The following is a 71741-nucleotide window of genomic DNA, read 5'->3' as shown; positions in this document are numbered from 1 at the left end:
TCAGTAGGACACCATAAGAAATAAATTATTAATTGGAGAGCTTCCAAAGATGGGAAATTATTGACCCAGAAACCCTGCTTCTTTCAAAGAGCAATGAAATTAGAGAAATTCATAAATACACCTAGGAATAGCAAAAGGAAATTCTACCAGCAGTGAACCTGATCATGAGTCCTAAACAATGAAATTGAATATTATAGCAATGTATAATGAGGCAAAACAATGATCTGAGTTGTTCATGTAAGAGTGTCTGGTGATTTTTTTCATTGATGAAAAAAATTTCTCAAAAGATTTCTCAAAGAGAGAAAGTAGCTCAACATACAGGAGGAGTGAAACCTTCCTGAGGGGAAAAATAAGGGCAGAAAGTTTGATGTGTACAAAGGAAATAAGATGCCTCCTAACATTAAGGAAAAAATTAGTGGTTGATGAGAGGAATGAGGCACTGGACTCAAGCCTTCACAGAAAAATATATGCCAATTTTTTGACTTGGGAATGCAGACATTGCATGTGGTGGATAGCAGCATCTGCTGGGATGTGACAGTGTAATGCTGTTACCAAATGTACTTATTTAACTGGGTATTTTTCCCAGGATCCAGATTTGTTAAATGTCTGTAACGCCTATATTTTTATGAGATGTACTATACTCTGCCTTTTCTAGAAGATATTTATTAGACAGAGACTGTCAGTGGTCAGAACAAATGTTTCCTTGAAGATGAATTTATGATATTTTGGATGTAGTCAGATGATAACTTTAGCTAAGCTGAACAGGACGCAGGAGTCACTCCAGGCAGATGTCACTGAAAGAAGCCCTCAGTATTCAGTGATGCAGCTCCACACAGATCTGACTTCCAGAAAAATGCCATCTCCCTTGCCTGAGAAACTGAAATACTTAAAACAGACAGTGACTTTGGAACTGCATAGGACCAAAAGTAGTTTTACTGTCACTACCAGACCCAGTGCGTGATCCTACTGTGTCTCAAGGCCTGGCAGGGGTTAGAACTTGACATGCACAGTCTGGTTTTTCATGTCAAGAAAACTTGGATGCATTGTCCTGGAGGAAGCCATGGTATTACCAGTAAAGTAAAATGGACCTGGTCCAGTAGATCAGGAAGTGCTTGGTCCTGCAATGTCTGGTGCTGAAACCATTCCAGGTAAAATGACAGACTCTGCTTAGGAGTCATCTCTGAAAAGTCAAGTATCTTGTCTAAGCTAGTGGTTTCATATCCCACTACAGACAGCATGCATGGAGTATCTAGTCCAGCCTGCTCCAGGTCTCCACACACATTTGGGGTGGATCCTGTTCAAATGCAGAGGGAACCTGTGTGACCAGCATACACTGGTGATGAGCTTGTAAATGCTGGAGGTTGAATTAATTGTGCCCAGTCCTCCTTAAGTGTATCCCTCTCTTTTCTGGAAATGAGGAATTGCCCTCAATCTTCTCTGAGTGTCTTCCTGTGCAAAGCTGCAGTTTTTTATGATTGGGTGGGTCAGTGTGGTGCTCTTGAAGTGGGAGCATTCCTGCAGCCTCATTTCAGGCAGGCTTCTTGTTAAGTCTTATATTACCTGTTTCTTATTACCTGTTTACAAATCTTGACTTCCTTTGGTCCTGGATTCTGCTGTTCCAGGCATTTTTATTTTCAGCTGTTTCACAAAATGTCTGCAGATTTTATGGAACTGAGATGTACCTTTGAAGGGCTAAATATGCATCATCAAAATCCTTCTAGGAATTATTTCATTATTTTAGAAATGTTTTAAAGTGGCTTGTTGGGTTGCTAGCAATGAGGCCTAAACTGTTTATTTGCCTAAACAACACCTCAAGGTCTTCAAAACCCAACAGAGCTGTAACCTATGTGACTGCTGCCCCCATGTCAGGTGAACTTTGTCCAGCAAAAAATACACCTGGTACAAAATCATTGCTTGGGCTGTGCTACCTCCAGTTTAAGGAAATGAAAAGAAAAATGCAGATAAATTTCTCACTCAGTTCAGTGAACTGCACATGCACTGAGCTAGGAAGGACACATTCTCTTATTCCATCAGCATGAGGTCTTTGCCTGTCCTGCCAGCTTGACTGATGTTGCCCATTGGTCTGAATGGCCCAGTGGGTCCCTAATTTCTAACTTTAGCTAATGATGTTCTTTAAACATGCTCACAGATACGATTCTCCCTTGGAAAATGTCCTGGTATCAGGACTTCTGCCAGGCTTTGGACTTGTCTGTGGAGATTCAAGTTTGCTGGAAATGTCTGGCATGACATTTCAGTTGAGTCACTACCCCTGGAGGTATTTAAAAGCTGTGTAGATGTGGTGATTAGGGACATGGTTCAATTGTGGACTTGGCAGTGCTGGGTTAATGGTTGGACTTGGTGATCTTAGAGGTATTTTCCAACCTAAATGGCTGTTTCTGTGATTCAGCTTGTCACTGCAGCCTGCTGTACTCCCTGCCTGCTGCATGGTGCAGCCATGCTCGCTGGGTGGCTACGAGAGGGCACTCCTGTGACCACCTAAACCAGCCTGGTGGCACTCCTTTGTCTTCCCCAGTGTGAGGGAACTGTCTAGAGTGACAAGTGACTGAGGATTTTGTGTGCCCAGCTAGAGACATGTCATCAGACCCTCTCATTTTTATCTTATGGGTATTTTAAAGTAACAACATACAAAACCATGTGTCCCCTGTAGGAAAGTCTCTGTGATTTAGCAGTAGGGCAGACCACAGACATGTTAAGTGCATCATGAGGGAAAGCTGCATCACCATGATGCCTGAACCCCTTGACTGGCACCTGCTTCTGCCTCCAGCTTTGTGGGAGGTGGTTAATGCTGAGGTGAACTCAGGACATATTTACAACTCATAATCTTATATACGGGTTATCTGAGATGCAGTTATATGTGTGAAAGTATAGTAACCCCAGACTGATGGCAATCAGTATTATTGGCAAATAGTATCTGCTTATTGTCACTGTTGGGAATAGTGTACAATTAGAAGGATTTTCATAGCTACCCAGAGCAGTGTGTCAAGGATCATTTCCCCTTGGCTTTCCTTGCAAGAGACTGATTGCTGATAGAAAGGACATAAATTTCAACCTGTTTGAGCTGGCTGTAGCCAGCTTTCCATAAACACATTACAGTTTAAAGCCAAGGAATGCTCTTTAGAACAGATGGTGAGAAGGAATGGCATCCATTCAAACCAACATGGCTGAAGAAATTTTGGGTATGTTTCTGCATAATGAACATAATGTATGCATATGTGTGTGTGCCTACATATAGGTAGTACTTTCATTTACACAATTCTCAGTAGATAATCTTGACTCATTTTTCAGCTGTCAAATACCTATAGAAATATCAACCATGTTTTACTGTTGTCTTGGTCATTTGCTCAGTATTTCTATACACTTTTGTTCTTCTAGTGATAAGATGGAAATTATTCACATAGATATGGTAACTGGAAGTTTATTACTATAAATCTTCTCTTTCACTTTTTAGAGATAGGACATACATGATGCTGACACTGTCTGGAAAATGTTGTCTTCTTTCCCTCATCACAGTGCTTGTTTTATATTGGGCTGCCAATAAGTTTTTAAAAAGTTCTGAGCATCTATATTTGAAAATCAATATATTCAACAATATATAATCCCTATCAGAGCATTGACTTCCTCTATGAAACACATATTTCCTCTGTCCTAGTTTTAAGTCTTTAAACACCTGTGAATAGAATATCATATTCTATTGAAGAGACTTTGAATTGATTCTGAGTCAACATGAATAATAATTGACTACAGAGCTGGCCAGATGTGTTTTCAGACATGATTTGCACACACGTGCTCACACTCCTACAGGGCTCCTCCTCACACAGGCTGTATAAGACATCAATTTCTGCATCAAAGGTGGTCTGTGGTTCGAGTTCTCAACTTTGCCCCACCAGTTACACTTGCTGACAGCAGTTTTCACCCTGAGGGGCAATTGCAAACCTAGCTGAAGCTTGGTGGTTCTGCAGTGTCTGGAGTAGCAATGAACACTCTTGTTCTTGCAGGAGCTTCCAGAAAAACCTTCACTGTAATAAGATCAGATCATCTTGTTCGGATTAGCAAGTTGTCAGTCTGGTTGTTGCTCCTGTTCGTCTTTAATTTCTAATCTAGTGACAAGCTGTGAGTTATTTGATTTGATTCTTATGATGGATCCAGGATAAAAACACGATGCCTTGAGGATCACTGTGTAGCTGAGAGTGAAAAAGCATGTCCAGTCTAGAAGTCTGCTTTTTATGAACTCCTCAGTGATGATATGAAGTGCAAACTTGAAATCCCTGCCAGGGCAGTCTGAGAAATACAGATTTTATGAGATACTTAAGGAATTTGCAAACATTTTTGAGGGGAGAACCAACAGTTGTTTCAAATATATTTATCTGTGACCTAGAAAAATTGTTCTTGTGGTTTTGTGATCTAATGTGGCTTGTGCTATAGACGTCCACAATGATTTTTAATAACCAATTCATTACCAGTAGTCCAAACCTACTGACTGAAGACATCTTTAACAGGCATAGGAGCTTTGAGTGCACTTCAATAACATTACACAAACAAGACACTACCTTGTATGGAAGAGCTGTATGACTTTTTTTTTGCTTCAGTTAAAATATAACCAAAACATAATCTTTTGTACATGGCCTTATGAAAGACTGAATCACGTGCAGCAGCACAGACATAGCAGCACTACCATAAAATAAAGTGGTTGTTAAAGGATTCAAGATATGGTCCTTAAAGTTTGAAAAAGGCACTTCTAAATGGCGGGATATTAATCTCCACAGCTCTAGTAATTACATTTTATTATATTGTGTCATATTTTATTTTAATTTTTTTATTGTGCTTTTTGTCACAGCCGAAACAACAGGTGTGTATTTGAAGTGTAGTTTGAGAGCATCAACAATGCTTTTGGAAGTTGGCTGCATTTCAGTGGTGGGGAAGTGTCAAATATGTGACTAAAATTTCAGTAGATTTGTAGCTTCTAATTCTATCATTCATTTGCCTGTTCAGCTGGGTTATGCTGCTTTTATCAGGTGTAGATGAGATTGACACTGGCAAAGAGCCTTCAACTCCAGAGCTTTTAAAACAAATTTTAAAAAATGAGTGGGGCACAGAAAAGGGCATTGGGAGAAGCCTCTTTTTTGACACTAAGAGATGTAAGAAACTCTCCCTGCCTTTAGCTCATGCTAGGGCAGGCTCACTTTATCACCCTGAGTAGCAGCAACAGCAAAAGCAGCATGCCATTTCTTCTGGGAAAAGCAGCAAGATGAAGGGTTTGCAGCTGAAGAGAGATGCTGGAACTTAAAAAGAAAGCACAACTTTTCATGGGAGAGTGATTAACCAAACTACAATGGGATGGCATTGATTATCTGCCTCTTGGTAACTACTGAAGGAGGTCCTTGCTGAAAGGTATGTTTTAGTCATACCAAGGTATTATTTTAAGCAGAAGAAGCCATTTCAGTAAACAGAAAGAGAACTGACAAGAATTTTGGTTCCTTCTGGCTTTAAGTTCTCTGAATTATCAAGGTGTTGCTGGTTTTTGCAGTCATGCCATTTATGAAGTTCAATCTACCTTTCTCCTGTGTGCAGTGCTGGGAAAACTTCCAGCTAGTCCTAGGCTAAATGCTCAAAGATTGATTGATGTTTATTCCTTTCTGCTACATTTAGCAGGTTTTATGCCATTATATACTTCATGATACAGCCATTCATGATCCTTTCTGGGAAGGTAGGTGCATATGTGTGTTTTGTGTTGTTTTCCCCTCTTTTGGAGAGGGATGTGGCTTGCAGTGAGGATGGGGACACATGACAGAGACCCACGCTGAGCTTTCTATGAGACATCAGCCCTGTGCAAATGTTGGGCTGAATATTTGTCTAAATCTGAGTCTTTGGATAATAGTGTTACAAATGCACAATATTTTGTACTCCACCTCTTGGCAAATACACTCATTAATTGTCCATTTGGTGAAAAATCCTCATATGCTGGTAGGAAAAAATTAGATGGGAAAACCTTTTGCTCAATTCTCAGAACACAGGAAAGAAACAAGAACATTTGAAAAGTATTTAGGAAGCACTTGGATGAGTGGTGTATGAGTGTACATTAATTCATTATAGAGAAAATTGCATCAGCTTTCTTTCTGGAATTTTGGGGTTTATGTATGATGCCCCCATGGCTACAAGGATCATGTTTACTCCTCAGCTGACTGTAGACAAGTTGGTGAGGAGCACTAATGTCAGCAGAATGTAGCAATGTTCCCCAGCGTGTGCTTCCCTCCGCTCCGTGTCTGGCCGCCCATCTTGGTGCTCTGCTCTCCGTGCCTGTGCTCTCACGACCGTCTCTGGTTCCTATCATGGGGCAGAAAACCTTCCCATGGCAAAAAGGTCCTCCCTTGACCATCTTCCTTCATCTCAGTTGTTTGTTCCCAGATGAATTATTGATCTGGTGCTGGTAGCCCTGGGCATTGTTTCCAAACAGCGGAGACAGAAGCTGCTTGGAAAAGCAGTGATGAAACCAGAATGATAATTGCTGTTAGTTATGAAGCATTTCTGCAGTCTCAACCAGGCAGGGACCAGTGGGTGGCCAAGGCATGGCTGAGGGACAGAACTGGTCTCAGGACTGAGAAGTTTGCTCATTTAAAGGTGAGTCAGGCATCTGTGCAGTGCAGATGGATTACTGGCAGCAGATGTCCTTCAATAGACCTTTGTTTTCTTCAGCATGAGAGGTATGGGGTGGTTTCTGAGCTTGTAAGTTGGAGTCTGCCTGAAAATGGTCTTTCTTGACCATTGCCAGTGGGATCACCTCCCTCCCTCTGCCTTGGTTCTCTGTGAGCCAGCTTTTCAACAACCTCTACAGCAATCCCCCTTCTGAAATTTATTAGAGTAAAAAATAGCTAATACTGGAAATGACCCGTTCACCTCCAGATGGCTTCATGCAGGCAGTGTCAGGGAATTTCATGTGTTCTTTTTCAGTAATGAAGTAAGCTGGCAATGGAGGGTTTTCTTTGCAGGACATCATTAAATAGTCCACGTGCTGTGCTGGCCGTTACACGTGTGCCCTTTTGCCCTCCGCCGGAACCAGCAAACCGTGTGTCAGAAGGACATTATTCTTACAGATGAATCAACCCACTAACCCATTTTCTAGCAGCAGCATCAGTTTTCTCTGTTCCTTGTCACCCTGAAGCGCTGGGTGGATGCTGTCTGTGGCTGGGTGATGTCTCTGAAGTTGAAATGACCCAATGACCAGCCAAGACTTTTGTCTCCAACAAATGTGTGCAAGAAACTGCTTTGCCAGCACGCTCATGGACTGTTTGGAAGGTGTTGCATTAGAGCCTCTTCCTAATGAGCTGTGGGATCTGGGAGTTGTGCATCAGGCTGATCTTTCCAGGAATTTGACTTGAAAGCCTACCACATTTCCAAGTACAGGACATTCCTGTACAAACGAAGAGTTTGGTGTCTGACCTCCTATTTGATTGTATTTATTCTAGATATTTATTGGCTCCTGTTCTTGCAGGACTGTTCAAGTCCAGTATAATGTCAGATGTGCTGAATGCTGTAAAAAACCCTTGACTCATCAATCTTGATGGATTTTTGTTTGGCACTTATAGGTTGGGCCTGGAGACACAGCTCTTTTATAAGTGTGCTGTGTGCTTTTAAATTCATATATAAGGACATCGAGGCATGAGGTTTGCATTTGCTTTGCACTGACCCATGCCTGCAAATGAAGCAGCCATATAAAATACACAGCAGTGCTGCATTTTCCTGCTCTCTGTGATGGTAGGACTCCCACAGCCTGCTGAGGCTGGTCACCACCAGCCCTGTGCCCCAAATCCCTGGAGTTTGGGGCTGACACGTTAACAGGGGGAGCAGCCTCCTGCTGCAGAAGGACAGCCCCATCTCCTGCCGACTGCTGCTGTGGCAGCTGCATCACCTGGACCCCATCCTGTCCTCACTGTCAGACTGTTTTTGCCATTCCAGCCCATCAGTGTACCACAGCCATCAACACAGACATTCCAGGGGAAGTTGTGCAACTGTCCCTGCTTAATCATTAACTGGGACATTCTAGCTGTTAAATTTTTTTATTTATGTCTAGATTTTTGTGAGGGGAGACACTTGTTGGCCAGGGCAGGCTGAAATGCACACAGAGCTCTGGCACTCAGATGCTCTGTGCACATGAAGCTGAGCAGTGCAAGGCTGGCCAGAATTGGAAGCAGGGCTTGCAGTGATGAAGTGAAGCAAAACTGGCTGCAGCTCCTGGAGCACTGGCTTTGCTGAAGGGTCTGGCTGGGAGCTGCTCCGTGCTGGGTGTTGCAAGTGTCAGCACGAGGAGCTGCCCCTCTGCAAGGGGCAAAGCCAAGGCACAAGGGGTGACCCATGGGCAGGACTTGGGCACCTGTGTGTGGAGAGTGGGGTTGTCACAGCAAGAGCCAAAGCCCCATCACAGTGGGAGGATCCCTGGAGGCTCACAGGGGCTGGGGTGTATGGGGAGGGCTGGAGGGAGGTGCAGATGGGGTTTTCTTTCCCCAACATGTGGGGTTTGTGGCTCTTGCACTCGGGCTCAGAGCTTTCTTTTAGGCAATGCTGAGCCAGTTCTAGGTCACTCCTGGCTAGAGGTGTTTGGTGGGGAGATGATCCCTTCTTCTGCCTTCATCTCCCACCTGATGCTGCATTTTACTGTTCAGCTGAGGCATATCTTGGTTTGAGTCAGTGTTTTGGCCATGCTGATTGATTTCAGAAATTTGTGTATTTGAAGCACTGAAACAGCAGGACTTGATCAGTGGAGAAGCAGTCTGAATCCCCACTCATTTTTCATGGGGTGTCCCATGTCCACCCTAAGCACCCCTCTGGTTCACTATCACAGTGGCTATTTTGGGAGGTGTGAGGGATAGTAACTGCAGCAGACAGCTCTTCAGACTGTTCTTTCATCTCTAGCTCGCAAGGTCCTGCTAAAGCCACAAGAATGGAGGATCAGAGGTGAGAGCTGTCCCTGGGGCAGATCCAGGAAAAGGGAATCTGTGTTTCCATCTCATCTTCCCTGCACCATTACCCCTGGCACCAGGAGCAGTGCAGCAAGGTTAAGGCAACATATTTTGCACCCAAAATACACTGAGCAAGGAATCAGTCTAGCGAACAATCTCATGCTCCACAGAGAAACACTTGAGCTGTGTTTGTTGTTTGCAGCCCTGCTGCACCATGGCTTCCCAGTGAAGTCACTGAGCCCAGCTGGGTGTAACTAAGGGTGGTGCTCACATTGTCTGGGCTAAATATCAGCAAGGAGCAGCAACAATTGAGCAAGATGGATTTCCAAGCATTTCCCTTCTTCTGGTCGCACAGAGCCCTCATTCTTGGACGGCTGAGGCAGAAAGACAAGAGCAAAGTTATTTTAGATGGAAAAGTACCTAAATGTTTTGTTCTTTGTGCATAGAAATAAACAGAAATGAGCTCTGGGTCTTGTAAACATCAACACCCAGTTTTGTGTACATAGCCCTGCCTGGAAAGCTTGATGTGTTCTATCTCCCCTTTGAGTTTAAGGAATAAACAGGATCCACTGCTCAGCTCGTAGAGTTCCTGACCATGCTTCTGAGGATGCCCAGTCAAGACTTGAGTGTTACCTCTACTGATTCTGCCTTCCTTCACAATGGGCAAAATCAGCTGGGCTAGCTCAGAGCTGCCCTGAGACTGATCCAGGTGAATGGTCACAGTGCTCTCTGGCAGATGGACCATGACACACTCCTGGACGCTTGTGTTGGGTGTCTGAGGTTTCTCGGCTACTCCATCCACTAGTGTGACTAACACAGGTGACAAGAGAATGTTGAGAAAAGCCCATGGTTCTAAGCATTCCCAAAGAATGTGACCCTGGATTTGGACCAGATGTGAAATACAAGACCTTCCTTTACCCTGATACAAGTCTGGAAATGTCCCAGGTAAGGCACTGACTCTTCAGTGATGGTGTAGAGGGGCCTGGGCTGTGCCCCAAGGGGGGCTGCTGTCAGATGAAAGTCTGCTGTAAGGTCTCTAAGTATTTAAAGACTGGCATATTTACATTGAATGTTTTGCTAATGTTGATCTTCCAAGAAACCAGTTGTAAAACTTGCTGCAGAACTGCTTCTGCAATTGTGTGCCAGACAACTGGAGCCTTGTGTCCAGGACAGAGCCTCATGAACTGCTGTCTAGGAAACTCTTCTGCACAAGGCAAAACCTGGTTTTTCTGTGTTTACTGTTCTGTCTTATTGTGAAACCTGTTCTGAAATGTTGTTCCTAACTGATGAGAAATCATTTGAAACAGATTCCTTCTTGCCATCCTTTTTGTGGTTCTCATTTAAGACTTGCTTTTTCAATTCTTGACTGAAATTTTATTACAGAAACCAGGATATCCAAGTCAGTAGGGGAGATTTGCTCTTAACCTGACCTTCCAATAAGCATAGATACAGTTCCACTTTTCTAAAAGTATGTGAAACTGGACTTGGTTTGTGTTCTTTTTATATAAGGTTTAACTCTTCTAGTGTACATGCATTTATATATTGAAAGTATATCAGCACTGGGAAAGGGAATGGACAACTTTGTGTGTTCATGGACTGGTGTGACTACAGGCATACAACTTGCATGTGTAGAACTGCAAAGCTATGATTTCCTAGGCTGAGGTGATGTTGGTGAGTTTGCTTAATCTTGCAGTTGTCATGTCTGTTGGGAGCCTGGCTGCCCCACGCTGCCAGCAAAGCCGGGCTCTGTGCAGGACAGCACTGTGCCCAGAGCATTCTGCAGGACTCTTCTGCAGGACTCTTCTGCTCCCTTCTGGCCAACTCTTGAAATCCAAACCAGAGAAGATTTTCTCCAAATCTTGGCTGGGTATCAGGACTGATTTTAGAAGTTCTGTGGTCAACACAGTCCTTGATGCTGGCTGTACAGGAAATGAAGGATGGGGATGAGTATGTTCCATCATCAAAGGAGTGGAACCATTTATGGGTTCCATTTATCTTTCTTTTTCACCCACAAAACTTCATGGTAACCAGTTTCTTCTAGAGACTTTTGAAATCCTCAAAGGATGTGTGCTCAAGAGTCAAAGTGACTGCAGTGCTGCAGAAAGTTAGTGATTTCTATTCTCCTACTTGGGGCTTGCTTTTCATGCTGATTTCTTTTCCTGGTTGCTGTATTCCTAATGTTTAGACCTGGGGGCTTCCTCACCAACCTACAGCCCAGACCCTGCAGTAATGGCACAGAACTGTCCTTTTTTTCTTCAGGTTAGCTGATTTTGATGTGGAGACTACTTCTGTCTCACAAGGGTTGAGAACTTTGGAAGTGGCAAAGTACTGCCCATCACACCTCAGTGCCTCTGTGCTTGTCTGCAAGTCAGTGTGCTTATTCCAGACCAGAATTAAGTATGCTGTTGAATTAAATGAAATAGAATTAATAACTATGACTGAATTGTGTTTGCAGGTGAAGCTCTCACCTCTTTTGCATCTTATTGAGCTGCTCTGAATAGCTGAGACAAGTGGGGTTGCATGTGGGATTAGTGTCCCCTTTGTGGGACAGGAAACTTGGACACAAAGATACATGATTAAGTTGATATAGGGACCTAAAAGGAACCAAGGCCACATAAGGAGCTCAGTATCCTCACTGAAGTCATTGAGCCAGGCACAGGAGTCCTCTAATGGATTGGAAAAGAGGACTGTACCACATTCAGACTCAGAGTCACTACCTTGTGTGGCCCATGCCACTGTCCCCACCAGGGTGGGATCTGGAGGAATGGGTTGTTGAGCTGACTGTGGGTGTTGCCATGGGCTCACACTGCAATGCTGCTCTGCTCTGGGGACTCTGGGGATACAATGAGGTATTCCTACACACCTGGTGCTGGCTACAGTTCTCAGGATGAAAAAAAATCAGCTTTATCTGTAATCAAAGTTCTAACCTGCACATCTGACAACCCTAAACAAAAGGCAGTTAAAAAAGAAGCCCAATGTTTATTACCTGATATATTTTCAAAACCCCATCATGTTTAACCTAAACATACTGCTCTTAGGGGGTGTGAGTCATTAATCACTAAGATTTGTCAATAGCAGGTAAATCAGCAGGTTGCAATACAGGAAAGCTTTCTTAGAATGTCACATTGCCAATTGTGCTGCAGGGTTGGGACCTCAGGTGTATTTTCCAAGAACCTACCTAGGCTGTGGACCAGAAGTAGTTAGATATACATGAATCCAGTGCAGCTGTGCTGGTAGAAGTTCCTGTGTCAAAATCAAGATGGTAAAAAAGCCCTCTGTTTGGATGAGTTGTATCACTCAGGCTAACCTGCCCCAGCATGAGGGCTTTTGTAAGCTGTCTGCATGTGTGTCTTCATGCTAGTGGAGATACACAGGACAAGTTTTTAGAATAGACTTGTCTTCTCTTCCTACAGACACTCGTGTCTCCAGGTGTACATGGCATGGAATATAAATGGGTTCATCATGGACAAGCTACTGTTAAACTTTCCTGAGATTTAAAATACCATCCAGCTGGTTTCCTACCATCTTCCTGGCTATTGAATGACTAGTTTTGTTTATATGACTCCTTCCTGCTACACACATATAACCTATGTCAATATTTTTGCTATTTTAATTATGTTGGAAGTGCTTTCCCATCTTTTTCTCATTTTTCTCTTCCTTCTCAGCCTTCTTCAAGCTTTCAATTTTTCATCTAACCTCCCACAGACTACTGCTGCTAAAGGTATGGACACTGTCTCACCACTAAGAAAATCTGCTGATTGATGATGTTGTAGATATCTGCACTTCTTTTTCATGATTGTTTCTCTCTGTCTATCTGTACCAAGTGGGAGAGTCTTGCCTTTGAGACCTTGTTTGCTCTTTTCCCCTTCATTACCTGCCTTGTGCCCCCGACTCACCTGTGCCCTATCAAATGCTTATGAGCATCCTCAGTGTCCTCCAAGTCTTCTCATGCACTTGCAAGGAGCCTGTGTCCAGCAGGGCTTCAAAGGAGACTGTAAGAAACAGAGAACAAAGACAGGTATTTTTTCCTCCAAGGTCTATAATACTATTTAAATATAGTATAACATGTAGTATAATAATAATATATAGTATAGTATATAATATAATAAATACTATTACAGACCTCCTGTCTGTAATAAATATGAACATAAAGAACCCATAGACTAGCAGCAGCTAAGGGTGCAGCACAGATGGAGTTGTTGCACAGGTGCTAGTTAGCACCACTACAGATTTGCACACTGATTCAAACTGATGTTGAATTATATATATTTCTGTTTATATCCTCACCTAGTTCCTCCTGTATTTCCTGCTCCCCTTTATAAATTATAAAATCTTTAAGGTAGAGGTATTCACATAACACCTGGCAATCTTGATCAGAGTCTTGATGAAGTACTGAGGACACAGCTTCTTAATAGTGATGTTATTATTAAATAAAAATGAGTGCGCTGCACATGACTCCAGGTTCTCATTTATCCACAACTTCATGATGATTTCTAGATGAGAGTCTCCTTGGAAGCTGAGGAAACTGGAATGTCTTGGGCTTGGCATATGACACCAAAAATCTGCAAACTTTAAAGGCTCTACTGAGAGTAAGTTAAGAGATGAACCATGTTTTTGAATTTCTAGGCTGTGCAGCTGGGTTCTTGTGAGAACCTGGCAGCCTTATTAACAGAACATGCCTCAAACCTTATGACTTCTGCCTAAGGTAGCACCACAGCATGGGCTGTGTTTTAGTATAGATCCATGGGCTTCCATGGTCAGGACAAGAAGTTGATGGTTCTAAGGTTTGTCTTTCCCTCATACTGGAGCTAAGATTGGGGCAATTCTAATTTTGAGTTCTATTCACCACTGACTTTTAAAATTTTCTTCCTGGGCTTCATATTGCCCCACTTTAGCCAAGAGGCAACAGGTGAGATTCGGAAGGTTTGGTCTGACCCAGAGAGGTTCAGCAGGGGGTTCTGCCAGGGCTGTCAATGAGCCCTTGGGATTCATGAGCACAGATCCCTGGAGGTCCTGACTCTTGCTGAAGTTCTGAGCAGAGATGTCTTACTGCACAACTCATTATGTCCAGGCAAGGCTTGCAGCAGATTGTCTTCTCCATGCACTGGAATACACTGTCTTTTGGTCTTGAGAAATAACAGGAAGGGAGTTTTACATGGGAGGTTTTTGCCATGTTGTTTAGATTCTGTTGTATCCTTCCAAGATTTTAATGGAAAGCTTTCTTCTCCATTCCTATGGGCCAGATACTCAGCTGGTGTAAACACAAATGCCATCGCTGCTGTGTTCTTTGACGCAAGGTTAGGGCTGAGCTCATGGTGGTGTTGTGTCTGGGAATATTTTTATCCTTTAGAGATATTTTCCCCCTCTCCGCCTCTGTCTCCTCAAGGATTCTTTCTTCTCAGCAAATGTGCTCTTCTGTCTGGAACACATGGGACAAGTATTTTCTTCCATTCCTTCACTACTCAAAACCAGTCAAATCAATTTGGCTAAAATTAAAACCTTTTGGGTTGAATCTTAGCCTAGAAAACCTCATCTCCCAACGGAATCCTTGAAGAAAGTTGTGAGCAATTTCCAAAAAGGATGGAGCTGTCTTGTAAAAAAAAAAAAGCTGGGGCAGAAACCAATTGGAAAAGCCCTTTGGTAGTAGTTACACCAAAGTACAAATCTTCAAGTGTACAAATCTCACTTTGGCTGTCACATCAGAAGGAATTGTGGCTGTTGACTTCTGCAGCTCTATACAAAATGCAGGGTAATCCATTCTAGTGACCGAGGCATGCCCTTCCCCACCTTTGTTTTTCATCTGTGTGAGTCTTTACACTTCTCCTTTTGGCTGAAAATGTAAATGACTAAGTATTTGGTACCAGACCTTGCAGACTTCAGAAGGTCAAATAGCTTGGAAAAGCTTTTTACGTTTTGGATTGTTTAACCCAATCCTTTGAGATTCACCAAAAATTATATTAAAAAATGTCATTTTTGTGGAGGAAGGGTACACTGGTGAGGCAACAAAAAGACTAAAAGTAAAACTTAGTTAGTTTTGTTCTAATTAAGTGAATATTGTCCTGATAACTGTCCTTCCAATCTGGGATTTTCTTCCTTGATTTTCTTGGGCATTGAATTGAGTTAGAGTAAGCTCTACCCTTGATTTGTTCCAGTTACACTACTGGGTGAATCACGAACAGTTTGATGAATTCAGCTTGGGAAAGTGCTAGCATGTGATTGTAGCCAGGTGAAGAGCATTATCTGATTTGGGGTGGGTGATTAGGACTTCTTGTTTAGGGTGATTCATCCAAGGAGAGGACCTATACAAGGAATAAAAGGTGTTCACACTAAATGAACTTTCAAGTCCTTACCATATCTGACATTAATGTTATTACAGTCATATTTATAGCACCTTATATCTAGAAAACAGGACTGCAACTTGTGTGAAATATCTGCTTTGCCATAGCATTAGTTTCTTAGTAGCACTGGTGCCTTTGTTCTATGCAGTAGCACAGGTGGGACTGACATCTGGTTAAATCTGACTTTTTATATGCCTTCAAAGTCTTCACAGAAAATCCACAGTCATTATGATTAGAGCAATTCTTTGTAGCATATCCAGCAGACCCTTATCTAAAGAACATTGCTTGAAGCTGAAACAAGTACTCTGACTGTCTCTGTCCTGGCAGAATTCCTATCAGAACACCTTCTGGTGATTAAACATCAGACTTTACTTTTTGCAGATGTCCTTGCCCTTTTTAGCACTTGGTTTGTGTTATACTGTGGCCCAGTTTTTTGTCATCATGTACTGTAGCACATGCAACAGTGTTAGGCATGATATCTTTACAAAAGAAGGAAATGAAAAAGCTCTTCGGTAAACCCTAGTTGTTCCTCTAAATCCCATTGTTCCAGAGAACACTTCTTGAGGGTTAGCTTTACAGAGAACTAGAGGCCTTCTGCAAGTTATCCTTGCCCTCTTAGCACCCATCCCCTGTTTTGCACTCAGTATGTCACTCAGGGTATTGATGAAAATGTCACTGTCACACATGCTGGATGCTCTGACACATCTCTTTGCTGCTAAAGAACCATTATCCTCAGGCTGGATATCAGTACCTTGAGAAGAAAACTGCTCTAAATCAGCTGGCATTTTAAATGTCTATGGACTGGAAAAGTGAAGGATATGGAGAGAACAGGACCTGGAAGTCCCTCTCCCAGCTCTGACAAGTGGTCTGTGAGATGGCTGAGCTCCCTGCTTGGCAATGTGTGCCTCTAGGCCATCCTTATTTGCTGTACAAGCAGCCAGTGACCCCTGCCTGAGGCATCATCCAGGCGTGACCTCACCCACCCAGGCACACAGAGCAGCTTATGTGCCCCCAGGCAAAGCCAGCTGGCTTTTCTAGCACAGGAGAGCAGAGCCTGCACTGCTCAAACCTGCTCTTTCAAACAGGATAGGCATGACCTCTCCTTCCCAGCTTTCCCCCTCTCTCAACCAGGAACTGTGATACTGACTTCTTTATTAGACACTTTGACATACACTGAAGGGCTTTTTCCTTCTGTCAGGATTCCTAACCATGCAGAAAGATCTGCTGGGCTGACAGCAGAGAAAATGCTGTGTCAGAACAAAAGGTTGATCTCTGTCTATCCAAAAGCTTGCAAACTTAGTAGAAAGTAGGCATTATTGACAGGTAAATATTTTGGGGTGAATATGAGATAGGTGTTGTAGATTAGGGAATGCACCTCTGGAGTGTATGGCCATATTCTTCCTGCCCTAGTTTCACCCAAAAATGTTGCTGAGTGCAGTATATGAAGACTTATCTATTCATGCAAATTTAAATATTTACACTAAAATTGAAAGAGATTCTTCAGATCATTGCTTCCTTATAGCAGCTTGTGGTTTTAGTGCTCCTTGGATCATTGTTTTCACTCACACTTGTTTTCATAATGCCTGTGAATATTGAATTTCTGTTACAGATATTGCAAAAAAGCAATGTTACAAGAAGATTATTTAGCACAGCACACTGATAAAGACAAAAGCTCCTAACTTCAGTATAAACACACTACAGAGCAAGATAAAAATGTGTCTGGGGACACAGACCTGAACAGAAGTTGGACATCCAAAAGATTAGTGAAGGTGTGGTGTTTGTTGTAGGTGTCTTATGTCCATGCTGGTGTTAACTAATCCTTGGTTGTGTTTGTTGATATAAAGTTCAAGTACTTGTCTTGCATTTTAGCAATTCCCAAAATTCTGTCAAAATATGATGGAGAAGGGAGCAGACTGTGTGCTCATGGCATTCATGGAGTTTGCTGTGTGTGTGCAGAGGTGGGGTAAGAGCAGAATTCTGCTGCTGTCCTCACCTTTGCTTGTTGCAAAATACCAGGAGCAAGAGACAGATCTGTTGTATGCTTATTAAGTGCAAATTAAGATGGCAGATGGGCATGGGAGGTGCAGCAGCCTGTTCTTCAGCTCAGTTTGCATGGCACTTGGCTGGGAACATACCTCCAGGAAAAAACAAATTAAGTTTTCTGCAGATGAGGAGTTTTCTTTGTGCAGGAATCCAGATGTAGGAACATGAGATTTTCTGCCTGGGTTTTGCCCTGCATGACCCACTGAAGCTAGATGGTCCACCACAATTGAGGGATATTTAGTTCCATGTTTGACTCAGCAGGTCTGAAAATAAGTAAGCAATTTGGATTAAATCTCACAATGATATTTAGGTTCCTAAATAGAAAATTGGGTGCACTGATAAAAATTAGGATGTTGAATGCTTTCAAGATGACATTGTGAATCTGTGATACAACTGTGTCATAAAAATAAGAGGTTTCTTTACCCCATTAATCAGTTTGATCAACTGATTAATGATTATGGATCAACCATATTAAGAATTTAGATGTGTTGAGGGAAGGAGGTAACAAGTGGAAGATTCCTCATGGCTCAACCAAAAGCACTTAAGAAGTTTCTCTCTCTCACTCTCTCTTTACTTGATGCACCCAGATGGACACATAGTAAGTGCACTGAAAGGCTGAGCCACAGCCTCCCTTTGCTGATCTCAGCAAGGTCTGGCTTGTTTGCTGTTTGTTCTGGATTTCCTCAGGCACAGCCAGTGTTCACAGCTCTGCTTTTGACCACTGCTGTGAACTGAAGTCTTGTGGGATGTTTCACTTGCTGAGCCACCTCCAAATCCCAAACTCCTAACAATGCTCTGGCTGGAAATCTCCTCCATCCAGCATGAGTTGTGCTGGTTGAGAGCCCATATAGAAGAGGGAGGATATTGCCAAGCATGATGCAGTCCCAGGGAATATACTGAACTTGCTCAGATGAATGGATGATATTACTGGATCTCACCAGTCAATACCCATTACTGGGAACACCGTTAATATGAGACAATACCAGCTGAGGATTTGGCCTCTTGTGCCTCAAGGAAATAATTTATAGTGCATGTGGTTGGTTGGGTCAAAAGATGTCTCTCCTCTTTGAAGGTGTGTGGGAATGAGATCAGTCTGTGCCAAGCAGGGTTTTTGGAGGTACCCACATCCATGTCTCTTAGAACATCATCTTGCAGAGATGTCGCTCAGGTGCTTGGAGTGCCAGGAGAAGCACAGTTAATTATATGGGCTTTAATTAAGGATGTCCTTAATTGGTGTGATGTGCCAATTAGGGATGTATGGTACTCCCAGACTGGGAAAGGCTTACTGCTCTAATGACAACAATTCTTGCATGAAAATATGTTTGGCTTATACTGGGAGCTACATACATGTGCCTGTGACTGCTGAGAGAGATCTCCTGAGGATTTAAGCTGCAGAACTGGAATTTGCTCAGGTCTGGAGTTGTTTAGCTGAAATTAAGGACATTAAGGGAAATCTGCACCTTTTGTCCCTAATTATTGCAACATTCCTTGCAAACTTTGTAGTGAATTTCAGTGAAAAGTCTAGTACTTATTATGAGAAGATAATCTAAACGAAGATGACATATGGCTTCCCTGAGCTTTGGGACCAGGCATTTGAGTCAAGGAAGGGTCCTGGCTCCTGCTGCCTTTATGGGATTTGTTTAAAGCTCAGAACTTCTGAAAGCAGCAAGCTTACATTGAACCTTTTACTGCTGAACATGGTATTTATATCTGCTCACATCCACAGAAAGCTGCACATGCCTGCACTTACTCAGCCAGAGAAAGACCTGAAAATCCCCATTCCATTCAAAGGACAGAGATTTGCCTTCCATTCCTCTGACAGAAATTCTTAGTCAAATCCTATGGAAAATAGTCCTATCTGAGTAGTAAATCTCAGATGCTTCTGCATGTTTATTCTCTATTTCCATCTCATTGGCCCGAGTTCATTTTTAACCTTTGATTAGGGCAGCTATGTAGTGGAGGCAGGCTGGGTGGGGTATGTATTTTTTTTTTCTTTCTAGATATGCTTTTGAAACAAAAAAAGTCACCTAGCAAAAGAGCAGGGCAGATGGTGATAGAAAGATTGGCTTTGCTTAGCAGTGCAAATAAGTGGTCCCTCCTTCTTCCTCTCCCTGTGATAGGTTAGACTGGAACCAACTGACCTGGTTCTGCCCCAGCCAGCTCCAGAGGGTTGATAACAGCCAAGGGTAAAAGCAAATTAAATACCTGCATGGGGTTTCCATGTTGCAAACTACAGAGTTTGCAGCAAAGCTCTGCAACATTTTGGGTCAAATCAAGACCAGTCTGTTTCCCATCTGACCAAAAGAATTTATTGTATTTTATACAGTACTTGCTCTTATATTTTTTTTAGTGTATAGGCTGAGTTTCTCACACTCATTAACTTCAGGTGGGCTCCTGAAATGCAACCTAAATTCAGTTCAGTGCAATAGCTAGACATGGGTAACTGTCACAGAGGGATGCCTTTAAATTTTCTACAGTTTGCAATTTGGGCCATATGCTGGGGGCCCAGATCTGCCTTTACAACAGCTCCTTGCTTCCTCTGGGTATGAAAAATTAAAATTATTCCCTACTAGAACATAGTGGTCTTGGCAAAATAAAGGATCAGCAGACATACAGATGGACAGTGGCACTTGTCTGCACTGCAGACAGGATGCCTGTCCAGCTTTTGGGAACTGATATGGATTCTTCATAAACAATAACAACCTTTCTGTAAGACCTATACAAACGAGGTACTTTGCTTTTCTGTGACCACAGCTGTATGGAGAAATAACTTTGCTCTGTAAATCAATCACTTTAACGTGCATTTTCCAAAGAAATTCTGCACAGGGGATGGTTGTTTCCCCATCTAAATGCTGCTTTCCAGTCTAACTCAGAGACAGCTTTTCAGGGGCAGGATCTAGTCCTTAATCCCAAATTTTCATGTCCTCACTTTAGTCAAATTTTGTCTCCAGTACCCTAAAAGTTGTTGATAAGTAACTTGAATGCCACAACACATTTAGCCGGAAGATAAATGCCCTAAAATCAATATAGTGCCTCACTCTAGTGACTTAAGGTGAAAAAGTCCCTGGTTAGATTAGACCTGATTAGACACATCTGCATATTAGGGAATTTGTGGATGGAGTGGCTAAGTCACTGTCCATCTTATTTGAGATGTTGCGGCTGTTTGGTGAAGTTCCCACTGACTGGAAAAGGGGAAATATAACCCCCATTTTTTAAAAATGAAAAAAGGAAGACCCAAGGAGCTACAGGACAGTGAGCTTCAACTCTGATCATGGACCAGATCCACCAGGAAGCTAAGCTAAGGCATGTGGAAACTAAGGAGGTGATTAGTGGTTTCATTAAGGACAAATCAGCCCTGACAAATGCAGTATCCCCCTACAACAGGGTTATAATGTTGATGGGTAAGGGAAGAGCAAAAAGATTACTTAAAAGATAAAATCAAGTGAGAACCACAGTTCATGCTGGTGCTGTGATACATCATGATGATGCTTAAGTTGGAGCATCTCATATGATGTGATGCTGAGCTGGGAAAAGAAGCAGTATGAAAATATAGAAATTCTGAGAGTTGGTAGCCCCTGTGGAAGAAATGCCATGTACAAACAGAGCACTTGCAAGGCATGATGCTGTCTCCAGTAATTTCAGGGCAACAATGACTACTAGGGTAGTAAAGTCTGCCAATTGAGAGGACCATTCTTTAACTCAATTGATGAGTTAAAAATAAAGCTTAGGAGTTATTACTTCTCAAATTGTTCCCAACAGCATTCCTCTATATCTCCCTTAACCTCCTGCACAGAAATGTATTGATCAGTATGAACTTTCATCTCTCCTTCTGAGCACAAATTCAAGTCGGGACCTTTGACATGGTGAAGATGAGTGTGCCTGCATTGCCCTTGCACCTGCATTTTCCTGTTGGGCTCCCTTTATCTCCCCTCATGATACTGTGGTAATGTCTGGGAGACGGTCTGCCGTGGTTCATTCTGTCCATAACTTGCTGGTCTCCAGCTCTCACTTGCTTGGATGTGTCACTATGGCTTCCAGATGTTGTGACAAACCAAGTAAACTGTGTCTCTTAGCCAGCCCCTTCTGTAGGCAGACAGGACGAGATGGAGAGGGGTTTTGCAATAAGATTTTTTTCTAATGCTGACAGAGGAATACTGTGGGCTTTAAAATGTGTAGAAATTTCATTCCTAGTAAATTTTCTGAAGCAGCTGGGGTTTGGTTGGTAAAGGAAATATGCACAGGTTCTTTTAGTTCACTCATTTCTGATGTTTTGAGTACAGGTATAGTTTTCCTGGCAGATGATGGAAGGTTTGCATGTGGCATTGCTGAAAAGGAACTTTTTTTTTCCTAGCCAGGCATGTACAGGAAATACATAGCTTTCTGGGATTTATTAAAAGCACTGTTTTTAATAACTTATCTAGTATGACTGATGGGAAGGAAAAACTCTATAGTCACACAGAAGAAGATTCCAAACTGTCTGTGTTTGGGGGAAATAGGAGATTTATGTAGTTAACATGCAGCTGTTTCAGCAACCATTGTGAAAAACAGTGATATATTGCAGTCAAGATTCAGGACTCATCAAGGAAGTCTGCCCTCATATTCAAGAGCTGGCCATCAAATAATGTAAAAAGCAGTGAAAGTCAGGAGAAAAGTCTTCTGATGGTTAGAAGCGGGGGGGAGAAAGATTTCCCCAGATATGACTACAGGGCAGGGATGCTGCAAAAGACAATTAGAGCTTGGATTTTATCCTTTGAGCAACTCAGGTATTACAGTGACACAAGCTTTTAAATTCAATTTCATTTGACCTAAGTCTAAAGACAAATTTGTGGGGTAATCTCAGGGAGATGAATACATTTCCATATATAGTTAAGTGGCCAGTTCATCCCCTGATGTAAATTAGAATATAATCATTATCTCAATGGTTGTGGATATATTCCAGTGCAGTGAGCTGGCACATAAGATTTAGAAATGCACAAAATCTGCTTCTCAACTCAAGAATGGCACCCATATAACTCAACTGGCCTTATTTGGCTTTGCTGGTATTAACTCCACTAAGTACTTTGCATTTCATCTGTAAACAGCTTTTGGTCTATCATCAGTTTCTTTCCTATACATGGATTTTTTCGTGTACCCTTCACATCATTAAAACAATGATGCAAACAAGAATCAGAAGAAACAGCACCCAGGGACTGAATAGAGCTTGGGTCCTGAAACCATTTTACTTACCCATCTCTTTGGGGGACACTAATCTGCACCAAAGAAAGTGCCAAGTTCTGCAAAGAACATCACATAAATATTTGTGCTTACATAAAAAGAGAATGTGTTTTTAATACTGGAAGAGCTATAAGACATGTGCCAGATTCTCAGCTGGAGTAACTGAGCGCAGCCACCCGGATTTACATCAGCTGAAGATCTGCCCAGATGTTTGGAGATGGGTGGGGAGAGAAATCTTCCAGTTAAGTGTTATTTAGATTGACAGCTAATTCCCAAGCTCAATAATTCTTCAAAGATGCAGAAATATCTTGTAAAAAATCCAGATAATAATTGTCAAATCCCCATTTTTTTCCATGGATCCTAGGAAATACAAAGGATTGCCAGGTCATTCTGCAATCTTGTGGGTGAAGGCCACATGAACATTGTAAGCCTACTGAAATACCTCCACCCAGCTTGGAAAATGGGTTCTGAGAAGGATTCACGGGCAGGTGTGGGTCAGGCAGAGTTTTTCTGGAGAATTGCACTTTTGTTGTCTCATGGTAAATGCTGGAAGGTAATGTGCAGGGGGCAAGGGAGGCAGAGCAGGGTCAAACTGGAGACTGACTGACTTGTCTAACTGGGCTGAGGGATGGGCAGGGCAGAACCATCAGCACAGGGAAAGGGAGAGAGAGAAAAACATTCCCTGCTTGGTGATATCCTCAGGGGAGGCTCCTCAGCCTCACTGAATGGGAAATCGCCTGCAACCCTGGGAAATACAAAGGGCAAATGGAAAGAGTTAGCACATACCACTGCTGCTCTGTGGAAATGTTTACCAAGAAAAGCTCGAGATTGTGTTAAGATACTGACTGGCGTGACAGAAGTGTGAGATCAGATAAAAGATGAAGTCTTGACTCACAGCTTCAGCAATTTTGATGTCCCCTTGTCAGCCGAACAAGGACAGCACATGTCCCTTGCTGGATGGAGTCCTGTGGAAGCACCACCACATCTGCTTGCTTCACTTGTACCCAGGCCTCTTGCAGTGCAGTGAGTACTGTGCTTTTCTCTGGACAGTGCCCTGCTTTAGCAAATGGCACTCATGGTGCCTTTCCCCTTCAACAAGCCAACAGCAGGTGCCTCTCTGCTTGAGGTCTTCTGAGAGGTCTTCTGTGCTTTCCAGAGTGAATGATGTGTTCTGAGACTTGCAAGAGGCAACAGGGCTTTCCCTGCTTGTAGAGAACAGAGAGGGGGATGTCACAGGCTGTAAAGTTGTAGTTTGGATGCCTTAGGAGATTTTTAGAGTACCAAAAGCCTTGGCAGAGTGAAAACAAGTGATAGCCTTCAGCTGAGGGCATACAGATCCCTGCAAGCTTTGACGTGCTAGTTTGGCTTCTTTTAGGTGAAAATTTGTGCTGCCCAGTACCACATCTGGTAGGAGAAAGCACCTAATGAATACAACAAAGTCATCACATTCTTACCCAATTTAGCTGGTATTTCCAGGGACAATAGTGGTCTTCAACAGATTGCAAAGACTTGTGCACGTGATGAATCATAAGGCTGTGCTTAGAGATGGCATAGCTGATTTTATGTGGTGCACCCAATAACTATACTCTTGCTGGAGGACTTCTCCTTGACTTGCAGGCTTCACCTCTTGACCTCATTTTCAAGCAGAAGTTAAACTGTAACTGAATTGCTTTGCAGGTTGGTACAAAGGCAGCCCGAGGCGCTCTCTGCATTTTTCTCAATTAAAACAGAGAGTAGAAGCACTTTGGACAGTGGACCAAACCTCAGAGAGATGTGGCGTGGCCAGAAAAGCAACTCTGCTGGCTGGACCTGTGTGCTCTGCCTATGGAGCTCATGGACTAGAGATAAGGAATACAGGTTATTTCTGACTCTGCTCCATAGGGGTGGTCCTATAGAGCTTTTCATGTTGGATAACTTTTATCTCTAATGTGGTCAGGAAGTGGCTTGTGCTTCCACATTTCCACAGCACTGATCCCAGTGAGAACTGGGATGTGCCTGTGATGGAGTACTCCTGGGTTCTAGCTCAACATGTGAAATAAATATTTGTATTAATGATACATGAATTTTTGTATTAAGATGCTCTCTATATGGCCTGACAGCAGTTGAAGAAGAGGAGGAAAAAAAAGCACAGAAAGAGTGACTTTCAGGTGCAGTGTGTCGCTCTGGGCTCCCTATGTTACTTTCCCACAAATTCAGCCAATCTCCTATTTTTTTTATTTGCAAGACAGAATTAATTATAAAAAAACACCCAAAACCAAACCCAAAGGCTTTCTTCTGCACTGACTTGCTATGATATCTTTTTCTTAGTTGGAAAGAAGCTGCAGTAATGTGATAATATAGGTTTGTATTGCTCCAAGTACATTTGTTCTTTCCTACTGGTAAAACCTCAGAGCTTTGGAACATATCATGTTAATATGTGGCACTGAGATGTAATTTGGCTTTCACTCTTTAATTACATCTCTTTAAGCACAGAGCTACCCCATTAGGACCTGCCCCTCCTTCCTCTGCACACCTCTTGACACAAACTTGTCCAAAAGATGTGGCAGAACACTGCACATTTCTCAGCATGCTGAAGACCAGTTTGAGAGGGGTCACTTTGGTCCTCTGATATCGTGTGGCTGGTGGGAAGTTTTTTGAGGTCTTGGTTTATTTCAGCAAACACACTTGGCAAGACTTTGTCTTCCTGATGGAGTGGCAGGGTGTGATAAAACAAGATTAGCATTTGCAGAATGGCTTTGCTGCTGCGAGCACCTGTGACTATAATGCACAACCAAAGGGTTCCCCTCCCTGAGCTTCCCAGAGGGGTCCTGACTGCAGCACCCCCACTGCTCTGGGCAGCACAGGGCCCACCATGGACTGTGGATCTCCCACTACACATAGAGACCAAGTGACTGCAGTCAGACAGAGACCTGGGTGCAAGAGGCACCTAAGCTTGCCCTTTTTTTTTTCCTTATGAGGCTATTGGTACAGCCAAAAATCACACAAATTACTTCATTAAGTATGGGAGAGATGGCAGAAAATTCAAGTTCCATGTAAAGAATTGGTAGGGAGGAATTCTGCTCTGCTCAGAAATAGCATCTGCATTTGTGCTCCTTACTGAAATAACATTACTTGCAGGAATGCTGGCAGCTCAGCTCAGACCCCAGCTCTTTACTTCGGCATTACTGTCTGCTGTGATGTTACCATGGGAAAGCCTGCCCAGCTGTTGGTAACAGTTTGAATGTCCTGAAGGATTTTGGAAAACATCTGTGCTTTTTCTTCATTCAACTTCCCAAATGGTTGTGCAGCAGTGGCACTGAGTGTCACACAGATGTCGTTCTGCAGCCAGCCTGGAGCAGTGCTTAATGCACTGACAGAGATGTGTGTGTTTAATGTGCTGTGTGCAGATATTCACCCTGCTGGTGTGTAGCCACCTCTGGGAATCTGGGATTGCAGCTGCTAAATGCTGCACAGCAGTGTTAGGTGATGTGTGAGAGAGGAGGAGGAGTAAGCAGAGCCCTGCAGAGGTTTGTATGAGCCCATAGTAAACATCTGCTGTCAGTCACAGAATATCCTGAGCCAGATGGGACCCACAAAGACCACCGAGTCCAAGTGACCTCGGTCTTGCTCTGTGATCCTTGCTGAATCTCTTTGAATTTACTGGTGGGTCCTTCCTCATGGAAGCAGTCTCTAATCCCTCTTTCAGCTGGAGCAAAATTGTTTCTGTCTGATTCTTCTCCTTTAGACTCTGAGGAGAAAAGACACTGTAGTACTCAGCCCCCCAGGGCATCCCTTTTCTTCTTCTGGGTATTTTCAAAGCTTGAGTTTTCCTGCATTCACAGGTCTCACCCCTCTACATTTCCAATAAGCTAGTTTTGGTCTGTGTGTGCTCCCTCCCTTTCTGGCACTTGTGTCTGGGCAAAGAATCAGTCTGATCCAGTGTGCCTGATGCAGCTGATCCCTGCCTGTCCCAGGGAGAGCTGAAACCTCAGCGCTGTGTGTGGGGAGAGGAGGCAGGCTCAGAGCCCTCCTGGCATGTGGATCTGTGTCCTTTTACCTTTGCAGTCACTCTGAGCTACAAGGTGAACATGCATTTGGGAGCAGGAACATACCTGGGCCAAAACTCTCCCAAAGCTTAAAGTACCTTGGATGTTTAGGGCAGGTAAAAGAACAAAGTTGTTGGTAGTTTGGCCTTAGGCAGCAGACATTGTACATCTGGTTCTGTTTGTTTGGAAGTGGAAATTATATTCAGCTTTGGAAGTGCTCAGGAAAGTTTGCAATACTTAATGTGATTTTAGTGAGCTGGAAATTTGGTGGTTATGTTGATTAATTTGGGCTAGGGGAGTTGATTCAGGAGTTAGAGGCACTGACTTGTGTGGGCTCCTTCTGTCACTTGATAGTGGTTACATACTGTTTTTCTTCACGTGGATTTTTCCCAAAGAAACACTGAAATCAGTGAACATATCCAACTTAGTATATCAAAAATGAAGATTCTTGGTTTCTCTTTCAGTTTTTCCACCTGTAAAATGGTCCTTGCAAAATACTTCGATAATGCAGTTTGAAAAGATGCTGATAAAATGAATCATGTATAATCACTACCTGTCTTGCTTTGCAAAGCATGTTGAACCACAAAGAGCTGACAACATATCACCTGTTGGGCAGGGGCAGGCTGGGCAGGGCCCTCCACATCCCATGGGAGGTGTTTTGCTGCCTTCCTCAGGATAAGTTGTCACAGATACAACATTCCTGAAAGATCTCTGTTTTTTGAGGAGCTGAGCGTGGATGATGGGACAAGAGGAATATTAATATAAGGTACTGCTTTGTGTCTGGGAACACCCACTCCACGTGGGTGTGTTGGAGTGCACGTGGATGGCTTGGGAGAGTGCTGTTCCTGCACTCAGAGGGGCAGAGCAGTCATGGCTCATTGCTGGGCACCTGAGCTCATTTTAATGTCTCTTGAGATGAGTACTCTGCACCTACACGGTGTTTGTGGCACATCATCTCCAGTCTCGACCTCTTCCTGCAGCTGGGAGTTGAGAGCTGCATTGTGTGCTCAGCCTGCAGCCCTCAAAACTTGAGGCTCCTCCTGGGAGGCAACAGAGGGAAACTTCTGTCTCTGCTTATAGCAAGATTCCTTTTATTTCCTTATTTATTTCCTGTCTTATATTTGTAACTCTCTATACTGGGCTTTCCTTCTTCTGTTAGGCTTTCTTTATTTCCATTGTATTACTCAACCATCCCCATCAGGCCCTGCTTTAGCCTAAAGCCTTCCTGGATGTAAACCAGCACACAAGCACTAGGCTAGCCATTATTTAAGTTATACATTAATTCAAAGCTATAGTAGGCCTCTATTACTTGCCTGTAACAGATTACTTATAAATAGTAAAATATTTAGTGGTGTTGATTTTGTTACTCCAAGAAAGCTCGAATGACTTAAAGCCAGACTGCAGTAACAAACCATGACTGGGGACCAAAAGGAGTTAAAAAGTAGTTACAAGGAACTGATTTCTCCTCATACCTGAGGATGAAGACCCATCTTAGATACTATTTATCTTCAGTGAAATATTTAAGTGATGAATTCTGCTTTCTTCAGACTTGTTTGTGCTGATTTCAGGTCAACTAAGCAAACACCCAAGGAAAGTCCACACAAAAAACTCTGCCACCTTTTCTGGGATTCAGCCTCATAATTTTGTGAAAAAGGATAAGACTTTCTGCAGGTTTTCACAATAATAAAAAGAAGAAAGGAAAAGCAAGCAGCATAGTGCCACCACTGGGAGTTTGTCACACCTTGAGCCCCCTTGTGAAACTGCAGTTTACCTTCACAAGTCACAGCTCCCAACTCGTAAAGCTGTCATATCGTTCCTGTTTCCCAGTTCCTTATTTATAATGTAAACATACATCCTTTTGGGAACCTGACCTTTTCCAGTGTTTGTGCTTGATTATAATTGAACTATTTGCATAGGAGACCAATTTTCATTCTCTGTTCTTGTGGAGAGTACACTGCGTTTTCTATTAAAGGCATCGGTTTTCTGATTACTTAGGAAACTAAGCAGGTTTACAGAAAATAATGTCATAAAACATGCAAAGTTCTTAAAAGTACAGCCTATTCTTTCATTTTATGGGCAGACCAGGATGTTAGAGGAGTCCTTCTCCAGTCTCCCAGTCCCTGCCTGCTTGTTTACCAAAGTGATCAAAGTTCCCAGGCTCAAAGGCTCTTGAGGCTGCTGTATGAAGGTTTTTAATGTCTGTTCCCCCAGGCTTCAGTCTTGCAAACTTAACAGGGGCTCAGGAGTTAAGCCCTGGATTTTCTGCATCATCTTGGTCGATTGTAGCAAAATGTTTCTGGGACATGTGGGTTTGTTCTGGTTTGGCTCAAGTGGAAGAAATCCTGGGAAGGCTGGGCTTGAGTCAGCTGTGATGCATGGGCTCTTCTAGATCCTGTGCCAGCTCAGGCAGTGATCTGTACCAGCTGAGCTGGCAGAAGGGGTAAGCTAAATATCAGGAGAGATCTGCCTGCAGAGCCTCTGTGTCAAGGTTTGGAGCACCAAGTGGTTTAGCCTTTAAGGCGAGCGCATAGGAAGAGGTAGTGGTGGCCTGGGATGACCTCCCATGGCACACAAAAGCATTGCAGAGTAAATCAGGCTGGAAAAACCTCAGGAGGTCTCTGGTCCAACTCCCTGCTATAGCAGTGCTGATTTTGGGTCAGGTTGCTCGGGGCCTTGCAGGGAAGTGTGCTGGAAGTGCAGGGGCCAGATGCCTACAGCCTGTGGAGGTAGGGAAGGCACTGTGAAACACCCACCCTGAGATCCCACAACTTTCCAGGCTGTTTTCCTTCAAGAAACTTTTTCTAATCTCGTTTTCTTGGTGAGTGGGAGCTAACCTGGGTTGTGAAGCAATTGCCTGTCCCAGGGCCGGTGGCACTGGGATACAGCAGGGTATAAGTCTCAAAGGATGAGCTTTTTTAGGACATTGTGCTGCCCTCACTCAGGACACAGCTGTCCATTCTGCCACACCCCATGGAGGGCTCAGGTGCCTCTGCCCACCTTGTCCTGCTGCTCATCCCCATGGTGGGGCAGCCAGCACTGAGCCACTTGTGTGTCTCGCCTAGTCAAAGCCTGTTTTGCAGGATACAATGTCACACGACACCGAGTCATCTGGGGACAGTGTCGCCCAGGCCAGATCTCAGAGGGTGTTGTGCTTTGATCTTCTTTTCTCCCCCAAATGCAAAAAACCACAAAGACTTAAACTCCCTCAGAAATTGCCACGAGATGAAAATCCTGTGGAAGAACAATAGCTGCAACATGGTTAGAACACGCTTTTATTTTTGTTCCTACGTGTTTCGTGCAATGTTAGGCTGTGGTTATGCTCATGGAGAAAACAGCCAGTTCCCTACTGTTCCTGTGTGGCAGAAGCACTCCAGAGATGTGAATGTGAGAAGGAGCCATTGCAATCATAAGTTGACTCACATGTGCCTCGAGCAAAAACCTTCTCCCATTTCGGCTGCCCTGAGCCCATAAATTAGATGATAATTGGGATGGCCTGGGCCTGGCCTGAAGAGCAGCTTCATCCAAGCTTGCCAGGGTGTGCAGGGCTGCTGTGATAGTTCAGGGTGGGACCCAGCTCTGCGCTGAGGCTCTTAGGATGGTGTGATAGCTCAGCATAGTGTACATGTAACTGCACTGCAGGTATTGCAGGAGCAGGGTGTTAAATCAAACAGCATGCAGACAGCTTATCTTTAAATGGGCTTCTTCTAAAAATGTTTCAGGTAAGCCCATGTCAGATACTGGGGTGCCAGCCAGGCCTGCTCCAGAAACTGAGTTTGCCACCCCTGAAAAATCCCACGGGAGGACATTGATCTGATCCGTTGAGGATGTCAAATCCACCCACCCCCACAGATGTTTTGTTCTGCTGGTTGTCACTCTCACAGTTAAAAATTAAGCTAAGGAGGGCTGTGCGTGAGCTTATTACACTTCAGTTATTGCTTTATTCTTCTATAAAATTTCTCACAACCTGGGGTGCTGGTGTGTTGAGCATGTGGTGGGGGAGATGAATGAATCTGTTGCAAGGTCAGCCTGGCCTTGCTGGCCCTGGCACATTTGCATCAGTTATTTTTTTCATTCTTTCCTGTGGGCCAAACACCATCAAAGAGCACTCCACATCTATAAAACCTCAGTTAATTGTAATCACTTACTTTGTAAGGGAGTTTTATAACCTACCAAAGCAAGGAAGCACCTCTGGCAACACCCTCTGGGGCCAGCACCAGAGCTCTTTGTTCTGGGACTCTGCAAACTAACTCTGCCCTGGGGGGCTGCCCCCAGGAATCCTCAGATTCCCTGGGTGAACTGTGGCTCTACCTTTTGGCTACAAGCAGAAGAACATTTCTGACCTTCGAAAGCTTTTGCAGCAGCTGTTAGGATGGTGGGTATCCTGGGGGGCTGCCAGGGGACACAGGGGAATAGGAGCTGGGATGCTCCAGAGCCCATTTGCCTGGCAGTTACCTGATTTCCCTGGAAAATGGTGCCTCCTTGAGTGATGCAGGCAAAGCTGCAGGTGAAGTCTGCAGTGGCAGTGTGGCCGGGAGCTGAACACCACATCCCAGCCTCAGAGCATCCGTCTTTGCTGGGAAAAAACAGCGGGTTCTGCCCTCTCCCGACCTCTTTTAGAAACGAACATTTCTTCCTTTCTGTCTGTCTGTCTTTGCGACAAGGCAGGAGGCCCTCAGAAGGCCGCACTGAGCAGAAGGTCGGCGGTGTCCCCATCCCCGGGGTGCGGGCCGGGGCCGTGCGGTGCCACCGGCGGTGGCGCAGCTCCGCCTGCTGTCGCCTGCTGTCGCCTGCTGTCGCCTGCTGTCGCCTGCTGTCGCCTGCTGTCGCCTGCTGTCGCCCGGAGCGCCCGGAGCGCGGCCGCGGGGCTCCCCGCAGCACGGGCGAGAGCCTGCCTGCTCGCCACAAGGGGCATAAGGAACGGCGAATGAAGGTTCTCGCTTCTGTTCTGCAGCAGGCGGAAAAGTTTTAGGTCTGATTCAGCTGGAAGGGAAAGCACAAGTCTTGCTGCCAGCCCGCCGAGATCTTTCCCGGCCCCACGGTAGATTTTGGTGCGATCAGCAGTTTGTGGCTCTGAGGAAGGCTGGAGGTAAGGAGGTCCAGGGCATCCTCAGAACCTGCAGATGGCTGGTTACCGCCCTGGGAATTTTCTTGGGACTCAGAGATGCAGTGTCTGGTCCATCCCGGGTGGGAGGTCCACCCTGACTTCTTTTTTTCATGCCCCCTCAAAAGTGGGGGGATCTGGTGGCAGGGACTGGTGTAGAGGCTGGAACAAGACCTTCTTCTACCCCAGTCTGCAGTCTTGTTGTTTTTAGTCCTTTCTTCTACCACAGTTTGCAGTCTTGTAGTTTTTATTCAAATAAACAAATCCCACGACTTTCAGGGTGATGGGAGTGATAATTTGGGAATAATGTGAGATTTTTTTTCCTCTGAGAAAAGGCCAAAAGTCTTTGTAGCTATGAAGTGGAAAATGTTAATGGATGTATTTTTTCTTAAATTTCATTTTTTTATGAGCCCTTCTCCCACCAGATTTTCAGATCACTTCCCTGTTAGATAGTGGGAAAATGTCAGGAGTCTGTTTAATTCCCAGTCTTTATTATTTATAACTTGAAAAGATAATGTTGAAAAGTTTAAAAACATACATTTTAAAATTACCCCTCTCCATGCTCTGGTCCAGAATTTGAAGTTATAACTTCTTAAAGTACAGAGGGCTGTCCATGCCAGTTTTCCACTGATGCTGAATAATTTTTTCTATGCCAGTGCTAAAAATCCTTTGGACACCTGAGCTGTCTCTGTTTCCTATCACTAAAATGGACTAACACCCCCTGATCTCGAGAGTTTTGTCAGGATGAATAAACTCCTAAAAACTGGGTGGAGCTGCTCAGTTACCACAGTAAGGGCACTCCCTTTTGCAAGTAGCTAAAAAGCAGTGTGCTGAACAGCTATCAGAAATGTCTTCGGACAACTAATGGAAATTACTGTGCCTTTTTGTTGAGAGCAACCTAGCAGAAGATATTCATACCAGTCTGTAGCCTGCCACTCCCCTAGCTAATGTTTTCTGCTTTTCCCTGTACTTCAAAAGCTTGCCTTCCTCTGCAGCTGTATTTTTTTTTTCTTAGCTGCTCCAGATGTTGAGGGTAACATCTGCACACTGCTCCTCTCCTCTCTCTGCAGGCTCTTACTAGAGAGCACCCCCAGCAGCTCTGTGGCTGGAAGGTGACCCGAATGTAAAGGTTTTGGCCTCTGCTAAGAGGCCAAGGACAAAGCCCTAATATCTTTCTAGCTCCTAAAGCCTCTGTCAGTTCTGCCAGAGGTTAAGCCAAGCACTAATCCTGCAGGAGCTTTGAAGGTTTTAAGAAAACCCCAGACACAAAGGTCAGAAACTTGAGGAATGTGAGAGATGTCTTTTGGGCAACTGGACTTTGAGGAGCTGCACTGGATTCTGTCAAGTGTTCAGACTTGGCTTCACCCACTCAAACACTGAACAAACTCCAAAACTGTTTGGCCAGAGTCAGGGAGAGGAAAGGCTGTTACAGCTCTCTCTTGCACACAGATTTAATGACCAGGGGGGAGCTTTCTTCTGTTCCACCCTCAGATTCACCAGTGCAATTAGCTTTATTGGTTGGTTACTCATATGGCCAAACAGCAGGGCTTGTCTCCTGAGTAACTCTAGGCTAAGCCCCACCAACATGGAAGAAATCCAGATAGTCTCTCTATAGCTCTCTCACCTTTTGAGGACCTTGAAAGGTGATGTTGATCTCTTTTTCTTGATGTAAATTTAGTTGTCTTTTGGATAGTAACACCAGCTGATACTAGAAGTGTTGTTTTTATTGTTGCACCAAACTTACCTGTTTTTTGTTGGTTTTTTTTAAGTCTGCAAAGCAAGCTGAAAGCTTAACAAGTTCCACAAAGCTGTGTGTCTGTGGGAATACCACTGAGCACCCCCTCAGAGCCACTTGGCATGACCCTGCTCTCTGGCCTTGCGCCCCCAGCAAGTCCTCAGTGCTTTGTGTCAAGAAATGATTTGATTAATGAAGTGAAACCTAGGCAGAAATCTGCTCAAAGGCAGCCTTTCCTCCAGCAAATGTCTCCAAAGGCCATGGAAAGGAGCTGATTTTAGTAGCTGGCAAAAGAGGAACATATGCCCTGCCATCTGCGGTGGGGATGGTGCTGTAGCACAAGTCCCTGCGGCCCTGCTGCTGGTTTGCCCGGTGTGGTGGGACAGGAGGGAGCTGGGCTCCATGTTTTGTAAAAAATGGGCAGTTTTAACAGCTGCTGAAGGCTGTAGCCCAGTACAACCCTCATGGAGGTGACCCCCCTTGTTGTGGATCAGGAGGGGGATCAGGTGCCAGATGGACATCCTGGGAGATGCCCATGAAATCCACGAGGCTGCAGTGGCCATGGAGGTTTCCACCTCTGCCTGTCACCGGTGGGCAGGGCAGGAAGATCACACAAAAATTAACGATTTTCTAAGGGGACTGCCAGCATGAAGTGACAAGCTGTTCACCTCTAGTGCTGGAGAATCATCCTGATGGGTCAGAGCATCAGGCAGACATGCACAAGCACTTCAGGGATGAAGCAAGTCAGGCACCTCTGGAGCCATGTCTCTGCAGTTCTGTGATGCAGATCTAAGGCAGCATTTAAAACTTTTTTTTTACATCCAGACAACTTGCCTTCTCATCTGATCAGCTGAAGGATTTTCTGGGTCACTATGGACTCTCTGCATGGCCCTCACCACGAGGCCCTGGGTCACAGCAGCGCAGGTGTGCTGTTCCCAGAGACAGGAGGACATGGTGGGGGATGCAGAGTAACATCTCTGGGACCTGCTCCCTGAAACTAGGTCACCTCCTGTGACAGTAGAAGTGACTCTCAGCACAGATGGCAGGTGGGACCTGGGAATGACCTTGCCTTGTGGTCATTTTCTCATGCAGAGTCTTAGCTGGTGCACTGCAGGCAGTTGTTTGGTGACATGTGCAGCAGGTGCTGAGCTCACTGTGGTCAGGTCGTTTCTACAGCCATGGGGATATCTGAGAAAGCTACTTCTGGCTTGTGGCATAGCATCTCCCTCTCCAGAACAAAGAGGTGTCCTACCACAGCTCATCCCAGAAAAAGACAAGTCCCTTTCCCTTCTGCTCCTCTCTCTTTTCCTTTCCTGCAGCCCATTCTTGGGAAGGGCAACCCTTAGGAAATAATGGGTTGACATAGTCTGCTCCAGCTCTCAGTCATCAAATTCAGATCAGCACTTTGAAGGAAAGAAAAGCAAACCATCTTTTATTGCACAGAGACAGCTGGAAATGCTGCAAGGTCCTTTTAAAACTCACCAATTTTACTCATGTCTAGTTATTGCTGGGAAAAGCTCAGATAGTGCAAATAATGTAGGTGCTTATCCAGACTTAGTGGGCCATTTAAAATGCCTTAACTGAGCTCAAAAGTGGTGCTGTTTTCTCTCCTTTGAAACTACATTTAAAAACACTACATTTGTTTGAGAACTTTGCTGATTGACTCTAGGTAAAAATAAGCACTGTCTTGTATTACATTGTTATGCCACATAAGCACCTTGCATAATTACCTTAGCCCCAACATAATTTTAATTATGTTAGAATTAGTGCAAAGAATTTTATCTGAGACTCATGTAAATATTTTGTGCTCTCAATACTTTGATGTGCCTAGAAAGAGATTAATGTTTGCTTTGATAATTAGTCTGTTGCATGTGGCCAAAAATTCATTACAAACACAGTTAATTAAGTTGTCAACAAACCTTTGGTCTCTGGCTGGTGAGAATAATTCAATAATTTTGTTTGGCTTGACGGGGGATTTTCTTTTTATTGCTATCAACCCCAGCTGTCCTTGGGGGCCCGTGGCACAGGGGCATTTTCTGGGAGGCCATGCAAAACTGGACAGGACACCGTGCACATGGCACTGCCCTGAGGCTGTAACACAAGGAAAGAAAATGAAATTCCACCTGAACACAAGCAAGAACTTCCTTACTGTGCTGTGACCGAGCACTGGAAAATGTTGAGCAGAGAGTTTGTGGAGTCTTCCTCACTGGAGATACTCCAGAACAGTCTGGACACAATTCTGTGCCATGTGGCCTTGCTTGAGCAGGGAGGTTGGACCAGGACACTTTGTGTGTGGGCCACAGAGGATAGAGGTGAATGTGGGCTCTAGTTCTGAGCTTGGGGAAGCAAGGGGCACCAATGCTTATCCTCCAAAAAGTCATCTGCTTCTGCTGAGGGATGAGGAGCCCCAGTCCTGCTGCTTGGAGCTCATAAAAGATGGTGCAGAGAGCCTGCCTTGTGTCTGGGGAGATGGTTTGGAGCTTGCCTGCTAGCTGTTAATATTGTGGGTCCAGAGAGAAGCCAAATGCCACCATGTGCTATAGTGATACAGCTCATAAGAAATCGAGGTATTTTCCCCAAACAGCCTTTCTCTGTTGCAGGCACTCTTGAGGGGGATTGCAGCCTGGTAGGATCTCTCTGTACCCTTGCAGGGCCCTGTCCCAGTGCTGTGACCATGCTACAGTGGGAGCACAGACCTCTCTGTGCCTCTCTTAGCACCACACCCACACTTTGAGCTGGTGTGGCATCTCATCCTTTTTGTCTGAGAGCTGCAGCTGCCACTGGACTCAGGTAGGTGACAGAGAGCCCCAGGAGGAGTGTAGGTTTGGGGCATCACTCAAGGACCAAACATTGAGTACCTCCAAGTGACTCATTTCCATTTCAAAGAGCCCATTTGTTTTATCTGGCAATTAGCTTGCATCCTCTGTAGAAAGTGACTCCATAAATACCACTGAGCTCCCAGCCAATCTCCCCTTTTAAATATATTTTAAGTGCATGATTAATACACTTTCCCAGCCCCTGTCTGGGGCTGTGTGGGGAGGTCAGGGAGCAGGTAAATGAAAGAAAATGGCTTCACTCGGCATTGACTGGGCTATTAATCACTGCCCATTTTCTATAAATCATGGCAGATGGCAGAAACAGGCAGGTACTCATGGGAAATGACGCACCGTGCATGACGGGAATCGAGGATCGCAGCAGACACTGGCAAGAGAAGAAGTTGCTCCTTGTCCTGCTGTCCCCAGCGAAGGGAGGCCATGGCACTGCACCTGTGACTCAAGTGACAGCTCTCCCCTGTGAGGATGGATGTAAAAGTTTGCAGGAACCCTGGAAAATTCACAGCATCACAGCTGGGCTGGATGGGCCTGTCTGGGGATGGCCCCGCTCCTCATCAGGCACAGGGGCAGCAGAGGGGAGGATTTGCTGCATGTGGGTAAGTGAGCTTTGAGGAGCATGAGTCCTGAGTATCAGCAGCTTTTAACCACCCTGGTCAGGGATACTTTTAATCAGAGCAACAATTAAAAATTGGCTCCTGACACTGAATACTCGTGATTGCTTTGCCTCAGAGCAGATGCAGGAAGGAAGAACTTAGACTGATAAAGTGAGGAGGACAGATGCATCCTAAAATGAGCATGAATTTGGCAGCAGCGTTCACCTAGACATCTTCTGTGCTGCAGTAGAGGCTGTATGAAAGACAAGAAAGATACAAATTATGGGTTTTCTTCTCCTGCACATTGCCAGTCCCAGCAAAACCAGTCGAAATAATCTCCCACTGCATTTGATATTTCTTCCACAGGGAATGAGATTTTCCCTGTCACCTCTCTTTTTTACCAGAAAGGCAGGGGGATGTGTTTTTCCCTCCTTTGATGTAAGGAGAACTTATGTTGAGCTAATCAGTTTTGCTTTCCCATAGCCTTGCATTCCCCTGCTTACCCCAGCCAGACCTGCAGCTGGACATCCTCGATGTTGTTTGGCAAGGAGAGCAGCACTGCTGCCCACAGCACCTCCTGCACAGCTCTCACCTCCAGCCCTGGTACACAACAGCAACAGCTCCTGTTTTGCTGGCAAAATAGCTGGAAGAGCAAACTGGGCTGGCTGCCAGGGACTCCCAGTTAAGCCACCAGCAGCAGGGAGAAAATGGTCCAGAATGGGGAAAACCAGGAACATCTGCTCCAGGCCAGAGACTGTCCTGTCAGCAGGGAAAAGAATGTACAGGGGTGGGGGGGATGGACATAGTAAGTGGATTTAAGACTTGTGAAGGACAGCTGCTGTCCATTCCTGTGAAGGTTAATATGGAGAATGGCTCCCTGAAGGACGAGGTGAGTAGCTGAGCATGCTGAGGTGACACATGCTGCCCCTGCTAAGCAGGGGTGTCACAGGGACTTGCAGGGTGACAGATGCAGAAAGTGAGCAGCAAAATAATCTTGGAACCATGTGACCAGCCAAGGAAGAAGCCTCAAAGAAGCCAAAAGGACCCATAAAGACAGTGAGTGGGAGATGTGAAGAAGACATGTGAGATCAGGAAAGGAGAGATTAATATGGCACAGCCAAGAAAGCTTCACATTATAAAGCGCAGGCGAGGTGATGGTGAAGGTGGCATGGGGACTTCAAACAGCAGCTGGGTGGCCTTGGTGCTTGCTGAAGTTGTCTTCCCCAGCCCAGGAGCTGCTTGGGGATGTCATGTGGCTCCTGCTGCTCCCACCAGCACAGCTGGATCAGGCGAGGAGAGGGCTGCTCGCATCCACAGGCAGCTGTGTGCAGATGTTTTCCACTGAGGGAAGAGCAGTGAGGGCATAGATTGAGAGGAAAGGGAAAAATCTTAGCAGGAGCTGGAGAAAAACTGTTGCCGGAGGAAACCTTGCTCTTAGGCTGTCCCAAGCAATGCAGGGTGAAACCCCATTTTATTTTTTTTTTTTTTTTTTTTGCATCGAGGTTCTTCCTTCCACTCGATGTTATTTAAACCGGATGTTTCTTACCCCAAACATGCAGTGTTTTTCTGCGCCGGGCTCCTCAGCTGCTCCACATCCCTGGCTTTGGCTAGGCTGGAAGATCTGTAAGGAGAACTGGGGGAGGGCTGGGTCCCCCACCCCTTCCTGATCCCCTCCCCAGCTCCCCCACAGGCCTCACGGGAGCCTAATATTTGTGCATGTGTGTTTTAACACGGCATATGGTCTTCATTACACACAGACTTCTCGCTTCCATAATTATACCATGATGGGAGTTCCTGTCAAAGCCATAAAGCAAATTCTCTTTCCCCCACCGTGTCCCTCCGCCCCCACGAGCCCTCCCCATAAAACTCGCAGGGGTCTCCAGTTTGCCGGGAGAGCTCTCCCTCGCAGCTCGCATTAACCCTTTGCCTCCTCCCGTTCGGCAGCCGCTGGAGGAAAGCCGAGCTTTCCCCACGGGAAAAGCTGGCTTACCAGAAAAGGGGAAGGCGCTCGGATTCTGGCGGCGTGAGAGCGAGCAGAGGGAGCCAGCAGCGCCTAAAGCACGCTGGGGAGGTGGGGAGGCAAGCAGCAGCCAGTGGCCTGTAGCCCGCTCCCTCAGCATCCTCGGCAGGAGCCCGGCCCAGCCCGGCCCGGCCCGGCCCGGCCCGGCCCAGCCCGGCCCGGCCCAGCCCAGCCCAGCCCAGCCCAGCCCAGCCCAGCCCAGCCCGGCCCGGCCCGGCCCAGCCCGGCCCAGCCCAGCCCGGCCCGGCCCAGCCCAGCCCAGCCCAGCCCGGCCCAGCCGCGCCGCTCGGCGCTCCAGGCAGCGCTCCGACAGCAGGGCCGCCCAGGGCAGGAAATGCAGGCGGCTGCAGGGAGAGTTGGAGTGCACAGACTGCAATTACCTGCGCTGGAGCCTGCCCGCAGCCCCGCTCCCCCGAGCATCGCCCACGGCTGGCGCTCAGCTGCTCTGGGGTCAGGCACGGCTCTGGAGGTGCTTGGGGCCTCGTGGTTCATGCCCCAAATCTTGTCTGGGGTGGATGGAGGCAGGGAAACATGGATAATTTATGCACAAGGGGAAAATTCAGCTTTTTTCGAATGTGTATGTGGGTGCTGCGTTGAGACGATGCAAATTTAGGTGCCCTTTTTCTCGGTGATTGACTGGAAAATAGGCTTGGACAGTCTGTAATTGCACTAGAAATAGGGAGGAATGGAGGGGACAACTTATCCCAGCAAGTCTTTCTGGCCCCTAAGCCAGGGCGCTGCTGAGAGTCAGGAAAGGAAACATTTCTGGGGCTTCTCGGGGCCACTGGGATATCCCTAGTGGGAATGGGCTGCAAAGGGCTGGTTCAGGATCACACCAGAGATCCCACTCTGCTCATCATGACAGGAAAAATTCTGTTTCCCACTAGGTGGTAGAAAAGAGCTTGCCTGAAAATCCTCCAGCTTCTCACAGCTGAGCAAGAAAGAAGGGGGGTTATATAAAACCAAAGACATCTGTTTTAGCCAAGATCCCAGCAGACCCAAATGAAGAGGGCTGGGGGAAAGGCGAGGGGTGGTCAGGGTGCTGAGCAGGGCACGGGTGCCAGCCAGCACACACTGGGTCCTGCTCATCACCAGCCACTGCCGTGCCAGGCACTGGTGCCACGCTTTTTTGACATCAGTGGGTATTTTATGACCCTTCACTGATTGGTCTTGGGGAACATGGTTTGAAATGGGTTGTATCTAATACAGAAAAGAGGGGAGCAGGGGAAGCACCCATGCTGATTTCATCTACCATGTGCTAGTCCAGCATCACCCCAGCCCGTCACAGAGCTGGTGAGCTTTGCCCACAAGCCTGCACTGCCTGCATAGCAGTGACAGTACCTTTAGTGTTTTCCACTGATGTTAATTCCCTGTATCTCCCTGAGTTTTCCCTCTCACAAGTCAAACACATCTTCACTGACAGCACTTTTAGCCAGGCACAGGAGTTATTGCAAGGCAGCATTCATGCCCAGCCGGGACAGAGGGACAAGAATGTTGGCAGGAGGAGCCCTGACACCTCAGGAAGGTGGTTTGTTATTAAGATCTCCAGTCCTCCCAGAGACAGCCCAGGGCTGGGATTCACAGCTGTCCTAGAAGACTGCCTGAGCTCCTTTCCCACACCCTGATAGATCAGAGGAGTGGCAGTGCCTTAAAGAAGTCGCACCTGAAGGCAGGATCAAAAACACCTGGCTCTTGATAGACAGGTGTTTATTCATCAGACCAGTGCTTAAAAGGCTCTAATGAGGTAATTCTGCATCTTGCCCCCAGTCTGCATTATCCTTACCCTTACAGAGATTTTCATGCTAACTTGAATCTCTTTTTTGCTGCACTTGATGCCCCTGACTTCTTTTGCAATACACCCTGGGCAGGAAGAGTATTTTTCCTTTTGACTATAGTTTATTGCATGTCTGAAGCCCACTCCCACACCTGCACCCAGACACCAGCATTTCCTGATCTTACCTCTACCCCTTGCACACATCTTCTGCGTGCTCTTCCCCATTACCCAAAACTTCCTTGGCGTTTGGGCTCAGCAGATCCAGACAAAGTGATAAAACAATCACAGATCAGCACCCAGAACACTTGACTCCTGCTAGATCAAATTGCTTGGATTTTTGAAGCTGGACCCCAGGGAGAGGTTGAGGCAGGGAGTGAGGCACTGGCCCCAGCATTCCATGCTCTTCCCTGGCTCTAGAGTATCACATTTCACCTTAGGAATTTTTTGTGTTATCTAAAATAATAGTTCAAAGTATGGAGGGTGACAGGTGCTGTAGACTGGGGGTGTGTCAGGATCCTATCACTCAAACATCCTGCCTGGATTTATATTTGCACACCTCAGTAATTCAGAAGAGGATGGAAGCGCTGGCTGTGTTTCTTTGAATTCTCTGAAATCTAGATGGAGCTGCATGTGATGGCATGAAAGCATGGACTCTGCCTAGCTCTTCTGGGCAAACTGATGAATGGAAGCTGTGCAGCTCAGCAGTTAGGGCTGGTCTCTTCCTGGAGTGCTTGTGATCCCAGCACTGCACTGGGATGCACAACACTGGCTTATAACGTTTTTCTAAGCACACCAGTCTTGATTAGAATGGGGTACGATGAAAGGTCTGACCCAGCTGAAAGTGCCAACAATACCTTTCCAAAAAATTTCCCAATAGAGTCCAAGAAATAGTGAACCTGAATTTTAGGTGCTTTTTTTTTTGTCAGCTGAAGGAGGCCCAAACATAGAGTATTAACTTGCCTGGAGAGAAAGGTCCTCTTTCAGGAATATGCATCTCATGGGTCCAGAAAGAAAATAAACATGCAGCATGATGCTGCAGATTGAACTGGAGGGCATTCAGCTCCCAGCTGGCTCCACACTTCTGGAACAGTGGCTGCCTCGTGTGAAAAGGAGAGGTCCTGGAAGCCACAGTGTCCTGTGCTAAATATGAAACCACAGTCCCCATGTGATGTGACCCTGGGCAGTGCATACTGTGCCAAAACACACTGTTAGAGTGAGATTTCCTCCAGGACAGACAGAGATACAAGCCTTCAGGTTTGAAGGATGATCAAGTGGAAGGAAGGAGGGTTGTGTGCTTGAGGAGCGGGGTTGTAGAACAAAGGGGTCTCTAATCCTAACCCTGCTGGAGGTTTGTGCCAGGAGGTGTCTGCTGGGTTTGGGAGACTCAGTGTGAGCCACCCTGAAACCACAATAGAGCAGGGCAGAGGAGGGATACATTTGACACCTGGTGGCTGAACCCTTTCAGACTATGTGGCTCCAGTGTTTGCATTTGGGTCAAAGAGCAGAGAGGTCTGAAACCACCAGACTCTGTCCACAAGGAGAGCTCCAAGTGGCTGGCAGTAAAGCCTCCTTGGGGAATTCAGTAGGTTTCACCTCTTCTTGAGCACATTTCTCACAATAGTTTCCAAACCTTCTGTTCCTGAGAGCATTCCTAGATGCCCACATGCTGGGCAGTCCCCTCTGGAGCATGGAGATGCATTTGTTCTGCTTTAATTTGAACCTTCAAACCTCCCTTGGACAGTAACAACACGAGATAAACAAGCCTTGTGCTGAAATACACTCCTCCTCAGTGCTACAACTGACCTAACTTGCTTTTCCTATGGAGAATCTTGACACACTTTGTCCTTTAATGCATTAATCTTCACAGGATGCCAGGGAAGCTGGGAAATGCTGCTGCTTCTCTCTCCCTCTTCCTTTTATGGATAGGGAACTGAGATCCTAAGTATCCCACAATCAACTAAATGCTGTTGAAAGTGGTTTGATTTTTTCCTTTTCAGAAGATCCAGAGAACAGAATGTGGTATATGTGCTGTGGAGACAGGTTGGACCAGAACTGACTGAAGAGCTTGTGTTGACCTGAGGATTTTTTCCTGCAAAGGAAGGTCCGAGGCTCCCACTGGACTTTGCTCACTGCCCAGCACAGAGAAATGCTGGTGCCCCCTGGAAAAGGAGATCAGCAGGTGGGTGATTTGGTGGTGTCCCTCTGCTCTTTGTGTATTACCAGCTGCTTTGAGGTTCCTGCTGCATGGCCTTGAAGCAGCCAGGCAGCCCTCCAAGCCCTGCCTGCTCTGACACTGCAGGACTTCTTGCCTCCCTTGTTTTGGAGGAAGGAGCTTTCCAGACAGTTGTAATGCCAAGCATCCATGCTGGTGGGAAGGGGGTGAGAGGGGACCCTCTATCACTGTGAGTGCTACCAGACCCCCCAAAAGGCTGAGAGCTTGGAAAGCATCCACACAGTCCATCACTTCCCTGAACTATCTGTGCTTCATGAGCCTCCAGCTCATGAATCTTGGAAGGAAAGATCTTCTCAGGAGATTTGTGGTGCATCCAGCCCCAGCTAGAAATACCACAAGAAAAGCCTCTCTTGGGGAGATCCCAGTTCTAAGCAGGAAATGCAGAGTGATGTGAGAGTGAGAAGAAATCCAGATGTAGCCACTATCTGCTTTATTTTACTCTGGGAAACCAAGTTCTCTTTTGTGGGGTACAATTTTGTCAAACATCTTTCTCAAGCATATCTAGCCTTTGTGTTTGCCAGTTATAATTGAGTCAGACCCACATATCAAAGCTCTGTGTGTGCATGTCTGTGTGTCCACACACGTCTGTGTGTCTGTGTGTAGAGATGGCTTCCAACAGATCACTTTCTGTTGTTTTTCTGCTAACAAGCTGAACAGAGCCACTCACTCCCACGTACAGACAGAGCTCTGGCTCACACAGCTGCCTGGGGAGAAGCACTGCCTTTTCTCCTCTTCGGCCAGTGTTGCATTTTTGAATTACTTTACCAAGAAGTGTTTAAGTATTTGAGTTTTTCAAGTGCAGCAGTTTCTCCACCACCAAACCTTTGTTTCCTTGCACAGCTCAGAAGTTTTCTTTGCAGTGTTGTGTTGTTTGCAGTTCCAGCCCAGCCTGGGAAGCATGCAGCATAGTCCAATGCTGAGGAAAGTAACTTTCCTTTTCAAAGGGACTTCTTGGTGTGAGTGACAGCCACCCAGGGGTGGGAGATATTTGCTAGGTTTTAGAGGTAAGCTCAGGCTCTGGAGGGGTATTTGCAGGGAAGGAAAGCATCCTGGACTTGCCAGGAAAATGCAAGCCTGAAGACAGGTTTGGAAAGCATTTTATGACTTTGTGTGAAGTTGGTGCTTGCAGTGCTCCCGTGTGAGCTTTGCTCTCCTTGGCTCTTGGTTTGTGGGGTCACTGTGACGTCCAGGCTCTTGTGGTGCCAGGGAGCAGGAAAACATTATACACATATCCACAAGCAGCCAAATCTTCATTAAACCTCAAATAGATCATTAATCTCACCCAAGTATTTGCTATTTCTAAAGTTTAGGTAGGAGGCAGATACCCTCAGGTGTCTGGCAGCTAACATTTGTAATTAAAATGAGTAACAGGAGCGACAAAGTGGAACTGCTGGTCATAACTCCCCTGCCCCTCCCACACTTTTTTTGAGTGCATGCAGTTGGCCCCAAACCAGTACTATTCCCCAACAGAAACTTTCCAGCATTTATTCATCACACACAGAGTTGACAAGTGCCTCCAATTCTCTAGTTACCAATGCACTAATGAACATCTGCTAGTCTTTCTTGCAAGTTCAAGGACTTGGGCAGGGACTAGACTGGGGGCTGAATTTCTCTGTGTGACTGAATAAGGTTAAAAGTGGATTTTACATCAGGGCAGAGCCTTACTCTGGTGTTCCTCATGCTTCTCAATTGATGGCTTCCAAAGTCCAGACCTTTTGGTTAACAGCTGCTTCTGAGAAATGGGGCTTTGAGGAAAGGAGTGAATGTGTCTTGGACTATCAGAAGAACAAGAAATAGAGATATTTTTTAACTTGTGAGTTAAATGATTCCAAGTAGTCTTTGCTGTTGCTAGTCCTGGAGAGCTTGAAAACGTCTGGTAACCATGCAGGATGTTGCTTTCTACTTCTTGCCAGTGGGAATATAAAAACTGCCCAACAATATATGCAGTCAAACCAACCATCAGGTCCCACAATGAGTACCATTGACAGACAGCTAATGACTTCTCCAAAACCTGGAAATATTTGCTCTAGAGGACAAATAGCAAGATCTGTCCTGTACAACAAAAACTGCTCTAGAGCTTCTGCACTGTCACTTTAGTCCTGTCACTGTTTTATTGCTGGATGTTACATATAAGAAGAAAATTCAACTTTGACTTAACCCCTTGAATCAACAGCAGGTATTAATTGTGGTGGCATTTAACTCAGTCTTCTAGAAAGTCATTTGCTCATGTTTAATGATTTCTGTCTTCCTTACTCTTCTTTTAACTCTCTCATTCCGTGCCTTGTCACCCATTACCACACAACATGTTGTTTTCCAGTGTGAAGCTGGGATGTGGAAATGGCTGGAAATAGGGAACCCAGCTCAAAGGAGCGGGTGCTACCTGGTGGGTATTGCTCAGCCACATGAGAAAGCCTAAGAGCTCTGAAAAATAAGAAAGGTACATGTGGAAGTTGATGCATTTAACCACTGGGGCATCTCCTTTAGGAGGTGACTGTCAGCACTTTTTTCGGAGGCTGGAGCCGTCTGTAGGTGGCTGGTTACAGGTGCCTGTGCAGGGCAGTGGTGTCGGTATGAACCGCTGTGCAGCACACAAATCATTTCTGATGAAAATTAAATACCCAAAAAAGAAATTCCACTTCCAATGGAGTGAGCAAATCATGCACAAATGACTAATAAATAGCACCGCAATCTCTCCTTAAGCTGTGATTTATCTGTCTGGAGACTTATTAAAGAAATGTTCCTGCTGTTTGCACAGTTTTTATGGTGGTGCTGCTTTTTGACCCTCTCAAGTGTCAAAGCCTCTTTCCCTGTTCTGGCAGCCCCAGCAAAAGCCCCACACATCCCCTCCACTATGCAATGTGCACCCACACCCTGCTCTCTCCCAGCCTCACACAGCTGCCCTGTGCTGCAGGGAGATGTCCTTCCTGTGGGCTGTGCCAGTGAAGGAGCTTTCTGTGTTTTGTCTCCTCCTGATCAAGCACAGGACTCCAGGGAATGTCAGGAAGGTGAGTGAGGGGAGGTTTAGGTTGGATATTAGGAAAAGGTTCTTCATCCAGGGTGTTTGGGCACTGGAACAGGCTCCCCAGGGAAGCTGCCACAGCACCAAGTCTGTCTGAGCTCAGTAAGTGTTTGGACACTGCTCTCAGGCACATAGTGGGATTCTTGGGATGTCTTGTGCAGGGCCAGGAGTTGGACTCAATGATCCTGATGTATCCCTTCTCACTCTGCATATTCTGTGTTTCTATGATTCTCTTTTCCTGGGTTGTTGCATCATGGCTGGGGAAGCAGCTTATGCTAGACCTTCCTCTTTCTCCCAGGCAAAACTCACCCAAGTCTGTTTGGACCAGTAACTTTTGGAATGTGGGTGGGTCAGGCTGTTTTGGGCAAAGCTGTGGGAGCAGTAGCCTGGCTGCTTCTGCCCCCTTGTCTGTCAAGGGCTTTCTCTGCACTCTGCAGTGCACTCAGAAATACTGAACTAAAGCCAGAGAGAGGAAAATCTCAAACACATGACTTTAAAAATAAATGATTTTTTATTTCTTTTAGCTAAAATGCGCACTTTGCATAGCTGGCTCATGAGTTCCAGCACATTTGGGGTCAGCAATACTTTGAGGTTCCAGTGTCTTGCTGACATTGTTGGATGATGGGGAACAAACCCCTACATGTCTTTTTGATGTGTGGGACATGACAGAAACAGCTAAAGCTGTTCTGACTCAGCCCTCGAGCATTTCTGACATCAAAGTGCAGACACAGGCAGTGCTGAATGGTCAGGAGTTTATGTTGAATCTTTTCTCACTGCTGTCTGGGGAAAAAAAAATCTTTAGCTGCCAATGAGGATGACTTTCACACTGACAATAGTTCACCCTGTAGAATATATAATGTTATGTGACATGTAAAATTGAGGTATGATGTAATTTAGAGGTTCCTGCCCTCTTTATGAGATGCACATCTAATGCACAAACCCCCTTTTAATAGTTAAAACAGTGGAGTATTAGAAAAATCTCAGTGCTCAGAGTGGGAGATGGAAGGGAGAAAAAGGCACTTGAGGTATCAGCTTTCACTGCCCTTTGCAGTGGAGGACAGGGAATATTTGCACTCATGTATGAGTTGTCCCCAATCCATTGATCAGAATTGTCTCCAGCCTTGGCCCCCTGTGTAGCACCAGCTGAATAAACAAATCCAGCTGCCCATCCTCCTCCTCTCTCCCCGTGGCTGAAGGACCCTCTCAAGAACCTGCCATCTAAGCTGGCTTCCCAGATGTTCCCAGGTCTGAACACAGGAGCCACACTGCACACTGGACTCACATCTCTGACTGCAGGTACATCCACAGAGGCTGAAACCTTGTGACATCAATGCTAGGAAACAGATCCAGCAGAAATTATGTTTATTTCATGAAAAAAATCATGCAGGAGATGCTCTTCAATAAAAACTCAGCAAACTCTCTAGATCTGCTCTATTTACTTTTTTAAAATATTGTTTCAAAATCATAACCCTCTCTGTTAGGACCTTCAGGAGTATCATCACCCTACAGCATCAGCTGGGTGGGAGCCAGGGCTGTTGGAAACCATCACTGGGCTGTGATCCATGCTCTGGCTGCCCAGCTGTGGTCAGCAGCTCCCAGTCCCAGTGGGGTCCTGCCCTGGGGCTCAGCACACACACTCATACCCTGACCAATACACCCAGCTGAGAAAGGCTGGAAGTTTCCTGCTTAGTGTCTGCTGTCAGAAAACGCTACTCTGCTAAAACTGAGCCATCCCCATGGGAGTGTGTCAATTTGGACAAACTTAAGTTTAGGGGAAAAAAAAATCAGAATAACTCATTTCAATAAATTCAGAGCAGTCAGCAGTCAGCTGTCAGAATGGCACATTTCAAGTTTTCAGTCTCAAATGCCTTCTCTTTGGCATTAATGTATATCAGATCTCTGTGCATTAATGTATATCAGAGTACAAATTCTTACATGAAATAATGCAAAATGTATTATGAAACAGAATCATACCATACAAATCTGGACATGAAATACTCAAAATATGAAATATACATTCAATATAATGGAATGGGGAAAAAAAGAAATAATCCAAAAATGCAAATTAATACCTCAGTTGACCTGATAGGGATTGTTTCCAGAATATTGTTTTGTAAGGGCTTGTTGATGAACCCAAATTTCACCTTTCTTATTCAGTTATCAGTCCTATGTCAGAAATCCTAGTTGGAGGGAAGTCCAGGGCAGTAGATCCATTAATGATTTTATAAACATACACTGATATAATTGTATATTTTTATCCTATGTGTCTCTTTCTTTCTTTTTCCTACAGCATCTGTCCCATTCCGAAAACTGGAGCTGTTTTTACTTCCTGTAATGGAGTGAATTACAAAGCAGCTGACCCAGTTATTCATGAGAGGTTTTGGTCATCCCTTGGATAGTGGGACTTCAAGTTCCTTTTATTTTTCTTTCATGGCAATCAGGGCAATCACAGACAATCTAGTGGTGGCATCTATTTGCCCAGGAGGGTGGGGAAGGTTGTCCTCTTTCCATTCCTTTGCCTGGAGGGGACTTTGGTGATCCACAGTCCATATGCTGGTCCCTGTGGATGCTGGTGGATCTGACCAGCACTGCAGACACTAAATTCTGTACTGACACCCTGCACATGGGTGCTCAGCAGTGTGTATTTGTGTGTGTTTGTGTGTGTTTGTGTGTGTTTGTGTGTGTTTGTGTGTGTTTGTGTGTGTTTGTGTGTGTTTGTGTGTGTTTGTGTGTGTTTGTGTGTGTGTGTGTGTCGGGGGGGTGGGTGGGTGTGTGGAGGAGGTGAGTGCAGCTGCTGAGGTTCTGAAACTTTTTTGCAAGGCTAAAGAGATGCAAGTTGCTGCTGTTTTGGCCTAAGAGGAGGAAACATCACTTTACTGCAAAGAAATGATAAGTAAGGATGGCCAAACCCTGCACCCAGCAGTGACTCTCCTGCATTGCCACAGGTCAAGGGCAGGGTGTCGATTTGAAGGTGGATGTTTCCTAACGTGCAGTCGTTGGTAACCTAAAGCAGGTTTATGACAGAGCCAAGATCAGGCATTAATGCAATAGACTGGTAATTCAATCACTTTATAGAAGTTGATCTGTCCTTTTTATTACAATTATTGTCAGCCCGGGTGTTTCGTTCCATCACTGAAAATAAACATCATTTATCATACTTGTAAAGATTAGCCCCTGACAGCTCCAGCTCTGCTTTGCATAAATGTGTATTAATGTCGGCTCTGTCTGAAGTGGAGAGAGAAGTCTATATTTCACAAGAATGATTAGACAGTGTCACCACTGCTTTAAGTAATGTCTTATCATGACGGATAATCAAACTGTGAAAAAAAGCAACAAAAAAAGGCAATTTATTGCATATGCATTTTTTGCTTTATTGGGCTGAGAAATAGCAATAGTTTTGCCACTGCATTTTTGAGGTTTGTAATGTCCAGGCTCTGGGCTGGTGATACTTCTCTGGGTTTCAAGGGCCACATGATGTTTCAGCTCATCAGCAGAGCTTCACCTCTCTGCAAGGCTGCCTTGAGTCTTCCCATTTGAAGGCCCAGGAGTCTGCAACTTTGCCAGGCTTTCAACAGTCCACGCCTTGGGCTGGGTTGAATTTGGAAAGTTTCAAGCTAAAATGATGATGACATTGGTTAGAGTGAAATTAAGGGAAAATATGATGCCCAGGCTAAAACACTTTTGTAGACATTTTCCAGAGAAGCTCTAGGGGTCCAGAGCCTTTAAGCAAGAACTCAACAGTTGGCATCTGCCTGCCCTCAGATCAGGGCTGCACTTTTGCTGATCCCATCAAAATGCACCCACATTAACTGCAGAAGAAAAATAAATCTGTTTGTCAGTGTGTGCTTCAGAGAGGTTAGAGCTCAACAGCCAGACTCTGTGTGTTTGAGGTCTCAGCTAAGAGGGAAGGAACCCTGTTCCAGTGACTGTGTCTCCTGGCAGTCGCCATGGAAGATGTCTCTCTGGCAGCCAGAATGAAGAACTGCTAAAGACATGAGCTGAAGTTCCCTCTTTGCCAGTTAAGCCAAGGCAATGCCAAGAACATTCCCTTTTCACCTGAAGCATTCATTCTCTGAGAGGGAAATGCACATGGGCACGGATGTCCATCACACACTGACTGTAAGCTCTCTGCTGCAGTGCACAAGAACAGCTCTGCAACTTCTGTGAAGAAAGGCAGAGCTGAAGCAAAGTCCTTATCATCACTATCAGGGTTGGTACTGGGCCTATTTAATCAGTTTTAGAAACTGAAGAAGGGAAACCAAACCCAAGCCCATGTGTGTTTTCAGGTGCCACTTTTGTTTTGCTGAAGTTTGAGTAGTGCACTGAAAAGCCTATAATTTCTGGGCATTACATCTGGGTTTCGTGAAAGGCTCAGGCTGTGGAGTAAGGAAGCTTTTGTGAGAGTATCTGCTTTCATTCTTGCTGGTTTTAAAAAGAAATTTCCAAAGTTTGTGCCTTCATGGGGGGTAAAAAAGAGCACACACCTTGGAGGTATGGATCCTCAGAAGAAAATGTCAAATAAAACTTTTTATTTTTAATCTTATAATTTCTAAGCCAGCCATTTTATTTTGGAAGGCTTGTGTTTGAGTGTTAATTGAAGATGACACCTTAAAATTAGCCCACTGCAGAGGTATCTCATTGAATTAGATCCTTAAAGGAGCAGTAATACATTAAGTACCATATATGAAAAGAAATAAACCTCTTCCCTGCATAACTAATAGCTACTTCTGCTATTAAAGCTGAAGTATTTAAAGCACTGGAACTACATTGAGTGCTTATACTGTTATTTTTTTCCTTTATTTTTTTTTTTTCATTTTAATGACAGCCCAAGTTTATTCCTTTTCAGACTACACTTTCCTCCAGTTCTACCTTGTTTGCTCTGGTTTAGTGCTGGTGGTGATACAAAAAACACTGTGGCGCAGCTTTCCCTTTGCTAAAGAAACTGAAACTGAAACTTCACTCTGGAATAAAACTGAAACAAAAAACCAAAAAGCAAAAGTAGTGTAGGTGAAGGAGCCAGTTGGTGGTGGTGGAGGGAAGGAGTGGGTGAGGATGGCACTGGGACCATTAGCGATGGAAGAAATGCTGATTGTAGCAGTGGTATTAGCAACTGGCACTTTTTAAAGTGCTAAAAGCTTTGGACACAGATTACCATGCGCATATTTCAATTTCCTTTAAATCCAGGGAGATTTCCTCTTAAAGCACAGACACTCTCTCTCTCTCTTTTACCCTTTTTTTTTTTTTTATTCAGCTAGATTGTGCTTGATGGGGACTGTTAACTGAATGCAGCATATTATATATTACTTCAATAAATCACAGACAGCCGAAGCATTCAATATCATGCAGAGCAGTAATCAGGGGAAGTCTTAATCACACTTTAAATGGTTTAAATTTATGCTCTGCTTTCCACGGGCTACTGCCACTGCTGGAAAGGCAGAGAGGCAGGGCTCTGTGGTGGCCTGCCAGGACCTGGTGCAGGCGGTGCCAGGGGCTGGGAGCACAGCCAGGATGCAGGGTGTGTGCCAGGGGTGCAGTGCTCGGGCCAGCGAGGATGAACAGCCTCCAGGGCTATTCCAGGAGCTGTTTGAACCTAGGTCCCTTTAGATTCCCTGGGCATTTTGGTGTACAAAGATGTTACTCTGACAATGCAAACAGCTGCTCTTATTGCATCAAGGTTGTACAGATGTGTGGCAAGTCCTGGCTTTGTTTTGACTGAAAAAATGTATTTTGACGTGGAATTTATTTCTAAAGAAATCTTCAGATAAGAGCAAAACCAGCTGCTGTATTCCTTTGCCTTTTGCATTATGTCCAGGAGCTTGGAAACGCCTCCTGGATTTTTGTCAGGAAGTGGAAGAAGTAAAGAGGAAGGGCTGGCTTAAAAAAACTAAACAAGCCACAAAACCCCTTAAATATAATTTTTAATTTATGATTGGTGACCCACTGAGACTTTCCATGAAAGTAAAACTTTCCAGCCAGGGGCTGTGGGCGTGAGGTCCATGAGGACCTCACGGAGGCGAGTGCCAAGTGTCCTTCCCTGCACCGTCACACGCCTGACCTTCACCTTCACCCTTGCAACGATATACAGATGTGCAGTGATGTCATCTGTCTTGGCCACAGGGAGAAATCACAGCAGAAAACAATAGCCCCTTTTGGGGGGAAGTTAATCATTTTGGTTAACCCCGTGGCCCGGAGCCCGGCACAGACGTGAGCGCAGTCACCGGCCATCGGCCCTCGCTGGGGATGGGGACATGGCACTGCCGGGTGGGGGGTTAACAGGCTTGTTAAGCACATCTGGCTGGGAGAGCCCTGGGCACACTGTGAGCTGCTTTCCCAGCTCAGAAATACTTTGTGGGCCCCCTCAGCTGGAGAGAGTGAGCCTCCCTTCAACCCCAGCATTAAAAGTAGTCACGCTGCCTCCACCATAAATTACTGCTCCAGCAGTGGATATCTGAACAAGACACAAGTGGAGCAGAGACACGGCAGCTGAGATGGTTAAACAATAGTCCTGCACACAGAAAACCCTCCCATAAGGGTGGATTAAAGTTCCAAGGAGCTTTGGTATCTGACCGTTGGGTTCATCCTCTCCACCCCCTGTTTTGTTTTTCATTCAATCCCTTGTTGTTCGTGTCTCTTAATAGGGCATCCTTCATTATCATTATCCCTAATAGTGGTTTATTGTATTAGTTACAGTTAATTTAAATGTTACCGAAGCATTGAAAACAGATTGCAGATGTTTTGAAACAGATGTTATTTTAATGTTAAAACAAAATCATGAATATTTATGGGTCATTATTGCCTGGGTTGAATTAAGCTCTTTAAATAGTAATGTATGGGCTTAATGTCTTTTGAAGGAAATGCTCCAAAAAAAGGTGAATGGAAAAACACTGTTGTATAAAGATGTATAAATAATTTCTTCTGGCAACATTGTTTTTCCTCTATGAACAGTCAGAATTAATTACTGTTGTATTACTAAACCAGGTACTGCTCTTGTTCTCTAGCTGAAGTTAACCTGAAAAAAATTTTTGAGCTCAGAAGCACCTATAGAGCTCTCTATTTCATAGTGAGGGGACCCACCTGCTCCCTGGAAGCAGATCTAAAGTTTCAGGAATATTTTGAGGTGGAGTCATCAGTTTTAAAGGAAAATAAGGTGAAGATGACGCAAGCACACAACTCACTTGGTGTCAGTCTTTCCTACAGAAACACAAAGAGGGTTTGTTAATGCCACATGCAGGCTGTCTCTGCTTGAGTCATATTTCTTTCTTTATGGAGATGGAGTTAGTCTTTAAGGCAGCAGCTCAAAATGGCCTTTCATTCATTACAAAGTTATTTAGTTACGGGTTGGTAACTCTGAATGACATTTCTACATCTTGTACTTTATTAGTTGATCCTAGCTGCTAAATGACATGGAGGGATCAGCATATTACAGCAGGGGAGTTCAGTTGTTTTGGCCTGTTTTAGGTGGGGCCTGACCTGATAGAGTTGAAAATTTGCCTTTGAGATGATGAACTCCAGGGGTGTTGATGGTGATTAACTCAAGAGGAAGGGGGGTGAGATAATACAGCGGAAATTTAAAAATAATAAGTCTGTAAACACAGGGATGATTTCCTCCTCCACAGACAAGCAACAATTCCACTGCCTTAGGATCAGTCATGTCCTATTTAGAAGAGGAACTGCTCAAGCATTAGTTTGTCAGTGCTGAGTCTGAATGATGCTGGGATAGGAATGGTGGAGGCAAGAGGACATGCAGCCACAGCCCATCTTTGCTTGTGTCCACTGGGACTAAGTGCTCTAACCTGCAGCATTGAGTCTTTGTGTCTTTGTCCTTTTTTTTTCCTTTTCCCTCTCCAGATTTATACTTTGGAGGAAAGCCTGAGTTCTCCTGAAGCTGGCAGAACTGCTTGTCTCCAGTCACAAAACCCCTGAGCAGATGGGCACAGGTTTTGGCTAACCACAGTGGCAGTTGTTGAGCATTAAGGTCTGTAATCTCATCCAGGAGCATCTGAGCGTTCCGCTTCTCCCTCGGCCGAGGGGAGCGAGCATCTCCCGTGATGCCCAGGCTGATGTCCAGCACAAATACCTCACTGCTGCCACAGTGCAGGGGTTTGCTCCAGGGCCTGAGGACCTGCAGGGTCAGGAAAGGAAGCAGGAATGTACCAGCCTTTCAGCTTTTGGTGTGAGGTAGGTATAGGGGTCACAGGAGAGGTGCTGAAGAGCTGCACATTGCATCTTACTACTGACCTGAGCTGAAGTAATGAACAGATGTGACTGGAAACATCAGACTTGATTTTGCTTTCCAGAAGGTGGTCAGACAAGTTTTCTACTGTGGTCTAATCTCTTGATTTAAAAGCCATACTGAGAAATCACGTACATCCAACTGAAGAGGTGTTCCTTCAACAGCTTGGACTTTCGGTTTCCCTGCTTTCATGTCCTGAGTAAAGTCTGGTACATTATATTCAGTAGACTGCCAGAAAGGGAGTTCATTTAGTTTGATGACAGATTAATACTGATTCACAAATTAATTTTGTCTCTTTGTATATCAAGGGTGTCCGCAACTTATTTAATTTGTAATAAATATAATTATAGAAATGAATGAGCTATCAAGATTTTTAAAGTATGATCCATCAATGTTGGCACGACTTGTAATCCTGGTCATTATAAATAAAATGGGTCTTTTGCAATATGGAATGCAATTTTCCCTGTAGTTTGTCTCATTATTTTCTGACATGTGGGTTAATATTAAATTACAATGCCTTAATTTTCAAATCAGGGCTCAATTTGTAAATAAGAGGTTAATAAATAACCTTCCCAGCTGGAGGCCTTATTGTGACTTCATTAAAATAAACTTTTAAATGAGATGAAGCCTTGATGGTACCCACATTGTCTCATCCGGTACATTGCAAAACAAAAAAATAATCTCCTTTGGCTGCCAAAAAAACCTACCTAAAAGTCATTGTGCCTCCAATACATTCCAGTGGTCTTTTAAATGTCCCATATAACTGGACTATACCCTGAATTGCTCCATCTCCTGCTTCCTGACACGTGGAGAACATACTGAGCTGTCCTTTGGGTGTGACCTTGAGCACACTGTGAGGGCTGCAGGTGGTTGGTGTCGCACATTGTGCATCTCAGTGCTCCCTCCCTGGACACAGCTCATCATCTCTCTAAGCTCAGACCAACTCCCTCTCCTTTGTCTGCTTTCTGCTGCATTTCATGTGAGGTTTAGGTAGGATATTAGGGAAAATTTCTTCACTGGAAGGGTTGTGAAGCACAGGTATAGGCTTCCCAGGGGAATGGTGGAATCAACATCCCTGGAAGTGCTCAAAACAAGTGTAGATGTGGTGCTTTGGGACATGGTTAGGTGGTGGATTTGGCCATGTTACTTTTATGGTTGGACTTAATGATCTTTAGGTTGGTTTTTTCCAACCTAAATGATTTTGTGATTCTCTAATGCTCATGGTTGTGTCTCTCATTACAACTTCCAGTGAAAAAGAAAATATTTTTCTCAATAGATGCCACATTCTTCACAGGAATTGCATGTTCTGAGCTGGATTTATGCAATTGCAGAGATGGAAGGAAAGTTCTGAGTTCTCCACTGAAGGCACACACCTGTGACTGGCATTGTTTGGGCCCTGGACCTAAACTAAGCTGGTTTGTTCTCTTCCCATTGCCGATTTCCAGGACAAAGGTAATTTTCCTTGTAAAGGGGGAGTTTCCCCTCAGAGAAAAGTAACATATGCAAGTTTATAAATAAAAAATCCCAAACATCCAGCCCCAAAACAAGAATTCCAAGATATGGTAGGAAAATTCAAAAAATCAGCCCACTCTTAAAGGAAGCAGCAAGTTGTTCTGTGAGACAGAGGTTGAACTAGTTTTGCTCATGAGTGCTGTTTCTCTGTGCTTTAACTGGGAGAAATGGTAGGCTCAATATTTGTTGTTGTAAGAAAAAACAAATAAACAAAAAAACACAGGTCATCTGAGGATTTTTTCCCCCTAATTTGAGTTTTCCTTTATTCTAACAGAGAATACTGATGCATGTACACAAGACCTAGTTTACAACTGCAATCCCCTAATGGTTCTCCTGCTACTTTTATTTTAAAAATGTCTTTTTTTTTTTTATTTCGATAGTACTAAAGGTGTTTGAAATACCTTAAAATAATAAACCTCTTCCTCTCTACCATTTGGGTTTATTCTGAGGGGAGAAAATGCCCTTTTTGTTCAGCAGTTGTGCTCACAGAAAAACCATTTCTAAGTCCTGCTGAATCTGTTGGAACATCTGTGGGCTAGTGCTTTGCCTGAAGGAGTTTGTCAGCACTTAAGTAAGAGCTGGGAAAGAGGTTTTACTTCTACATCTACAGCTAATCTACATCTTGTAACACAGTACAGTGTTCTGTCTGCTATCTGGAATAACTTTGAACACCACGAAAAATGTGGTTTTTCCTGTTAAAAGGAGGGTCTAAAAGGCCCTCAGCCCCACACTTTATTTTACACCTTTTTCTTTTGTGAGATCTGCTCAATCCCAACTTCCTGCAAGTGAAACAACTCTGTAGAAAGATCAGGAGTGGAAAACAACTCCATGTGAGCTCCTTAGAGACTTAACTTTTTCTGGTACTGATTCACCTGTGATGAAACCAGCCCATGTTTCTGCATAATAAATCCTTCTTTAAAAAAAAAAAAAAAAAAAAAAAAAGACAGTTAAAACATTATTGAAGAAATGTGCAGATAATAGTTTAGTTGAAAATCTTTTTGATGTCACTTTTTTACAAGACTACTTGAGAAGTCATGTCTCAGCCCCATGTTCTTGTAAATTCAAGGTTTAGATTTGGAGGGTTTTTCAGATAAAGTTGTCGATGTATTATATGTTAAATTTTGGGAAGGCATAGGAATGGGTTCAGGCTTTAAATTTCCCTCATAATTTGGGCAAATACAGACCATTTTTTGGAAGTGTTCAGTGACCACAAAGCTGGCTCTCATCTCTAAGAAAAGGTTCTCAAACACAGTGGTGTCATTGGTGCTTTCAACACATAGACCACCGCTGATTTGTTCAAAATGCTCCCACTTATTTCCAGTTAATGATGGAAATGCTGGGATCTATTTTCTTTTTTCCAATTAAACAGAAACCTTCACCTGGCTCAGCTCCAGTTTCTATTCCCTGAAAACATTTTTCACATTCTCTGACAAATCTCCTGACATTGCTAAGACAAGCCATCATTTCCTGAGAGTTCCTCCAGCAAGGTGAGACCTGTTTGGTTCTTGGATGGCTGCTAACAAGGGAAATTCACTGGCCTGCAGGATGTGATTACGATCACCACGAGGAGCACCTTCTGCAGCTGGTGCTGGTGCTACAGGGTGTTCAGCCTTTTGGACTGCAGAGCAATCCCCATTTTCTCACCCCTCCTTAAGATCTCCCAGATAAGCTTACACCACCCTCTTTGTGTGCCTGGAGTGATGTTTAATCCTCTGTGCATTTCATCGAATTTCACTTATCGTCATTATTGATGAGTGACACAGAGGTTAAACGATTCACATCAAGACATTTTCCAAAAAAAAAAAAAAAAAAAGAATAAAAAGAACACATCAGTTTTGAGTCAGTGGAGACACTTTGCTCAGATGCCAATCAGATGGGTAAGTGCAGCAGGCAGGTTCCTTCCCAGAGGGCTGTTTTGCCAGTGGGGAAAGGGGCCCAGTGAAGCCACCTGGGGATTACCAAGCTCGTGCTGTACAGTAACAGTGGCAGAGAGGGAGAAGCACGTTTGTTTCTTGCAGCTTGGCTGAGCAGCAGAGCCTGGGAGTGCCTTTGCTCTGAGCCCTACAGCCAAGGGCAGGATGCTGGTGCTGCCAAAGGGTGCGGCAGCCCACCTACAGACTCCAGGCCTGGGGCTGGAGCGCCTTTCCAAGCCTGCTGCAAATCCATCCTGGCTGTGCTCCTCGGCTGCTGTCACTGCTGTGGTCATTTCCCTCGGAGCAGTGGCTGAAGCTCTCTGGTCACAGCACCTTTTCAGGGAATGGCTGCTTGCACGACCGGTCAACCGAGCAGTCGGCAAAAGAGGTAACAGAGCTGAAAATGGTGCTCTTGTTCCAGAAGTCCTTTATGCGAAGCTCTACAGACCTAAATTCTTCAAAAATACACCCTCATAAGCATCACTTCTTTGTTTTGTTTTTGTCATGGTCAGTTACACCTCATGGCCCATGGAATTTTCCAAGTGGAAGACACACTGGGAGACACAAAGCCATGAAGAAAATTAGCCCTGCTTTGTCCAGAGTTTTGCTTCCTTCCCTGCTGCTCTCCTCATTTCATTTGATCTATTTTAACCACTACCACCACAATGTAACACAAACCTTGGTGCTTTGGCCAACATCCAGCTGTGAAATGTGCGCTCTTCTTCTGCATGATTCACTCTGCAGGTGTCAGGAAAGCTGTTCGTCGTGCTCCTGAGTCAAAAAATGCAACTGTCTGTCTGTCAAAGCTTGGAAGAGAAGATGTTTGTATGGGCAGAGCACTCCAGAGTCCTTCCCAGAGTGGAACAGAAAAGGGATAGCAGCAGGGGAGAGAGGGGGCATTTGTGAAGGCTGTCTTTATCTGTACTCTTTCTGTACAGCGAATGGAGAAAGGGAGAGTCCTTTAGAAGACATTCAGAGCATCAGACCAAGCCTCTGCTTCAAAGTGCTTCCTTAAAAATCCTTTTTCCTTGAAGACTATCCTGGTTGTACTTACTAAGAGTTAAGGCTAGACAGAGGAATGTAGATCACAGATTTATCTAGTCCCAGTCCCTGTTTTTTGGTGCAGAAGCTGATTTTGTGGTGTGCTGCTGGACTTTCTGGTGCCTGCTGATACCACCCTACACATGTTGGTAAAGGTGGGATGGTGAAACAGCCTCTGGCAGGCAAAGGTATCAGCCAGAGGGTTTGCATTTTGGTAAGCCATTAACATGAGAGATGTTTCCAGAAAGTGCACTGTATTTGTATGCAGCAGCTCTTCCAAAGGTGACAGCAGGCATGCCACCATGTCCCCTACATATCTGCCTGACAGGTCAGTGTGGGGAAAATGGAAATAGGGAGGCAAAGGGACCCTTGTTATGAATCAGAAATGCTGGTGCAGGAGGAAGCTACAGTAGTCACAAACCCTCAGCATATGTGAAAACATTGCTTTGTTCTTTTTTTTTTCCACACCAAACATATTTAATATGGCCATTTCAAGTTTTACATGAAGCATAAATCAAAGAGAAATAAGTGCACTGGGCACAACACGGGTTGTTTTGTAGCTTCTAAATTTCTTAAGTGTTAGGTCATTTTACTTACAAGTTAAATGGCTGTCTGCAAGAGGCCTTGGTTGGTCATAAATTGTCCTTCCAATAATATAAAACACACCATTTGTTTACCACACGTATGTGCTTCCAAGTAGATCCAACAGCTCGTAAAGAACAAGAGCCCCTATGTCATCCCTACAGAGACCACTGCAATAAAGAGCTGTTGGAATGACTCTGTACTCAGAAAGTGCAATCAGATCCAGCAACAGTAGCTTTTATGGGCTTTTTTCTCCCCTCCAGGAAAACCTGAGATATTAGTGCAATATTAAAGAGCTGTGATGGTTTTACCCAGAGTGGGATCTTACTCTTCCTATGCTCCCACTGGCTTTGGGAATGGAGTGAGGTTAACACTCACCAAAGAAGGTCAGAATCAGACGTGTTAGGATGGTTTGTTTTCATAAGGGATATGGTTGATTGAAAAGAAGGTTAATTGAATATTATGCAGCTGCCACAGTAGTATAAACTCCATGCTCTGGCTTATAAACAACATTTGTTGCAGAAGGGTTATTACCTGCTTACAATTGGAGCAGTGAGCCTTTCGTTCCTTGTTTATTCCAGGATGGTAAAGCAGTAAAAATGCACATGCTGGTACATGACCTCAGGTGGGCTCCTAGGAAATCTTAGCCCAGTTTAAGTAATAAATATGTTCTCACACCAGCAGAGGTGTGCCCTGATTGAACCCTGAAGAGAAGCACCAGCTAAAAGCAGCATTTGATCTAGATTACAAACCTACTTGAAGTGTTTGAAGTAGAAAAGAGGTAGGAGCTGATCTGAGTCTCCAAAGCCTTTTGTCAATAGAAAAGATCTGAACAATTTCCTTTTGATAATATTACTGCATTTTAATTGTGATTTCTGTAGTTCTTGGACAGTACAGATGGGTGTGGTATTTATCCAGTGGATTTACATTTAACAGGATCATTAACACATTCAGTGACTCAACCTCAGATCATGCTGAGGGTGGCCAGATTGGTGTAAGAGATCCACAGGAGTATGGGATTCACCTCTCCCTACTGGAGATGGCATCTAAGCTGGCTACTTGGGATCGCTCTGTAATCAGTGAGGAGAGTGACACACGTCTTTCAGAGGAAAAGTCCACCCCATTCCATGTGTCTAAAACTTAAGGAAATACTAATTTCACAAGAGGGATGTGCCAATCTCTTGCCATGGACTTTGAAGGAACCCGGAGGGTTTGTCCCATATATAGGAATGCTAAAGACAGGGTGAGGGTTTGTCCCATAAGTACCTGATTCTGCCAATCAGCTCAGGAGGGATCCCACAGAGAGGAAAAGAAGTGCATCCTTTTCAGTTGTTTCTGCATGAAACTGCTGGTTCATTTGCACCAAGTGTAATTCACTGATTCACTGGCCAGCTGCTTTGCTCAGCAGCTTTCATTCCAAACTCACTGTGCCCATGAGGATCATCTGAGAACAGTGTTCTCACGCTCCCTTCGGGCTCCAGCCCTGTGCACACCAACCCACCTCTACAAAAACAAGTTGAAAATCAGTCTCTTGAGAAACAGAGCTGACTCGTGCTGCAGCCAAATTAAATCTTTCTCATCAGGGAGCTGGATGAGACTCTAACTAGATCACAACTGATGTATCTATCAGTTGCTCACCCAATAATTGCTTCCCATCACATACATAATGCACAGATTAATTTCTCCTTTCTTCAAACTCAATATTCAATTTGCCTCTGTCATTGCCCATCACAGCTCTGCTAATCTTTCCTATTTCTGTCTCCTTCTGGACAACGACCAAGTCAGTCAACAAGCCATTTTTATCAAAAATCTTCTGGCTGACTAATTTGTTCAGCCCTTGCTCTGAACCCCTCTCCTGTAGGATGCCTGCTGCACTGCCGCTGTCTTTCAAATCACCTCTGCCAAGAGGCAGTGAAAGACACCTGGGCAGCAGGACTGTGCTTGCAGCACACACTGACCTTGCTGCTCTCTTTCTGCCACCTCCATCTCATCGTTAAGTGGAAGCTCTTCAAGGCAAGACCATTCCACACCTGTGCTGTATCACACACCTGCCCTACCAGCTCCTCACCAGCTGTTCCTAAGCACCACCAGAGTCCAGCTGACTATGCTGGCGTGGTAAGGACAGACCAAGACCAACCACCATTTGCCAATGAAAAGAAATAACAACAGACACAATGAATTATGAAAAAAAAATTACTTTTTAATGTACAAAACGTTTATATACAGGTTCAGCATGTTACCTCCATTCTTATGATGTAGAAAACAGCTAAAAATGTTCTTAAGATATAAATTTGACAGAACAATTCACCTACAGTACTTTTAGTAATGATGTCTTCTATACATAATATATACAGTGCTGGAAAGATTATTATAATACTTTTTCAGTAAATGAAGGAAGACCACCACTGGAAAGTCCAAAAAATCTCAAGTCATTGGAGATTTGGTTTTGCTTCTGTATTTGAACTTTTGCTAATGAGATATCTGTGAGGAGGGACTCAGGAGCCATTGTTGCCCTATGCAGCTGTTAAAAAAGTCAGATCAGCAATCAAAGGACACACAAAAGCCTGATCCATCTCAGAACAAGGGATGCCCAGTTGTATTTCAAGCATCCAGGACAACATACGATGTCCTAAAACACGTACTGCCCTCTTTTCATAAATGCAAAGGCAAGGGCAAGGTCCATAACTGCAGAAGAATATATACAGCAGACTATAAAACAATCCCTTTAAACACAACTTTCACAGGAGACACAAATAAACAGCCAAGCTTTGCTTCCCTGTCCTCATGTACCCTGGACATCAGCAGGAGTCATTGAGGGGTGAAGGGCAGGGCTGAGAGCACCCTGTGTGCACCCTGTGCATTTGGGATGAGGATGGATGAGACTGCAGGATGCTGAGCAGCAAGCACCTCCCTGCACCAGCCGTACCCTGGGCTACCTGGCAGCAAAGCTGTCCTGAGCCACCCCTGCCAAGCACAGCTCCTGCCTATTTGATATCACAGAGTTTGCCTGGAGGTAGCATGTGGCGTTTTCATGTCAGCCCCTGCTCATACTGGGAAGAGTGATCCTGACATCAGTTTGTGCAAAAGGAAAGCAAAGACACCAGAAAACACCTTTATAGAGCTGTCCTGGTCCTGTGCAGGGGACAGAGTCAGGTGCAAATGAGAACATCTCACTGATATGACAGGGAGATGGACAGGAAGGAGTGGAGCTCTACAGATGCTTACTCAGTCCAGCTGTAAGAACCTGGGCAGGATGTCACACTTGTTCCCTGCCCTCCAACATATGGGTACAAAGTATTTGAGGCTATGAGAGCGGGATGAAGGAGCTGTCCTTGTCCAACACAGTCTGAAGTTAAGCAAGGTCTCCTCCCAAGTACATGCACCCCACTGCTTCCACCCTTTTTTCTAATGACAGCAAAAATAAATAATGCAACAAAGATCAACTTACAGGCAGGTGGGAGTGTCCTGGAAACAGATGATCACTATTATGAGCAGTATATTCTGGCATGGAATTTGGCTTCAGGAGGCCCTGCTCCTCCCATCTCTTCCCTCAATGATGGTTCCAGGAGATTCTCACTGACCAAGCTACTATTCTGACTCACATACCTGTTTTGAAACTATACACACATTTAGTGCTGCAGGTACAGTCTGCCAGTCAAATGAACAACTCAGGTTGACTGTGGTATATTTTTTGGATACAGCAGTTTTTTTCATGATGTGGGACATGTTAAGCTAGCACTGGGTGCATGTCAACAAGCCTGCTTGTGGGGCAGGGTGTTTTGGCTTATGCTTGGCCCCACAGCAGTGCAGCCAGGCACCTGTTGTGCACATGGAGCCCAGGCAGAAGCCTGCACTGAGCACAACACAGCTGAACCCTGGCAGATTAACCTGTTCCCCCAGTACTGCCACAGTGCACACTGCGCTGGAACGACCGTAAAACTCTCTCCACCACCAGCACTTGTTTATGTGAGCACCTCAGCATGGAAAACCCACCAGAGGGCAAAGCTGCTGAAAAGCTGCACAGGGATACAGTAATGTGTACTCCAGCACTCTGACATTAAAGATGCATGTGGGGCACTTGCAGAAAGTCACTGTGTTCAGAAGGTGCAAAGTTATGTATGTGTGTCAGTCTGCATGCCAGAGCCTTCTTGCCACGGGGGATTATTTCCCAGTGATTGCTGTTCTCAGGCCTCTGCTCCACTCTGCACATGATATAAACCACGTTGTAAACACATCTGATCAAAGTGTGCATTCACCTTTTATGTGTCTCATCAATGTGTCTTTCCAATGTTTGCTCAGAAACACCACTATGTTTTTATAAATGTACATTTTATATACGCTTCTGACAATACACTATATTTGATTTTTAAAGGAAGAGAGGCCTTGGCCACTTAACAAGAAAGCATGGTAAGGCACTTTGCTGAGAAGCTGTTTGGAAACGTCGCTCTTTGCAAGGTACAAAGGTATTTACGGTATAAAACAATACTGCTGGCAGAGGGCTTGTTTGGAGATATAACTAAACCCTACTCTTATCAGAGCAGAATATGTAGTATGGCTTTTATTCTAACCAAAACTGCATCCTCCCATTTCTTTCTGGGGCGGGTTGAAAATGGAATTATTTTTGCAAATGTAACTAACGGAAAATGATGGGGAGTGCTATTTACAGGGCTTCCCAGAAGGGAGGGCTTCATCTCTAATCACCCTCATGCTGTCTCCTAGCTTGGTGGTGACACCGTTCAGTGCTCTGGGAAATCAAGCCAAAAATATAATACTACAGGTGCACCCTTGTGGTACTGAACTGCCTGCATATAGTTTACATAATTATGTACACAGACTTTTTAAAATTTTCATTTTGAAATCCTTTAATGTATTTAACACTTATAAAAAACCCTACTCTATTGAAACAGATTATTTTTGAAAAGCACATTCATACAACTGCTTCACGCAGAGCCCCTTGGATGGCACCAAAGCCTTGTGCTTTACCGTTACGACATCATGTTTAGAAATTTACTCTCTTCCGCCAGCGTGGTTAGCATGGAGCTCATATCACCTATTGCCATATTGCTTATCCCTGCAGGTATGGTGGGCAGTGTCAGAGAGTTTCGTGGAGTTGTCAGGCGAGAGGAGTTCTGGGAGAGGTTCTGCAGGATGCTGGGGCTCAGGGTTCCCGACATCAGGCTCGAATGGTCCCCATCATCCATGATGGCATCAAAATCTATCTGGGGTGGCTCAAGACCTTGAGAGTCCACTGTGCTGGACACCTGGTTTGTTCCTGGGGAAGGCAGAGTGGCTGGCTTGCTGTTTTGTGTGCACTGCTGCTGCCTGACCCGGCAGTCCGCGTGGTTATCGAAGCCGTTGTTCTGTTCATACATGTGGATTTGGCCGTAATAGTACATCAAGTTGTTGTCCCTCGTGCTCTCTGCACACTGCTGGGCTGGAGCCAGCAACATGTCACTGGTTCTTTTATGCATGGCCTCTGTCGTCTCCTGGCCAGGGCTGATGGTGCTCGTAGGATGGGGAGTTCTCATGTAGCCCAGCTGCTGGGCAGTGCGGACCCCTCGGGGTCTGCTGCCCGGGTTTGGCTCCGGTGGAGGACGAGGCTGGATCATGCCAGGTGGGTACGCCTGTGCAGCTGAACCCATCACGCTCTGCTGAGGCTCAAAACTGGGCTGATTGGAGGTCATGATGGGCTGAGGAAAGGTCTCCTGAGCCACAGGGAAGTTCAGGTGGCTTGGCTGAGATGAGTAGTTCTGCTGACTCGGTTCGTGCATGACCTGTCCCAGCACTGTGTGCTCACTGTTGCTCCTGACCATCAAAGAAGGGTCGGTTGCCATGTCCATTTGCTGAGGGTGAAGGTGGGGTCCGGACTTCGCTGCCATGTTGCTACAATTAGGAGAGATCTGACTTGGGTTGCCACTGATTGCACTGGGGCTCAGCATCTGATGTGGTTGGTTATACCCCGCGTGCAAGCCCATATCGGGGTTCATGCTGGGACCTAGGCTCATGGGCTGCTGCCGCAGCTGCATGCAGTTTAGCCTCTGCCCATCCATGCCCATGTTTCTCTGCATAAAGCTCTGCTGTGTTGCATTCATGCTGTTGTCTGGAAGCTGCATCTGCTGCTGATTGTAGTTCTGGTACTGACCGAAGTTCTGCTTCTGCTGGACCACCGCTAAGTTCCCTTGTGAAAACTGCTGCTTTGACTGATTGGACATGATATCAACTGTGCCCGAGCTGACTTCATTCCACTGGACAGGCATGTTATTTTTATTCATGTCTGAAGAAGTATCAAAACTCATGGAACACTCTGCCATCATGGGCCCCAAGTGGCTCATGTTTGCCTCAGCCACTGCCATCCTGCGCTGGCTGGGCAAGGCTGGAGGCTGCAGCTTCCCACTTCCTTGGAAGTTCTGCATCTCATTGCTGTAGCCCATGGAAGTGCTCTCGGCCACTGTCCCATTGCTCTGGGATTTGATGTACTGTACCACATCATCTGGCAGCATAATGTCATCGTCTCCAATGGGCACGTCTGTCTCCCCGGACATGGTTTCCATGGTGATGTTTTCACTGATGCTCAGCGGCCGGGGTGAATACGTGTGCCGGGGCAGGCTCCCGTCTGAGCGCCCGTAGCTCTGGAGACCAAAATTCCTCCTGTCCGTGGGGTGTGCAGGATGGAAGGGGTTCACACTGTTGGTGCTGTTGAAGCGGTGAACTCGTGGAAGAGCCTGGGGATCTCCAGGAGGTCTCCTCACTGGGTCACTTGCCCGTCTTGTGCAGTTGCCCTGCACCTCATGGGGAAATGCTGGAGCTGATGGGTAGCCATAGGTGTTACCATCGCTGCAACGCCTGGGGCCTGGCGGGAGGCGGATGGAGGGCAAGGTGGGGTCTGGCCCATCCATAAGCGAGATCCTGTTCTTCAGGGTCATCCTCTCCATGTTTGGCAAGGGAGTTGGAGGAGGGCCCCCTGTGGCAGCAGCATACTTGGCTTTCAGCCTGTAGTGCTGAGCTGGTGTGAGGTTCAGCAGACCCGGCATCCCGCTGCACTGGCTTGCCTCGCTCGACCGGCGGGAGGCATCCGTGGAAATCGGGTCATAGGAGTCAGCAGAGCTTGTGTTGTTGGGGCGGTGCCCGAGGTGCGAAGCCTCACTGGAACGGCGGCTGGAGAAGTACGGGGAGATCCCTGAGGATCTGCGGCTGACAGTGTAGGCAGAGCTGACGGTGCTTGTTGTACTATCACGGCGCTCGTTGAGTTGGTTCAGCATTGTAACCTCGTTGACAGACAGCTCCATTATTCTGGGGTTAGGCAGCATAGCAGAAGAACCACCACTGTTTTCTAGAACAGAACCTGAAAGAAAGGTTGCGGGGAAGGAAAAGGTTAGCTGAGAAATTTCACTTTGTAGCGTTCTAGGTGCCAGAATACAGACCCACAAAGCCACCCCCAAATATTTAATAGGAGTGATGGTGAGTTTCGCATAATGCTAGTGAATTCAAAGCTTCATTTCCAGCTCTATTTTCATGCAAAGGGAGCAAGAAGTCTGGAGATAGAAGTTGAGTCCTTGCTGCAGAGTGTTTGTAACATGTACACTCATACTCAGCTTCTGGGGAAATGTCTGCACATGGGCCTCCCTCAGTAAGACAAAGGTAGGACTGGTGTGAGCAGTGCCAGAGGGACAGCACATAGCTACAGCTACAGCTACTCTCTGGGACAGATGCACAGCAGTCAGGGAGAGCCCAAAGGCTGACATTCAAAGGCTCTTCCAAGAGTGACCCAAGAAGCTCTGAGCATCTAACATAACCCAGGCATTATGCCTTTGGATTTCTTAGCCAAGTTAGAGGATCTCTAGAGGGTTCAAAAAGATGGTTTTACCAGGAATCACCAGCCAGTGGGCAATGAGCATATGAAGCTGGAGGCAATAGCCAGGAGCTTCTGAGTTTCAAAAGGCCTGTCAGAGCAAGATTCTGGAGGGAGGTCTTGTCCTCCAGAATTGCTGCTCCAGTGCCTTCCTATGAAGCACACTATCCTTTTGGGAACTGTTACTGCTGAAGAAATGCAAGCAGTCTTGCGGCTAAAACTGGGACAACGAGGACAGCTGTGTCTGGGTTCTGGGCAGGCTCAGAAACAAGGACACCAACACCTCTGTCTCCCTTCACAGGTCTGTAGAACTGGGCACCTGGGTTTCTCTCGTACATCACCAGATGGCTGTGTTTATACCCAAGCTGTCCATTTTACCTGACGTCTTTATCTATCAAAGCATGACTCAAAGAAAGAAATTATCCTCATTCCTCCAGGGCAGACTCTTGGTTGTGAAACCAGAGTCAAACTCTGGAAGGTTCCTACAGGACATGGTCCAGGCCCAGGGCTTACCATTTCCTGAGATGGGAGGCAGCTTGGTGTTTCTGGCTTGTGGAGCTGGGCTCACCCATGAGCAGGAATCCTTAACTGTCTTGAGTTTCTCTTTCTTGAGCTGTTCAAGTCGTTGCATCGTCGTCATGTGTTTCCTTAGCTGCAGGCTGACTGCCGAGTTACCAGATGAGACCGTTGAGTCCACGACAGGAGCGTTGTCATCCAACGCCGTCAGATCTCCCAGACTTCCCCCGCTGTGCATGTTCATTTCTACTCCACTGTCATTGTTGTTGGTGCTGCCAAGGGGTGATGGCTCACTGCTGCATGACGACTGGCCACCAGGACTGGACTGACACATCTTGGGGAGGGAAAAGAGGAAAAAGAGTTGGGGAGGTGAAAACATGGATGGAAAGAAATCAGGAGCCCAACATCCCCAGTGTTAGTCTGGGAGGTTAGGAGAGCTCCTATCCTAGGCTCTCCCCTGTCTTGTTACCCCTCCCTGCTGCAGGATCTCAGCTCTTCCAAAAGGCTCTCTCTTGTGAGAGGAGGATGGGACAGCACCCCACAGCTGGAAGAACCATGGTGATTCAACTGCAAGATGGAGAGAAACCAAATGCTCTTCCTTCAAAAGAAGGACAGATGTTTTTCGAAGAAAAGCAGCACGTCACCTGGTTGTGCAAGGTATATTGCAGCAAACACTGGCTTATCTAACATGGGATCAAGGCTTAAGTATTTCAGACACAACGTATTTCTGTCTTTAAAATACCCTAACATATAATTAGGTTAGCTGACAAACTTCCCCGCCAGATAAAAACCTGGTTCACTGTTTGCAAACTCCCACTTGCAGATAAGGCAGATAAGCACCATAAATATTTATTTTATTTACATTAGGAATGTAAACTACTCACATTGAATAGTTTATTTGCAGCAGACACTATATGGTCTGAACTTGCTCTGCTACTGCTACCAAACAGGATATGCCTGGCTTTTCTGCTCCAGGCTCATGCTCCAGCAAAAAATGCGGAGTGCTGAAAATGCAGTGTACTCTGCCCTGGGCCAAGGTAGGAATGCAGAGTGCTGCAGTGTTTTTACTGAACTCCATAGCAGCCCCCCATGGGCAGGGTTGACTAGCTGTGATTGCCCTTCAGTCCAGATGATAGAGATTGCAATCCCAAGATTTAATGGTAAATTGTGATGCTGGGAGAAAGGTGGCAAAAAGAATTCTTGGGCACTGCATCCTCCCCATTTCTGCACTCAAGAAAATTTCTCCTATCCCTCCCCACTGCCCCACATACTTCCACTTCTACCCTGTGAGGGTTAAATGTAGACAGATATCTGCAGGAGATCATGCTTTATATGGCTATTTTAATACAAAGGAGTTCTTTGCTCACCTTAGTACCGACTGTCCTTAGGAAGGTAGAGTAAGGAAGGGTAAGTGGGAATAAAGAACAGGTTGTTAGGACAAAGACAGCATTAACAAAAAGGACCAGGTTAGTAAAAGGAGGCAGAGGGAAATGCAGAATACAGCACAAATTATCAACATACCCCCACTCCCATATCTCATCTTCCCTGCCTTCCCTCTTTAGAGGCACAAATAAAAGCTCCTAGGAGAGACTTTCTACCTGTTTCCATGGGTTTGAGGTGACACACAAACATGGGTCAAAACAAGAAGCCTGGGAATGATGGGAACCAGTGAGGCATCTCACCCCTCCCACCACCCCAACCTTAACCACAAAGCAGGAGTTGGATGTGAACCCACCAGATGAGATGCCACCTGTTAGGTGTGCACAAGTGAAGTGTGCAGTGCTAGAGAGGGACAGGGAAGAGAAACACATGACCCAGGGCCCTGCTGCCAGTGAAGTGGTTTGGCTGGAACCCTGGGAGCACAGAGTGCTAGGAAAACAATCCCATACCTTCAGGAGAAGCAGGGTGGGGACCTGTAATTGTGTTAGTGTTTTCATAGGAAAAAAACAGTAAAACACATCCAGGAAGAGTATTGGAGAAAGGTCATCCTGTCCAGTGGTTCTCACACTCAGCTTTTGTAACACAGTACAGAACCTCATCACATGAAACTGTTTCTTTAGTCAATTAGAGATATTCTGGATGTGTAAATACTAATTTTTTTCCTAACTGAAACATGCTGCTGATTAGTAATTTGTCCAACAAGACATCCTCTAACCCTTCTGAGAAAATCTTTGTAGCTCCAGGGAATGTTTGTCACAGAAATAATAATCTTTTAGCCTGGATTTGAATCAAGAAAATATATATTTTGGAGCTCAAAGTCCTTTCAGCTCAAGTGGGAAGTCTGGGGAATATGTGAACACTCCTTTGCAGGTGAAGGTCTTTTCTCCTGAATCCAGCCCATACCCTGTCCCACTCTGAGCTGATGCAGCAGACCAGAACTTTGGGTACAAAGTGAAAAGAAGCATCAAAAGGCAAAAGTGATTTGTGTGTTGCAATGCTCCATCTCCTCCTCCATCCTGGATGGGGTGGAAGAGGTTTGATGTGTTTGAAACCACCACTATACACAGCTCCTTAGCACCACTGACCACACTACTGCCAATTGTGGAGCTTCTGGACAGAAAGCTGATAAATGGTCTTTGCTTCAGGTGCTGGAGCTGTAAAGCTTGATCATGGTTAAGTGATAGTCTGTACTCTGTGGGTCACAGCATTGCTCCCATATTTATTCCTAATTTCACTTCCCTGCCCCATCATCCTGCTACAACTTTCTATGGCAGCTGGGAGTCATGTATCAAATTTCTGTACTCCTGAGTAATCTGCTCTAGCCAACCTCAACTGATCAGGGAGGTGGGACTAGATGATCTCAAGAGGTCCCTGACAATCCCAGTGATTTTGTGCTTCTGTGTATGGTGGACAGGATCAAGGAATTGAACTTGCTTTAAGATACTCAACAAAAATAAAACAGCTAGTTTTATCCCCACTGGCTTCATCAAACAGCAGCAGACTAGAAAGAAAAGGAGTGAAGGGTACAGGGAGGAGGAAAAAAAGGACTACTTAAGCCAGGATCTTTGTTTCAAGAAGAGTTCATCCATCTGTGGTCATTGCTCAATTTAAACTGGTGAGGTAGGTAAAGCTCATTTGACCACAACACTCTTGGGTTTTACCCACTTTCACAGCACAGGAATGCCAAGCTCAGCACAGGAATGCCAAGTACAGTCATTCCCCCATGACTACAAGGGCAGGAATTTATGATGTAGGAAGGTACAAAATGTACTGGACTGTGCCCTGACCTGCAGTTTCATTTCTGGACTTGAACTCTATGGTTGAAGGGCACCTGCCCAGAGAGATTAATGGAATACAAATGCTTCCTGCCCCTACTGCATCAGAGAGATCAGGAACCACATAATTTCTCCCAAAAGCAACTGCTCTTACCACAGAATTCTCTGTTTTTATCGTTTTGACTTGTAAGCAGTCCTCCATGCCCCTCGTGGTGCTGTTGGCCTCAGGGCTCTCCTCTGACACCTTGCTGCTCTGCTTGGCGCTTGCCTCATTGTCCCCATTCTCCTTGAGTGGAGGTGGCCTCGGGTGAACATCATTGCGCTGCTTCTTTGTGACGTGAGCATCAGGTCCGTGCACCGTCTTCACGTGTTTTCTGAGGGAACTGGGGTCTGTGTACCGCTTCGTGCAGCCAGGGATTTTACAGACATAGGGTTTCTGTCAATACAAGCAAATCTTGGGTTATATTTAGAATAACCCCAAATATTCCAGGTACAGCGTATGGGCCAAGAAAATACAATGAGCGCAGCAGCAGGCAGCAGCAAAATGTGGAGCATCTGCTCTGCAGGACTCTGTACGACTGAGATATGGAAGATGTGATATATGGGCTGCTGCTGATCCACACAGACTTGGCTGGTCATTTCATGTTGGCTAAACCTCTTGTTTTCAGTTTCTGGATCAAAAGACAGCTCAGAATTCATGAAATACTTTCCTAGTATTACTTTCCCATGTATATATTTGCTCGGGTGGCCACAGGAATGTTTCCTGATTAAGGATGGGAGGGAGGTGATGTAGCGGACCGGGCATAACACATTCGCTCTGCTAAGGTGGGGTCTACACCAAGAAAATGTCTGAAACCTTTGGAAGTCCAGTGAATTCAAGCCAGACTGGGTTCACCCTACTCAATCTATCATATCACTCCAACACCTGTCACCTTGAAATCTCCTATTGTGCAAAACAAACCACAGGCATGCAATGTTT

The 71741-nt window shown here is 45.2% G+C and overlaps 1 protein-coding gene and 1 long non-coding RNA gene across 13 annotated transcripts in view; both read right to left on the bottom strand.

Annotated features, from left to right (window-relative positions):
- Positions 1–34832: 34832 nt before the first annotated feature.
- Positions 34833–39322, bottom strand: LOC147652275 (uncharacterized). The gene is made up of 4 exons (XR_015289249.1): positions 39256–39322; positions 38402–38476; positions 37359–38196; positions 34833–37108 (listed from the first exon to the last, which is right to left on the bottom strand). It is a non-coding gene; the product is annotated as an uncharacterized LOC147652275 (long non-coding RNA).
- A 22039-nt stretch (positions 39323–61361) lies between these two features.
- Positions 61362–71741, bottom strand: part of GLI2 (GLI family zinc finger 2) — a 383459-nt gene continuing 373079 nt past the window's right edge. For all 12 annotated transcript variants that reach the window (XM_086897659.1, XM_086897657.1, XM_086897658.1 and 9 more), the window contains 3 exons: positions 70917–71198; positions 67545–67881; positions 61362–66524 (listed from right to left, as the gene is read on the bottom strand). In XM_086897659.1, the coding sequence (XP_086753785.1) occupies positions 64168–66524; positions 67545–67881; positions 70917–71198 (2976 nt within the window). In that variant the 3' untranslated portion in view covers positions 61362–64167. The remainder of the gene's footprint in view (positions 66525–67544; positions 67882–70916; positions 71199–71741) is intronic.

The sequence above is a fragment of the Cyanistes caeruleus genome, chromosome 7 (assembly GCF_971803275.1).
Source record: "Cyanistes caeruleus chromosome 7, bCyaCae1.hap1.1, whole genome shotgun sequence".
In the NCBI taxonomy this organism is placed as follows: domain Eukaryota; kingdom Metazoa; phylum Chordata; class Aves; order Passeriformes; family Paridae; genus Cyanistes; species Cyanistes caeruleus.
The sequence above is the reverse complement of the archived record's forward strand: the minus strand, read 5'-3'. Positions and strand labels throughout refer to the sequence as shown.